Genomic DNA, 71896 nt, shown 5'->3' with positions numbered 1-71896 from the left:
GCCTTGCCTCCACAGGCCACCACTGTCTACCTCTGTAACAGTGCCTGTCACGGCCATAATAAGTGCTCACTAAATACTTGCTAAAGCTGAAGTCAGCCTACCAGAAGAAGCAATTTATGTAGAGGCACGGGCAAAAACCTCACAGGCGTTACAATGGAATTTGTGAGGCATTTTTTTTTTTTACCACAAGGTTTCACAAGCAGGCAGATAAGGGAAAGGGGAGACTTCAGAAGTCTCCTTAAGAGGAGTCTCCATTTTTCATACACCCTACTGGTCTGAGCCCCCCGAGACAATGGCGTTTATTGCCAGCGGCCACGCTCAGTAATAGAAAACCAGTCCATGGTCATGGGCTGAGTGTCGTTAGCCAACAGGCCGCAGCTGCCACACCCATGGGGCCCGCTGCCTCAATCACACTCTGGGATGACTGGGCACGGCGGGGGTTACTAGAGCTGGGCCGTTTCAGCCGTTGGCCATTTCTTCCCGGCACATTTTATTCCAGTGCCGCCCATCTGCTGGGACTTCGTCAGAGCTTCCCTGCACTCTACGGCTTCCTTCTGCTCAGTCTTCCTTCTTTCCCTCTTTCCCTCCATTGGCATAAAAACATCCATCTTGGCATCACACTCCTCCTCTAGAGAGTCGAAACTCTCCACTCACTTTCGTGGTTCTGGGTCAAAGTACCGATATCAACATCCTTGAAAATCGTGGGTCCTGGAATCCATGTTTTCCCCCTTTTTAAAAAAATACTTCTTGATGTTTTTTTTAATTTTTGAGAGAGAGACAGAGAGCCCAAGCGGGGAAGGGACAGAGAGAGAGAGAGAGAGAGAGAGAGAGAAGGAGACAGAGAATCCAAAGCAGGCTCCAGGCTCTGAGCCGTCAGCACGGAGCCCGACGCGGGGCTCGAACCCACACACCGTGAGATCATGACCTGAGCCGGAGTCGGAGGCTCAACCGACTGGGCCACCCAGGCGCCCTGACTCCTTTTTAAGAAAAGTGTATTTATGTATTTATTTTGAGAGACAGGGGGAGAGAGAGAGCAAAAGTGTGCACGTGGGCAGAGGCAGAGAGAGAGAATACCAAGCAGGCTTTGCACCGTCAGCACAGAGCCCGATGCAAGGGGTCCGTCTCACAAACCCTGAGATCATGACCTGAGCCAAAAATCAAGAGTTGTATGCTTAACCGATGGAGCTAGCCAGGCACCCCTCCATTTTTTCTCCTAACTGGGATCCCAATACAGCAGAATTGCTCTAAATTAATTCAGTGGGGCTTGATAGTTGTTTGTTTCATAGAGAAAGTTGGTTCAGTCTGGGAATCATAGACTCGATTTACACAGGAATTAAAATTTTTAAAAAGAATTTAAAAAGATGAGCACTGACTCCTGCATAGAAGTGTTGAATCACTATACTGTACACCTGAAGCTACTATAACACTGTATGTTAACTGTGCTGGAATTAAAATTTTTAAAATGATTGACACATTTCTTAACCTTTTCCTTTTCACTCCAAACCTGCAAACTTGCATGAATCCCCCAATCCTTTGATGAAGGACCAAAGCTTCTATAATCTCTAGTTGTTTCTTTAAAGTGAAGCAGATATTTGGGGCGCCTGGGTGGCTCCGTCGGTTAGACGTCCAACTTCGGCTCAGGTCACGATCTCACGGTTTGTGGGTCAGGTTCTGTGCTGACGGCTCGGAGCCTGGAGCCTGCTTCAGATTCTGTGTCTCCCTCTCTCTCTCTGTCCCCTCCCCACCCCCACCCCTCCACTCGCACTCTGTCTCTGCCAAGAATCAAAAAATGGGAGGGAGAGGTGGGCTCAAGGCTGGAGGCCGTCAACGAGTTGACGGATGCAACAGAAAGCATTGGTTACTGGGGAGTCTGTTGAGGAGTGGCTGCTCAAGAGGGCTTTTACTAGATGATGCCTGACGTGCAATGCTTCAAATTATTAATGCTATTGCATCTGCAGTTCCTTTGGCTCTCTGAGATGCCTTTGTCAGACGACGGCCATCACTGATGCTGACTCTCTGGCAACGGAACATTCTTTCACACTGGTTAGTTTTATCATCTGGGGGCCCATGGTTTCTGTCGACAATCTGATGAGCTATGGAACTTCTTATCAGAAAGATGTGCGCGCACACACACACACACGCAAACTTGCAGGTGGGGTTTTTAATCCCTGCACCTAATTTGACGATTCCTTGTTCATAACCCCCATATGCTATCGATTGAATGTTTGTGTCCCCCCCCCCCCCCCCCCCCGCCAGATTTGCATCCTGAAGCCTAATCCCCACAGCGATAGTAATTTCAGGTGAGGCCTCGGGGGAAGTGATTAGGTTACGAGGGTGGAGCCCTCATGAATGGGATTAGTGCCCTCATAAAAGAGATCCCAGAGAGCTCTGTCACCCCTTTTCCCGTGTGACGGCACAGTCAGAAGGCCCGGTCTATGCCATGATCTTGGACAACCACGTCCAGAACTGTGAGAAATAAACGTTTGCTGTTCATAAACCCCCCAGCTCATGGTGTCTTGTTACGGCCCAGCCAGGCTAAGGTAGCATGTTACATTATGAAAACATTCAGAATGGGATGCCTGGGTGGCTCAGTCGGTAAAGCGCCCAGCTCTGGATTTTGGCTCAGGTCACGGTCTCCTAATTCATCGGACTGAGCCCCGCGTTGGGCTCTGTGCTGAGAGTGTGGAGCCTGCTTGGGATTCTCTCTCTCCCTCTCTCTCTGCCCCTCTCCCACCCATGCTTTCTCTCTCTCTCTCTCTCTCTCTTTCTCAGAATAAATAAATCAACATTTTTTAAAAACATACAGCATAAAATGTAAATAGTACACTGGCTTGTCGTCTGTAACCAAGAAAAGGAAATAAAGCATGGACCCGATTTGCCGGATAAGACTGATTCATCTGGAAATGCCACTGTCTCGTTCTTAGGAAAAGACACACCCACATGCACACTCACATTTGCTTAGTTCCCTCAGAGAGTGGCAAGAGTCATGCCAGTCTGATTCATCTTTCAGGAAGACAGAGGGAAGTGCAGCGTAAAGCCACAACCCAGGCCACAGAGAGGCCTTGGTCCCGTAGCACGGCAGAGGTTGGGGCCATGCGAGGGCAGGGCAGTTGCCGTCAATTGAGTAAGACTGTGTCCCCAAGACCGGCACGGCCTAACGGGGCCTTGGAGCTCATCCAGACCAACTCATTTATTACTCAGTCCCACTAGACGCAAACTATTACAGAGTTACAAGCAAGAGACCATTCTCTCAAATCTACTTCAACTCCAGGAGCAAGAAGGATTGTTTTCCTGGCCTCGACTGGCATGGGGGTATTGAACACCAAGCACTTTCCTCCTTGTCCTGAAGATGACGAAACGTGAAGGCGTCATGGTTAGTGCCTACAAGTTCGTAACGAAAGCGTAGGTGGGCATCCAGCCTTTCTATTCCTCTTCGGGCGCTCTGGCTCCCAAACCCCTCTGCCCCAGACCTTGAGGGTGTTCTTGCAGTTCAGCTAATTCTAAGAAAACGATTGGAATCTCAAAACCTTTCGAGGACATTCTCATTCGGTCCCCACTCTCCTCGCTTGTTCTTCTGTTCAGGAACAACTTTGAGGCCTCAGGCATAACTTCCAAAATCGCAAGTGACATTAAGGTTTCTATTTAAAGGGCTTGTCAAATCCATCCGCGTGAGGTTGACTTCCATTTCTTAAGGGCTGCTACTAACTTTGTACTGAGTGCCAACAACCCAAAGTCAAGTGGTTAAAACTTGCAATCAAGTGCAAGGCAGCTTAAAAGTGTGGGTTAGGATGGCCTTTTCGCTTTGCTAACTTTTTTTCAAGAGCGGTGAAGAGTGATGCCACTTAAAATGCGCAAAGCAATTACGTATAAGGTAAGGTGACAATTGGTTGAAAGCTGGTTTCTCAAGTGCCAGTTCTTGAGCTGAATAAAGACCTTAGGAGTGGGGTGGAGAAAAGCCCAGGGGAAGACAGAAAAGAGACTTAATTGTGCTTTTGGCCTCAGTGGAAGGGGAATACCTACAGGGGTTGTGGCAAACAGAATAATGCCCCTCCCAACAATGTCCTTGTCCTGATTTCTAGAACCTGTGAATATGTTAGGTTACACGGCAAAGGGGAATTACGGTAGCTAATCAGCTGATCTTGAAATAGGGAGACTATCCTGGATTATCTGGTGGGCCCAATGGAAAAACAAGGGTCCTTAAAAGTGGAAGACGGAAGCAGATGGGGACAGTCAGGGGCTGATGTGACCATGGAAGAGGTCAGAGTGATGTGATGTGAATAGGGCTTAGCCTGCAGTTGCTGGCTTTGAAGATGCATGAAAGGGCTATAAACCAATGAATGTGGACAGCTTCTAGGAGCTGGAAAAGGCAAGGAATATATTCTCTTCCCAGCCTCAGAAGGAGCCTGGGACAGGGAGCACAGCATGGAGACTCAAGGACCTGAATCAGGAGTGAACCTCAGATAACCAGAAGACAGCTAAATAGACATGGAAACCAGCAGATATAATGATTCATATGTGCTACTGATTGACTGCTTTGGCTAAGAATCAACACGTAAGGGGCGCCTGGGTGGCTCAGTCGGTTAAGCATCTGACTCTTGGTTTTGGTTCAGATCATGACCTCAGGGTCACGGGATCGAGCCCCGCATCAGGCTCTGCCCTGAGAGTATGGAGCCTGCTTGAGATTCTCTCTCTCCCTCTCTGTCCCTCCCCTACTCACATGCATGTTCTCTCTCTCTCAAACTCAATAAATAAGCATTAAAAAAAAAAAAAAGAATCTGCACACAAAATGGAAATAGCCCTGAGCTTAATACTCTCTTTCTCAAGAATTACACAAGACAAGAAACAATTACTTTCACAAGCATAAAAAACACGCAACATAACTGAGGAGCACCAGTTACCCATATGGTAAAGGTGGCTAGTTGTCTTCTGTTTTTGTTTTCCTCTTGCTCGGTCCTAGTAGAACATTTAAGATGGCACAAGGCCACCCAGCTTCACTTGTACAGAGGTATAGCCATGTGGCTAAGTTTTACCCATTGGCATGTGAATTGGAGTGACATGTGGGCACTTCAAAAGAGAGGAGTTCTACCTGTCACTCTTCCTCCTGTCCACTGGCTGAAACAAGGATGTGGTGGCAAGCCATCTTGGACCCCACAATGAGGGCAATACCCTGGAAATGGGAGGCAAGGAGATAGAAGGAGCCTGGGCCCTTGCTGCCTTCTGAGACACAGCACCCTCTGTACTTAGGTCTTACAGAAATAAAATTGTCTCTTGTTGGACCCACTATCATCGAGGGTCTCAGTTTCCATGCCCGAAACAATACTGAATGTTTCCCCAGGTAAGTTGGGTTGAGGCTCTTTCAAGTCACAATAATTGGGATCCTTTCTGCTTTGCCCAGAGGTGACTTAGGCTTTTATAAGCTCCGACCTGACAAAGGAGTTTCAGTCACTGTTCGTTTTCTATGGCCATCGTAACACATGACCATAAACTTAGTGACATATAACAACATACTTTTATTACCTCACTGTTATGTGGGTTAGAAGTCCAACATGGGTCTCACTGGGATAAAACCAAGATGTTGCCCTCTCCGGAGGCTCTAGAGGAGAATCAGTTTCCTTGCCTTTCCAGTATCTAGATGTCACCTGCTTTCTTTGGTTCGTGGGACCCCTTCCTCCATCTTCGAACATCTTCGAATGTTAGTTAATTCTTCTCATGCTAGCCACCTGTCTTCTGCCTCTGTCTTCTGCTTTTAAGGATCCTTGTGATTACACTGGACCCACCTGGATCATCCAGGATCATCTCCCCATCTTAAGGCTGGCCAATTAGCAAACTTAATTCCTCTTGTAACTTTAATTCTCCTTTGCCATGTGACCCAAGATATTTATAATTTCTGGGCAATCTGACTTGGACCACTATGGTGCCTACCTCAGTTTCTTTCTTTTTCTTCCTCTTCTGTGCACTGCCCACTCTCCAAAAATTCTGTTTTCTGTACATATATGGATGTTTCTTTGTTATATGCCTCCATCTATTTGCTACCTCTGTCCAATGGGTTGGCCTAGAAGCAATCCTAGAGACACCGTAGGAGCGATCGAGCATGCCTTGCACCTAGATTTGGTTTCTATCTCCAAAAAACAAATCTAGACTTCTTGGAGAAATAGATGATTCCACGGTGGGGGCAGAGAAAGTACAAGATGAGTCTGGAACATCTTATTATGCCATCCAGTAAGGAAGGGCTCAAGGAGTTACAGAGACATGACAAAAGGACACAAGAGCGGCCTTGAAAGGGCTACCATTGGGTAATTGGAGACCATTTGAGATTAAAATAAACAATGATAATAAAGGGTTATAACCCACCAAACAAAATAAGAATCCATGTGTCCATGTGCCTAGGAAAAACTCTGTTTTCCTTTATTCTCACATTGAATATTTCTGACACTAGATTTGGGGGGGACTTTTCCTACACTGACCAATTCTCTGACACCAGCTGGGTGCCCTAAAATTCAATTCAATTCTGACCATCCCCAGGGTTCTCATAAACCCCACAGATTAAGGGCTCAATTCCATAAGACTGCCCCCCACTTCAGATGCCAATCACAAGTAGCAAGTCTCAGGTTACCCACAACTCTTGTACAGCTTAGCTGCCGATTGGAAAGTCCCATGACCCCCTCCTGGAGTTGGCTAATTTTCCATAGTGGCTCACGCAACTTAGGAAAACTGTTTACTTACTAGTGCTGATTTATTACAAAGAATGTTTTAAAGGATACAAAGAACAGCCAGATGGAGAGATACATAGAGTGAGGTCTGGAAGGGTCCTGAGTTCAGGAGCTTGTGTCCCAGTGGAGTTGAGGTGTGCTCCTCTCCCCTTCCCAAATAATGGCAGGTGAGTCTAAAAGTTCCAAGCTTCTAATCATGGCTTGGTCTTTCTGGTGACCCGTCTCCATCCTGAAACCATCCAGGAGCCATGAAGAACCACCTTACCAGAACAAAAGACGCTCTCTGTCACCCAGGAAATTACAATGGATTTAGGAGCTCTGTGTCAGGAACCAGGGTCAAAACCCAAATAGTAGAACAAAAGACACTCCTGGTGTTCTTATCACTTAGGAAGCTACAAGGGTTTCGGGAGCCCCGTGTCAAGGATGGGTCAAAGGCCAAATGTTAGAACAAGAGATGCTTCTAGTGCTCTTATCACTTGGGAAATTACAAGGATTTTAGGAGCCTTGTGTCAGGAACCAGGGGCAGAGACCAATGCATACGTTTTCTATTATTTCACACCATGGTAATATAAATGTGTCCATAAATAAATACAGGAGAAGATAATACTCTTTCTTACAATAGAAAGGTCCCAAATAGAATTAGAAGGAATGTCAGAAATGGAAAAATCACCATCTAGCATCATTCTAATGATCACTGGGTTAGGCAAGAATCATCAATGGATGACTAGAACCAGTCAGACACGTCCCATCCAGGCTGACCACAGTGGGACATCTGATCTTGCTCTACACATAAACAAAGTAACACAAGTGACCCACTATTATTCTTTAAAAGCAGCATCCGGGACCAACTGTTGTTTCTGGCTTTGAGTAGATGCCTGTGAGGGTGTAGTTGACCTCCTCTGTGGCTTCTAAAGAACTTTTCTTATTCAGGCTCTCAGTGGCTGGTCAAGAGCTTCGCATCCAGGATCTGGGACCCAGGAGGCGCTCAGGGAACCTGTGTCATGGCCACAAGTTGATCATGTCCCAAGACGTCCATCGTCATTTGTATCTCAAAGAGGCCATCATTTCTTGAGCTAGCAGATATTTTGCACGATTCACCATGCTCTCTCTTTTGTAACTTTGGACATTTGAGGAGGATGCACGAGGCTTCCTGGGAGGAACAGTCGAACCTGTTGCAATGGTGGCCCTGTGTAAGCCATGCCTCCCTGTACTCTTGTTCCGTGTACTCCCTTTCCACGCTGACCCTGGGCTGGCGCATTGAAGCTTTTCTGCTTGGAAAGCTCACTCTAAGAGCCAACCGACCCCCGTGTAAGAAGCCTGCGGATTCTGAGCTCACTATGCTGTCAGGAAGTTGACGCTAGCCACGTGGAACAGCCAAGGTACTCAGGCTGTGTTACACAAAAGAATGGCTCCCCAAAGATCGCCATGTCCTAAACTTTGGAACCTGGAAATATGTCATATTACATGCAGTGTTACACGCTGGATGCTATGCAGCGTTTCCGGTGTTCTGGTAAGAACAAAAGACATATACATGTAACAAGCTGTAAAATATGAATTGAGTAACATTGGTGATTTGGCACGTGAGTTGAGTACTCTTATATACGCCTTCAAAACTGGCATTGAACACTAATAAAGATAAATGGTGACACTTGAACTCATAATTTATAATTTTAATTTTTAATGACAGATCTTTTGATTGCAAGTAACAGAAAAGTACGTGAGCTATCTTAGGTTAAAAACAAAAATGGCGGGGGGTGGGGGTGGGGGGGACATGGGTGGCTCAGCCAGTTAAGCATCCAACTGTTGATTTTGGCTCAGGTCATGATCTCACGGCCTCTGGGATTGAGCCCCGCGTCGGGCTCTGTGAGGACAGAGCAGAGCCCGCTTGGGATTCTCTCTCTCCCTCTCTCTCTGCCCCTCCCTTGCTCGTGCATGTGCATGCACCCCCCCCAAATAAATAATTAAAAAACCCAAAAATGTATGAGGAAGATTTATTATAACAATACAGAGGTATGTCACAAACCAGAAAATGAGGGAAGAACACAGGAGGGCCTTGAACCAGGACCTGATAAACCATCAGAAGCACAGCAGGGCTCTCTCTGCCTCTTTAGAAATTCATGGTCAAACAGGGTATTCCCAAGCCCAACCTTTCTTTAGCTTGCAGTCCAAGCTCCCAGTACCCCCGATCAGTACCTGTGATCCTCGACTGTAAATTCCTTGGAGAAAGTAAGTGGTCCAGGTGGGTCATTTATGCATCCATGGCCCAATCGGCAGTGGCCGGGAGGACGGGGTCAGCGGATGCAGGGCCTGTGTGCATGCATGCGCGTGTACATATGGATGTGTGCGTCCACACGAGCGTGACGGCATTTTGAAGCAGGCAGGCACACTAGACATGTCCTTATAACCCAGCATGTCGAGGCGGTAGTCATCTTTTGAGGCCTGGCTCTAGGACTTTGAGGAAAGTCAGAAGCGTAGGTAGGACAGGGGATCCCAGAGGCCAAAGCCAGGAATCCTGGGACTACGGAGCCAGATGCCCTTCTCGGGAAGGCCTGAGTCAGACGCCGCTTCCTGGAACTCGCACCCCACCCGCTCACCCTCAGATGGGAGAAGTCTGGACCTATGGGACTTTCGGGGCATGGGCGTTCGGGAAGCTACCGTGTGGCGTGGGCGGTGAAGAAATAGCCTGTCTGTGCCGAATCTGCCTCTAGACAACGTGCTCCTTTATGTTTCGCTACCCTTCCTAACACACGTCTCCCTTTGAGGAACTGAAACTGCCACACCCTCGTAAGTGTGGTTGCGTCTTCCAGGTGAATTAGTTATCGTGACTCACATCCAGTCTGTAGTTGTAACAATGACAATTCATTTTGAAATAAGCATCCATCCCCCACCCCCACCCCCCCCCCACCCAGGAGATTCTGATGCATCGTCTCTGGGGGAAGGGCACTCCACTGCCCCACACCAAAATGGAATCCCACCCCGGGTTGAGATTAACTGACTTCAAGCATAAAACAGACTCTTCCTTTCCACAGATATTCTTATCGGTGGTAATTATTATCAAATCAACACTTTGGGAATCTAAGAAATGGCTTTCGAGCGAAGATTCATGAGGATGCATTTCCTTGCAACGAAGCAGTCGCCTTGAGCCACTTCATTTTATTAAATTGCCTTTGTATTGGACATTTTTATATCTGCTATTAAAACGTCAGCTCTTTTAGATGTGCCCTCATATTGTGTTATACTTTCTGAAGTATATATAAAATGCCATTTGTGCAAATGAATAAAATCGCAAACTCGACGGCTGGCTGATCTCTGCATGGCCGGGATAATAAGTTTTCCCAGCGTGGCCCTCCTACCTACAAGCCAAGTGGTAGTTAAGAACCGTATTATGTCTTTGTTACTCTCACATCCCATCATTCACTGAGAATTGGGTTTATTAAGGCCACCTCTTGTGGTCTTTGAACATTAGCAAAAGACCTCATGCTATTTCTGCTTGAAAGATAAGTTGTTTTCAGCAAATATCGAGAAAGGCTGACGTCTAAAAACCTTCTCCCTAGAACAGTTAGAACGAGAACAGGTTGAGCCTTTCTTGTCTTGGAAAGATCTAGCAGAGTATTTCCCCAACTGTGTTCTGTGTGATGTTATCAGATAGGATGCAGAGAGCTGGGGGATGAGAGTCCTCGTGTAAACAAACATCAAGAGCTTTACTGCAGGACCACTCAGCATCCGTAACACACTAATGCAGGGTGGATATATCCAGGAAGACGACACGGGTCCACTGCTTCAAAGCAAATTGGACCACGGAAGTCCTTTTTGGAGAACCATGTTGGGAGATTATAACTCCATGCAATGTGTTTTTGGAAAAGCCCATCTATCGTATGGTGGCTTTTTAAGAAACTGAGGTGAAATTCACATAACAGAAACTAAATCATTTTCCGTGGCAGTTAGTGCATCCGGGTTGTTGTGCAAACACCACTTCTATCTAGTTCAAAACATGTTCATCATCCCAAGAGGAAACTCCCTGCTCATTAAGCAACCATTCCCTGTTCCTGCCTCCCCTAAGCCTCTGGCAACCCGTGATCTTCTGTCTTTAAGGAATTAGTATGGTGGGTTAAAAAAAAAAAAACAAAAAAAAACCTTCATTTTTTAGAGCAGTTTTACGTTAACAGCAAAATTGAGCAGAAGTTACAGAGAGTTCCCATTACCCCCCTGCCCCTACACATGCACAGCCTCCCCCACCATCAACCCAACACCAGAGAGGTACATTTGTTACAATTTTATGTTGGCTTTTTAATTGGACACTTGTAATGGTTCTTTATTATTTTTTTAATGTTTATTTATTTTTGAGAGAAAGAGAGAGAGAGAGACAGAGCATGAGCAGGGGAGAGACAGAGTCAGAGGGAGACACAGAATCTGAAGCAGGCTCCAGGCTCTCCGCTGACAGCACAGAGCCCGAGGCGGGGCTTGAACCCACGAGCTGTGAGGTCAGGACCTGAGCTGAAGTCGGACGCCTAACCGACTGAGCCACCCAGGCGCCCCTGTAATGGTTCTTTAAAGCCTTGTTTCCCTAGCTCAGATATTTTATATGAAAAGCTATACATGGCATATTTCTACCGAATTGTTCTATAGTTCCGCGTTTAACTCTGTTGTCCTCTTTCCCCCAAATGGTGTCTACACGAGCGTTTTCCCCTACTCATCTGCATCATAACATCTTGCTTCATGACTATGATGCTGAAGTGCAAAGGTATTTTCCGATGACCCTTTGGAGTTTGGTCGTGTCACCTCTCCAAGACTGGCATTGTGGCTTCCACAGAAGACATTACTAAACATACCTTACACCTCACCTCCCTGGAGCAAGAAGTCTATTTCCTGAGCAGAGTAATGGATGCGTTGTAGAAAGATGAGGAAGCATCCGGTTTTTAAATGTAGTCCTCTCAATCTTCGGGTGAAATGTAAAACTTTAGGCCATTGTTGTTTCCATCTTAAGATAGCCACTAATTTAGAATTTGAAATCAGTTCATCGATCATTCAGTCATTTGATGACCATTTTTCAGGCACCCTCACGTCTTCTGGTTGCTTTGGAGGAAAACCAAAAAATGTAAAAAGGAAACAACAAAAAAACCCCAAAAACTAGATACCTGTGTTTAGTTGGGGAGATAATGAATAGTTGTGGGTAAAGTTCCTTAGGCTTGAGCCCAGGCACTCAAAACACGCAACTTGTATTGATTTTCTTTTTTAAAAAAGTTTTTATGTACATTCTAGTTAGTTAACATGTAGTGTAATATTGGTCTCAGGGGTAGAATTTAGTGATTCATCGCTTACATACAGCACCCAGCGGTCAGCCCAATAAGTGCCCTCCTTAACGCCCATGACCCATTTAGTCCATCCCCCCACCCACGTCCCTCCAGCAACTCTGATTTTCTACTATAGTTCTCGAAAACTCCTCTGTATGACTGGTTATCTGTAGCTCCCATCATGCTTGGTAAAAAGAAACTTCACTATAGTTTTTTTCCCACATACATTTCATCCATCCGGGGTTTTCTTGGTCATTTCAAAGCTTCCCCTTTCTGCCTTGTCTCTGGGGTGGTAGCCAACTTCTCAGAGGCTCAGTATCAGGCAAGGATTGGGGTTTTTAGCTTCAGCAGAGGAGCCAGAATGGGTCTGCTCCCCCGGTCCCTGCACGTCATTGGCATTCATGCTTGCTCGCACCCACCCAGACATTTCCACCTGGTCTCTGGTCGGTGGAGCTCTGCCAGTTACCTGTGTCCTCCTTGCCCAAACTCAGGATGCTCTAGTTCCATTGTTGTCCTCTCGGTTACACCTATGCTTGGGAAAACCCGGGACTGCTCCTTGGACCATACTGGAGTGCATGGGGGCTCCCCAAGGGTCCCTTACGTCCTTCTGCCCGGCAGAAGCATGGGAAGCTTGTTCAGAATAGTTCACTCCAACTGGAAAGGGACCACAGGTTTCTATCTCCATCTCCTACTTCCTGCAAAAGCCCCTCCCCCCGCTCGGACTCTCTTTGCCTTTGCCCAGCTCAGGTCATTGTTATCTCTTCTCCATGCCTTTTGATCGGCAGTCTATGGCTCCTGAGTGTCCTTGACTTTTAAAACTGGAAACGACTCTCCTCTTGGAATGCAATCCTTTGCTTTCAAACTACTGGCTCTTCCACAAATTTCAAAAGCCTTTTTTTTTTTTTCTTTCGGTAAAACAGTATAGAGATTCCTCAAAAAAAATTAAAGATAGGACTACTCTATGACCCAGCAGCTACACTACTAGGTATTTATCCAAAGGATACAAAAATGCTGATTCCAAGGGGCACATGCACCCCAATGTTTCTAGCAGCGTTATCAACAGTAGCCAAATTATGGAAAGAGCCCAAATGTCCATCATCCATCGACTGATGAATGGATAAAGATGTGAGATAGATATCTATATCTATATCTATATAGAGAGAGATATAGATACAGATAGATATAGATATCAGAATACTGTTCGGAGATTAAAAAGAGTAGTATTTATAACATGTGGATGGGACTGGAGGGTATTATGCTAAGTGAAATAAGTCAGTCAGAGAAAGGCATATATCATATAATTTCACTCACATGTGGAATTTGAGAAACAAAACAGATGAACATAAGAACACAGGGGAAGGGAAGGAAAAATAAGATACAAACAGAGAGGGAGGCAAACCATAAGAGACTCTTAAACACAGAGAACAAACTGAGGGCTGCTGGGGGGAAGGTGGATGGGGGAATGGGCTAGAGGCATGATAGGCAAGGAGGGCTCTTGTAGGGGTGAGCACTGGGTGTTCTACGTAAGTGATGAATCACTGGGTTCTACTCCCGAAACCAATACTAACTGTTAGCTAACTTGAATTTAAATACATTTTTAAAAAATTTAAAGCTTATCTTTATATTCAAAACCCCCAAAAAACTGGGCACACTTTTTCCCGTTTACTCCGCGCTAATAATTCTTTCTTCCCTAAGTTGATGCCTGTGCCTAGAAGCGGGGAGGACCGTCAGGTCACATCTCAAATTGCTAACCTCCCCCTCTCTGTCTCTGTCTCAAAGAAGAAGAAGAAGAGTGTAAGAATTCACTAAAATATAAGGCTACATTACAAGAGGTGTCACAAAGCTGCGTTTGGTTATTGACCAAACACATAAATAGTATGCAGTCAGTGGCAGGTCAGATCAATATGGGATGGTCTCGGGAGTTTTCGAAGAGGAGAGGGGCATTGATTTGTTCGTAATACGTAAATCAGTGGAAAGAAACACCTAGTGGGTTCCACGCTCAACCACTGAGATGGGAATGCACAAGGCATGGCCATGGAGGGCACATGGGGACGACTTCAAGGAGGAAAGGGCCAAGTGTATGACAAGCTATAAGGAAGTAAAAGCAAAGACCTATTGAGAAAAGGCTATTGTGTTGGCTGGAAAGTTCCCATGTGTTGCTGTTGGGAAAGCACCCAGCAACATTCCCTGATGTTTCAAAAGTATTGACTTCTCAATGGAGCGAAACAATGGAGACTGTAGGAGTGGACAAAGACAGGTAGGACATGTTGGGCTCGTGGTGGAAAATATTCACTGACCCGGAAAACTGCCAGAGAACAGTTCCACCTCCCGTGGATACAGGTCCCTGGGGCTCTGTACCCATAACAGACATACTGGGGGTGGGGGCTACTTGGCTATCCGCAAGTATGCAAATGACAAGAAAAGAGGAATAATATTAGCATTCTATTACAAACTGGCAAGGGAGTATGTTCAAAATCAGCCTTCCTTTATTTATTTTTTTTTCAGCTTATTTATTTTTAGAAAGAGACAGAAGGAGAGGGAGAATCCCCAGCAGGCTCCATGCCACCAGCACAGAGCCTGACAAGGGCGTGGGGGGGGGGGCGGGGTTCAACTTACGAACTACAAGATCATGACCTGAGCAGAAATCAGGAGTCACTCAACTGACTGAGCCACTCAGGTGCCCTCAAATCGGCCTTACTTTAATCTGTGCATATAGTGGGGCATTCTCTCAGCTGTGCTCAGCCGTTATTTATTTATTAGTATTCTAGATGGGCTCTCAATGCCGTATGTCTACATTAGAAATGCACAAACAAAAAGTTAGTGGAGAATCAGCCTGCAGTATTAAATTTTATATTGCATAGCATGTTCATAATATTCTTGGGTCTTTTTTTTTTTTCATTTTAAAGAATTCCTTTCTGTTCCACTGATTTGAGGGGGAGAATAGATGACTTTCATTAGATTGTAAAAAAAAAAAAAAATGGCTTTGGCTTACCTGGAATCAGTGTCTTGAAGCCATTTTAGTCTTGTCTTTGTGCTGTGTATAAAATGAATACAGAAATCTGCTCAGAACGATGAGTCCAAAAAGGGCCCAATCTATTTTTTTTTCATGTTTATTTATCGTTGAGAGAGAGAGACAGAATGCGAGCACAGAATCCTAAGCAGGCTCCAGGCTCTAAGCTATCAGCACAGACCCCAGTGCGGGGCTTGAACTCACAAACTGCGAGATCATGACCTGAGCTGAAGTCGGACACTGAACTGACTGAGCCACCCCCCCGCCCCTGATCTATTTTAGTGCAGTTACTAAAGGATCAGTTTGATGTGTGACAGAGCCTTCAATAGCATCAATTTTGAAGTAACTGCATGGTGAGCATTTGCTGTTAGCCAAATAAGCATTTGGGGAACTTGGTGATAAGAATAAAATCTTGATCCAAGTGAGAGGACACTATCAGAGCCCAGTTAAAGGGTCTGTCTGCTGAAGAGCCAGATAATGGTTCCACTGGGCAACTGGGAATTAGACCTCAGAGCAAAATGAGGGGGTGAAAGACACCCTCTGTCTCAGTGACAGCGAGAGGCGGAGGGTGCAACTGAATGAGTGGCCGCAGGTGGTTGATGAATGACCGCGAGGGCGTGAAGAGAACGAAATTGATTTCGAGACACTCCCAGGTGTAGACCTCCATCCACACGTGACCGTGGGGTCACAGTCTTTCTGCTTACTGAAGTCCTCACTTGGTGGCCACCACTCTTTCACGCATTTCACCAGGATCAGGCAGTGACCTAGAAATGCTAGAGGCACCCGGAAGTTTTTAGGACAGGGAAAAGAGTTTCACAAGTACAGAGAGTCAGTATCACGAAGCGATCTTTACCAAAATTAAGAGTGCCCTTGTGGTGATGAGCCCCGAGTGACGTATAGAACTGGTGAGTTGCTATATTGGTGCTATACCCGAAACTGATAGAACACATGGACGTGGACGTTGATTTTCCTGGAATGTTTTCAATAAATAAATAAATAAATAAAAAGACCAAAAAAAAAAAAAAAAAAAAAGAACTAAACCAAAATAGAAAAAAGATGAATCCTGGAAGAAGGTCTTTCTACTCCACCAGACTTTCTGGATTCACTCGTCTGTGACGGAAGATACTTCTTACAATGAAGGACTCGACCGAAAAAGCAAGTGAGCAATGAATGATGGGGCCCACGTTGGGTGCTGAGGACTCCTAGTGGGTCTGGATGTCTGTCACCGGTGCCTCCTCGTAGGACCTGTTCGGCCTAGCTTGACTCTTACATTCTGGAACCCGCTCACTTCTTCTCTGCCCTGGACTCGCATGCTTGCTCCCCCTCTACTTGGGATGATTTCCCCCAAGTCATGGGCCTCTTCCTTCTCATCCCTCAGGTCACGGCAGCAAGCTGTCCTGAGTACTCAACCCGGGCAGGTCACCATTCTTAATGATATACTTGTTTGTTTACTTATTGGTTCCTTTTCCCCCTCAATGGTGACTGGCTTCATTTGCTGGGGCTGCCATAACCAAGTACCACAGGCTGGATGACATAAGCAAAGAAAGTTCATTGTCTCATGCTTCTGGAGGCCAGAAGTCTAAACTCAAGGTGTTGTTGGTGTTGGTGCCTTCTGGGGGCCGTGAGGGAGAATGTGTTCCAGGCCTGTCTCCTTGCCCTTGTAAGACGACCTTCTTCTCCATGTGTCTTCACGTTGTCTTCCCTCTATGGGTGTCTGTGTCCAAAGTTCCCGTTTTCATGTGGACACCAGTCCTACTGGGTCAGGGCCGACACCAATGACTCCGTTTTTGTTTTTTTAATGTTTATTTTTGAGAAAGAGAGAGAGAGAGAGAATGAGCGGGGAAGGGGCAGAGAAAGAGGGAGACACAGAATCCGAAGCAGACTCCGGGCTCCGAGCTGTCAGCACAGAGCCCGATGCAGGGCTCGAACCCATGAACTGTGAGATCATGACCTGAGCCAAAGTCAGATGCTCAACCAACAGAGCCACCCAGGCGCCCCACTAGTGACTCCATTTTAACTTGATGATCTCTGTGAAGACCCTATCTCCAAATGTAGTCACATTCTGAGGAGCTGGGGGTTTGGACTCCAACACGTGAACGGGGAAGGGGCACAATTCAGCCCAGAACAACAGGAATTATGCAGTTTTCTCTTTATTCGCTGTACGGCTGCTCAGCACCTAGAAGAGGGTCTGGCACATTATAGCCCCTCAACTAATGTTAGTTGAGTGAACGAATGACCTATTCTCAGCTGTTTAAGAAATGAGTTCTTTTGTGGGGCTGGTACCGACTCCCCTCTGCTGTGCTTTATGATTCTTGCATGCTGGGAAATTCTTGTATTACCTCACAGCCCTTAGCGGGTGTACTTACAACCTTATACCAATTCTGTGTCTTCCCTGGAAAGACTTAAGCTAACTTATTGGAATACACAAAATACAAGATGACAAGGTTCTTACGCGGAACAATTACATGTCACATAGATTCATACCCTTGTTTACAGAGGTGAACATAGGTTGTCTCCAAGCTTTCTGGTTTACATGGTTCATAGGGTCCATCAGATAAAAACAGGTCAACTGCTCGGGACAAGAGCAACTGTCATTGGTTGTTCTTGTCAAGAATGGATAAGAATCTCTCCAGGGTGTTCCCCTGAAGGAGGCACTGCCTGTCATGACAAACGCATACTGACAACAGATTTTTCCATCAGACACACCAAGAGGTCCACGAGACTGCTTGTTTCTCTTTTTTGACTTCTTAAAAGTATTTTTGACTTAATTTTAATGTATTGACAATTTCTGATTATAGAAGAGTGCGTGCTCGCTGAAGAAAATGTGAAACCGACAGGTAAGCCAAAAAAAAAAGATGTTATAAATCATCTGAAATCCCAGCATCTAGGAAAAAAGCATTGTTAACATTCCGGTATGTGCTTTTCCTGTCTTATATTATGCATGAATGTAATTTTCAACAAAAAGTTCAAACTGCATGTTATTTCTCAATCTGTTTTTAATTAAACTATATATCATGCACATTTTCCCATGTCATTAAATATTCTTTAAAAAATAAATTTAATGGCTTCTAGGTATTTCATTAGATAAAGGCATTTATTTATTGAGCCAATCCTTTATTAGAGAATAGTGAGTTGGTTTCCAAGATTGGCCATTATAAGAAATGAGGCTGTGGATGTACTTACAGATAAATCATTGGAGAAATGTATAATTATTTCCTTAAGGACAAATTCCCAGAAGCCCAATGGTCCATATATATACACATATATATATATATGTGTGTGTATATATACGTGTATATATATACGTATATATACACGTATATACATACACGTGTATATACACACGTATATATATATATATACGTGTGTATATATACATATATATGTGTATATATACACGTGTATATATACACATATATATGTATATGTACATCTGACCACTTTTCTACACAGAATGTTATAAAATTTACACTCTTGCCAGCTGTATTTGGGAGTACCAGGGGTGGCACACTTCACCAAATTTAGTGTGTCGTAATTTTATTTCAGCCTTGTCAGTTGACTACACAAAAGGTGATGTATACCTTGTGGTTATTTTGATTTGCACTCTGTTGTTAAAGAAGCTACACTTTTGCTAAAAATAAAGCGACTGGCTCTGCGATTCGGTGAATTACATTTTCCTGGCCTTTGCCAATTCCAACATTACTTTTTTCTCTGACTTGTGAAAGCTCTTTATGGTGTATCTTTTTATTTTTCTGCTTCATATGTAGTCACGATGTTTTCCCAATTTTGTTTGTGCTCTTCCACCAGAGGAGCACACTAGGCTTGAGTTTATAATATGTATTGTTGTTGCTTTTATGTGTTAATATTTTTATAGAGTGAAAGATACCAGTGTTTTCTTCTTGCGATGTTGCTTTCAGTGTTATGATTTGAAAAGCCTACTGCACTCCAGAATGACATAAATGTGTATCTATATTCTCTTCTGGAACAGTTCGTGCTTTTTTTTCCCCCTAAAAATTTACATTTTTTTTTAGCCCAGCTGAAATCTATTCTGGAATGTAATGAAGTTAAATGAATTTTTCCACAAATATTTAGTCAAGTTCTATAAAAATATGGTTTTTAAATGAGACAGCTATCATATGCTAAATTCTTAAACATTCCCGTGTCTGTTCTGGACTTTCTATTTGTGTTACCTTGAATTGTTTGGCTAGTCCTGCATCCACACCACATTGTTCAAATTATTGCGGCTTTATAATATATTTCAACATTTGGCTTCAAGTCCCTTCTCATTTTTCTTTAAAAAATTTTCTTGGTTATTCTTGCCTGTTTATCCTTCTGGATAAACTTGAAAAGCCTTTGGTCAAGTTGCAAGAATGTGAAGTTGGTGTTGGATTAGATTAGAAATGTATCACATTTGTAAAGCAAACTGGGAAGAATTAACACTTTAGTAATAATGGGTTTTCCTATCCAGAAATACAGGGTGCTTCTGCATTGTATTCTGAACTCTTCTTTTAAGTCCATTTTTGTTTTGTTTTCTTTTTTATTTTACAAAAGTTTATTTTATTTATTTTTGAGAGAGGGAGAGCATGAGCAGGGGAGGGACAGAGAGAGAGGGAGAGAGAGAATCCCAAGCAGGCTCCAAGCTCTGAGCTGTCCGCACAGAGCCTGACGCGGGGCTCAAACTCACAGACTGAGATCATGACCTGAGCCGAAGTTGGACGCCCAACCGACTGAGCCACCCAGGCACCCCTGTTTTCTTTACACAGTGTTGCACATTTCTTGTTAAGATCATTTGTAAATAGGTTATATTTTTTGTTCATTTTGTGAATGAAATAATGTATATTTTTTAATATGTGAAAGTTATCGATACTTGTAAATTTGTGTTGGTGCCCATCACTTCCTAGTAGTGACAACCTTTTCGTGGATGATTTTCTTGAAGTTTCAAGAAAAAAATTCAAAATGGCATTACTTCTATTCTCTCTCCAGTGTTTATGCTTCCTATTTCTTTTCTTGTTTCCTTATGTGGTTTGGAACTTACAACAAATGAAAAAGAATAGTGATGATGTGAAGCATCCTTATATTATTCCTCTCTTCAATTGAAAGGCCTGTCAGAATGACGTAAATCGTTGGTTTGCAAAATATGCTATTTATCATGTTGGCAAAATTTTCTTCTAGTCCCAGTTTACTACACATATTTGTAATGCATGGTATTTAATTTTATCACTGATTAATTAATTTGGGATGTCTGTTGAATTTTTTTCTCTTCTCCCTTGATGTGATAAATTATGTGAATCGATTTTTGAATATTAAATAAGCCTTGCATTCCTAGTATAAATTTGTTTCTATTGTGGTGTACTATTCTTTTCTTTTCACGCTGGATTCGGTTAATGAATGCAATGTTTAGGATTTTTGTTTCTACATATTTGCTGGACTATTTAATAAGCTTTGTCTCTGAGTGTTTAATCTTTATCAGGTTTTAACATCGTGGTTTTGCTAGCTTCGTAAAATGAGTTGGAAACTTTCCATTGCTTTCTCTACTTTGGAATTATTTAAATAGCATTGGAATATTATAAAAATGAAAATAACTCAATAATTCATTTTTGACAAGGTTTGTGATTTCTTCCACGGTCTATTTCTGGTCTACTCCAGTCTATTTCATTTCTATTTCTGGTCTATTCCAGTGTCTTACTTCTTCTTGAACCAGTTCATAAAGCACTTTCTCAGGAAAGTGTTTCTGGAACATTAATGTACACACAGATCTCCTAGGGATCTCCTTGGTGTCTAGATTCTGATCCGTTAGAACTAAACCATAAGAGACTCTTAAATACGGAGAACAAACTGAGAGTTGCTGGAGAGGTGCTGGGTGAGGGGATGAGCTAAATGTGTGATGGGCATTAAGGAGGGCACTTGCTGGGATGAGCAGTGGGTGTTATATGTGATGAACCACTAAATTCTACTCCTAAAACCAATACCACACTACATGTTAACTAACTTGAATTTAAATTAAAGAAAAAACCAAAAAGAGCTACACCATGTATCCTACTCTCTAGTGAGTCATCCTAATTCACAGAAAGCTAGTAGAATGTCGTAGACTCTGGGTCTGGAGTTCTCTCTTGTCCAGCAAGAGAGCGGACGCGGGATTAAAATGCAAGAGAGGCTGACATCCAGGAGGAGACAAGAGCCCCAGGTAAGGGTCCTTGCTCCGTTTTTATTAGGATCAGAGGGCCGGCAAGCATGATGGACGTGCACAAGGAGACAATGAAATCGTGATCATTAACTCACGGGTGTGGGGGAAAGGGGGTTTTGAAGATACGCGGTGTCAGGGGTTTGGGTCGATACAAAACAAAATCCTGGCACCGGGAGGATGGCTGTTTACAGCAGACAAGAGACACCACCTCGGTTTACCTAAACTTGCCTAGGGGACAAGTAAGGCAGAGCATGCTACCTCAGGGTCAACAAGGCAGCTTTCTTTTGCTAATTAGCTCTGCTCTGGGCAACTTTGCCCTGCCATGGACTGTAGCCCTCTGTGTTCCTGTTTTTGTCCTTCCTTCCTGTGAAAGCGGCTTTCTGCTATTGTACTAAGTTGGGAGATGCTTCCGCCCTGAATGCCTAATCTTGTTTACCTCATCTTGGATGCTTTCATCCTGAGATTTCCAATTCCTATGCCTTGGCCCTGTTTACCTAATCTTGTTTACCTAATCTTGGATGCGTTCATCCTGGGACTTCTATGTCTTTATGTCTTGTTAACCCATCGGTGCAAACTCAGGGAATTCCTAAGCTTATTCCCCACAGTTGCCCCTTTTTGTTTTTCTCGGTTCTTCCAGTCTTGTGTTTGAGGACCGTCATGACCAGCTCCTGGTCCTTCTTTTGCTTTTGGATGGTTTGGAGGCTGATGGTCTGTGGAGTGGTTTCAGGACGAAGAGTCCATGAAGAGGCATCCTCCATCTTGAAAAAGGGGGTGGGGGTGGGGGCTACTCATTCAGAGTCATTCTCTGGATGTCCTGGTTCATTGGAAGATATCCTGGGGGTCTCCACCATGCCCTGGTACGGCTTCCCCAACTGAGAGGGAATCCACAGAGGTCTGGAATCTGAAAGAACACAAGCATATTCTCGACCCCGGGTGTGATGTTTAGTGGGCCCAGTCTGTGTGGACCCCCATTCAGGGATTTTGTATAGCGTCCTAGCTTGAGAGGGTTTATCTGATTTTGAAGAATGTCACTCAGCGGCAGGTAGTCCCTGAGGATTAAGATTTAAAAACTTAAGAGTAATCATAGCACAATTCGGAAGGAGCTGAGGTCGCCATGCAGACAGTCAGGGGTATCTCCCCCTTTTTGTTTTTTTTAAACATGTTTTGGAGCGTATTATGTGCTCACTTTACAATTGCTTGGCCTTGTGGATTATAAGGAATGGGCAATTCCAACCGAGGCTTAAGTAAAACAACTTAAAAAGGGCATTGTGTTTTACCCTTTTGGTGAAATTATATTTATTTATAATTAATAAATATATGTATACGTTCATACATAGATATATGTGTATATTTATTTTCAATATATGTATGTGTTTATTTATAAATATATGTGTGTGTTTATTTACTTATTTATTTATTACCTGTGACAAAAATGTATTTTCATTTTTTGCATCTTTCTTACGTATCTCTTACTTTCTTATAGACGAAGTTACTTATTTCCACTAGCCTTAATTACATTTAGCAGAATGTTAACTTTTAGAAGCCTTAGTCTCCCTTGAAAACTAAGTAGCAAGCAATTGTGAACTGTTTGTTACATCAGAAATTTTTTAGGTGGCAGACTTATGAATCCATTAAGCATAGAGCGTGTTTTTTTTTTTTAATGGGTTTAAATATTCTTAGTTTTTGTGGGTTTTTTGCCATAAGAAGTCAGAAGCATAAACCTATGTTTAGCAAGCAAAGCTGCAGCATCCCGTTGGATTTGGAAGAGGCCTAAATGTCCCACGAACTTAATTCAATGTGTCATTTAAGCAAAACGTTCAAGTTTTAGGTTACCAAAGACCCTGAAAGCTATTTTAACAATTACGCCTGAAAACTATGAGACGGACAAAGTTCACCATTCCTTTAAGTCGTCCTCTTGCTGACAAATTGGAACAGAGATAACATGAGTTTATCGGACCTTTAGTAAACCTTAGTAGAATGAAGTTTTATTATTTAATTTTAATAATTCAAAAGACATGTCTATCTTAATTAGATTTCAGCTGTGTCCCCTTAAAAGTTTACCACTGTTGGGGCACCTGGGTGGCTCAGTCGGTTGAGCGTCCGACCTCGGCCCGGGTCAGGATCTCACTCACGGTCCATGAGTTCGAGCCCCGCGTCGGGCTCTGTGCTGACAGCTCGGAGCCTGGAGCCTGCTTCGGATTCTGTGTCTCCCTCTCTCTTTCTTTTTTTCAGGCCCTCCCAGCGCATGCTCACACTCTGTCTCTGTCAATAATAAAGAAACTTAAAAAAATTTTTTGGGGGAAAAAAAAAAAAGTTTACCACTGTCAATTTTTTTCTGGTGGAAAAAGCGAGGAAATCTGAAGCGTAAGTCTAAGGGGGTGTTTTTTGCTTTCTGACAGGTGGGGAGGAAGGAAAGGCAGAAAAGGTGAGGTGCCGCCACCAAGAGGCCTGAAGGCAGATAAAGGCGCAGAGGGCAGAGAAAGAGTTCACGTGGTCCTAAAGCCTGTCGGCTCAGAGAGATGAGCAAGATAGCGCTTTTGGTTGTGTTTTGTATTATTTGGTTTCCCACTAGTGGGATCTGGGCAGTCCGTATCGGGCCAGAGAAGACAGGGAAGTTCCCCGAGACAAAAGGAGTTTCGGCAGCTGCTTGAGAATATTCCTTAAAATCTCCATCCCGAGGTAGACCCTTAGCCAGAGACAGTTGGCGCTAATCATCATCGTTCTTAAGCCGGGAAATGAATGAGGGAGAAGCCCCCGCGTACGGTTAGTGCATTGTTTTATTGTCAATGATTGGAAGCTGGGCTCGCTGGCTTGGTTGGGAATATTGCCCTGTGCTGGACAGTCGTTCCAAAGACGCGGGAACAGCAGCGTCAAAGGGTTGCTTAGCACAAGCCACGCAAGCAGCTCGAAACTCTTGGGCATAGATAGCGTATTGGGCCGGGGTCAAAACGATGTTCGTAAGGGAGCCCCAGTCCCAGGCCCACATGGAATAAGTGCCACAAATATTTTCTAAAATGCCGATTGCACAAGGGCTGTGCTGGCCGTACAGCTGAACTGATTCTTGCCATTCCTTTACTATTGGAAAGAGCAGGCCTTCATGGACATATTGCCTACTTTGCCTGACAACGGGAAACCGCTGGAATTTACCGGCCTTATGAGCTTCCTTCACGTACTTTTGCATTGGGGTAAGGACCTTATCGGAACCGGTCAGTGAGGTTTTTAGAGGCTCAATATCGTCCCATCTTTTTGAGGGAGGGGGAGGTGCGGGCTGTAAAGGCACCGAAGGCACAGGCGGACTAAAAAAAGCTCAGGGTTTTCCTCTTCTTTGGGGTAATTTTACATCTTTATATACATCCTCTGAACTCAAGGGGAGAGGGGCAGTGTGGACAAGGGAGCAAGTGAGGACGACCTCAGGGGCGACATTAGCCCCCTCAGAATGCCCAGCTTTAGATGTTTTCCCTACTTGTTCCCAAACGTCAAGATCACAAGTTCCCTGTTTGGGGAACCAAGGGCAGTGTTGCTGGGTACTCATTAATAATGTAAGGAGTGCTTTCTGATTGAGGATAATGTTGGCCACCTTTTCCGATGACTGTAAAATACGAATGTGTCGTTCCTGTTTGGGGGATAGGGAGTCTCCCATGATAAATCTCTCCAAAGTTCCTCGGCAGCGAATCCTAATACAGTTTCGCTTATCTCTTACCTCGTCAGGAAGAGATTGTAATCTGGTGCCTCTTTCTTGGAGCTCTTTAGTCGGCCTGTAGTGCTCTGGGTTCCAATCCCGCCGGCGTCACCGTCTGTCGTAGACTCTGGGTCTGGAGTTCTCTCTTGTCCAGCAAGAGAGCGGACGCGGGATTAAAATACAAGAGAGGCTGACATCCAGGAGGAGACAAGAGCCCCAGGTAAGGGTCCTTGCTCCGTTTTTATTAGGATCAGAGGGCCGGCAAGCATGATGGACGTGCACAAGGAGACAATGAAATCGTGATCATTAACTCACGGGTGTGGGGGAAAGGGGGTTTTGAAGATACGCTGTGTCAGGGGTTTGGGTCGATACAAAACAAAATCCTGGCACCGGGAGGATGGCTGTTTACAGCAGACATGAGACACCACATCTGTTTGTCTAAACTTGCCTAGGGGACAAGAAAGGCAGAGCATGCTACCTCAGGGTCAACAAGGCAGCTTTCTTTTGCTAATTAGCTCTGCTCTGGGCAACTTTGCCCTGCCATGGACTGTAGCCCTCTGTGTTCCTGTTTTTGTCCTTCCTTCCTGTGAAAGCGGCTTTCTGCTATTGTACTAAGTTGGGAGATGCTTCCGCCCTGAATGCCTAATCTTGTTTACCTCATCTTGGATGCTTTCATCCTGAGATTTCCAATTCCTATGCCTTGGCCCTGTTTACCTAATCTTGTTTACCTAATCTTGGATGCGTTCATCCTGGGACGTTCTATGTCTTTATGCCTTGTTAACCCATCGGCGCAAGCTCAGGGAATTCCTAAACGTATTCCCCACAGTAGAATATCTAAGGAAATGGAGAGCACTTATGTCTTGTTCTCCAGAAGCAGACCCTCCCTAATGTGAGGGCTCAAATTTGTGCCCTCAAAATTTGATTTCTTTAAAACGTGTTCCCAGGAGAAACTGGCTGGCAAGGGCGTCGTAGGGGCAGACAAGAGGGAAGAAGGGGAAGAAGCTGAGGAAGGGTGTGAGGTCGAGTGACGTCCCAACCTGAACCTGATCCTACGGGGGGGGGGGGGGGGGGCTCTGGAGGAGAAAGTGCAACTCAGAGTCTGTCCTGACCCGGGGCAAAGGAAGTTGGGGGAGGGGGGACACACTGTTATAAGGGATCCCAGGGATATGAGCAGAGTAATGAACGGGGGGATTCTGTATGATTCTATATGAACAGGGGGCATTCTCTATCCTTTAAGTAATCTTCCCCAGACATTTTCTTTTTATTTCAGACAAACATTCAATGAAAAATAGAGCAACAGAGGGTTTGAGATTGCGCTCTGATAAGTTCTGACAGTCAGCCTTTGTATGTTGGAATACTTTGGCAGACGGTCGATCACCCGGGAGTAGGGTTGACATCCATTTGCAAAAAGCTGGGAATCACTTAATAAGGGTATATGACTGAATAGGGAGCCATATTACCTCTGCTTTAAGGTGAGACAGGGGCACACCATGGGCCAGGCCAAGATCCTCCTAGAAAATTGTTTTTCATTTACTACAGTACATAGACACATAGGAAATAGAAGCCCAAACTCTATTTCATATGCAGCAGCAAAACTATCTTTGGTCTGGAATTTTTCAAGGCTCTGAACATTAAAGATATCTCCGTAAATGACCCCAATTATTTCCAAACGTACAAGATAACTACCTAAAATAACGCATACGGACATTTAACCTATATACTAGTCTGTGATTCGAGGAAGGTCTGCCAAAACATCTTTAATTTTAGAAAAGCTTATCGGCTGCCTCTCTTCCTTCATGTAATTATTAGCTAGAGTTTCAGTAATCTGTCCAAACCATATCTGTGTGTAAGCAAATGTCTGTTATTCTCACCTCCATAGTAGGAGGGCAAAACTCAGCTTGTCCCAAAGTAGTATGTGTTCCTTAACAAACACATTACTCATTTTCACTGTGACCGATTGTATTTTTCAGAGATGGTAAGTCCATGTATATATATTTTTTTCCCATCCTTCATGCCCTTCTTATAATACGACATGGACACTTCTCCACTGAAAGGCGGTGTCTGTATTCTCTCCCTTAAACCTGGGTGAACCATTGTAACTGCCTCAATCAGTAGGATGTGGCAAAAGTGATGCTGTGTGACTGCGAAGGCTCAGGTCGCCATAGGGAGCACGGCCCTTTTTTTTTTTTTTTTTTTTTTTTTTTTGCTTACATTCACCCTTAAAACCCGGCCACCATGTTGTGAGGCTGTCCAGGCCATGCAGAGAGGCCACGCGTGGGTGTTCCAGCTGCCGGTCCCAACTAAGCCTCAAGCCAACAGCCAGCATCAGCCTCAGACACGTGAGTGAATGAACCCTCAGAAAAATCTGGCCCTCAGCCTTCGAGCTGCCTCAGCTGAGGCTCTAAACACTGTGCAGGGTGTGGAGACGAGCTATCGCCATGCCATTCTGTCAGAATTCCTGACCCACTGAATCTGTGGGAGACAATAAATGATTACTGCTGTTTTGGAACACTAGGTTTGGGGTTCATTTGTTAACTTAGACGTGTACCAATAAGCCGTATTTCCTCACTGATGTAAGACCTCATTGTCATATACTAAACTTGTAAGTAGACACGGGTCTATTTATGAACCCTTTGATATTTCATTGATCCGTTTGGGAGTGTCTCTTGAGGAAAGTTTCCTTTTGTATCACTATATACATATACGCTATGGGAAAACCCAAACCCCCAAATCTCTGTAGCTGAATACAACAAAGACTTACTTCACATTTACCTGAATGCCACCTTGGGTTGGGCAACGCTCCAGACCAGTTGTCTTTCAGGGAGAGATTCCGTGACACAAGCCGCTTCCATGGGCAATGTTGCAATCTTAGCACATGGCCTTCGGGTCACCAAAGTATGGGAAGAAAGAAGTGAAGAGTTGGTGCCCGAGGTCGTAAATGGCGTGACCCAGGGGGGACACCTTTTCTGCCTGTTGGCCAGAACCAGTCACATCATCCCCTCAGCAACGAGGAGGCTGACAAATGTGAGAGTACGTGAATATTGGGTGAGCAGTAGGTGTTCTGGCCACACCCTTCGTTAGTTATTGTTTATTTTCCCAGAAATGTCTCGGCAATGCTCACACGTATATTGTACCTGACACATTTTAGAATCCGATCCATTACATTTTCGTGATCTTTTCGTTTTAGAGGGGAAGAAATAAACTAACACAAAGAGGGACCAGACTAGTTCCCTAATTTTTACTTGTTGCTTCACTCCTACCAACCAAGACTCTTTCGGTTCCTGATTAAATATTACTAATCATGATTTAATGTCTACTTCGTTTAGCTTAGGCCACAACCAATTCCTGGCTGTAAATTCGAAAGTGGAGGGAAGGCCGATGGCATTTTCAAATTTCCTTGATGACTTCTCCCTAGAGTATTAGAGAATCTAAGCCTGATCTGCGGTAGACTAACCATATCGGAAACATCGTTGCTCTGTAACTCAGGCCAAAGAACATTGGCCTGAAAGGCCTCCTCTTGAAGCAGAAAGTCGACATATCCCACGAAGGGAACGTCTACTAATTTAATAGTTCTGTAGTTTTATGGGAGGACAGAGTAAAATATAGCCCAATTAAAAATAGGATAAGATGTTGCATTCGAAAGAAAAACAAATCTTCTCCAAAAAAACTTTGAGATAATTATATCATTTTAATTGAAATCTCTGCAAGAGACGACTTTTGCCAATTTTCTGTTCCGCTGATAGGTAATTCTCCTTGGAGGAGTGAAGAGAAAGCTGTGGTTTAATATGTGTATGTTCGTCATGTTTTGTATCTGCGTTTGCAAAAATACTCCCCCATGGCCTTGGAACGGGACGCTTCCGGTCTGCCTCAGGCCTGCCTTATGCGGTAAATCACAGGCATTATTTTGAGATTGTATTGTGCTTGAATCTTCCTTCTTTTCTTGGTGTAGGCAACCGAGAGTCTAGTGGGCATTAGGAGAAGTAGGTATGAGGCCTTCTCCAGATTTCTAAATATTGAGTATAACCCAGGCTGAGTTCAATTTGTGGCCCTTTTCTCTTTTATATTTGCTCCTGAGAGGATCCAGTCCCCTGGCTCTATTGTTTTTTTAATTAAAAAAAATTGTTTATTTATTAATTTTTGAGAGAGAGAGAGCAGGGGAGGGGCAGAGAATCCCAAGCAGGTTTCACACTGTCAGCGCAGAGCTCGATGTGGGGCTCAAGCTCACGAACTGCGAGATCGCCACCTGAGCTGAAATCAAGAGTCGGATGCTGAACCGACTGAGCCAGCCAGGCGCCCCTAGTCCCGTGGTTTTAAAAGGCACCTACGTGCCGATGACCCCGAAACTTGTATCAGCTACACAGATCTCTCCCCTAAACTCCAGGTGTTGGCCGCCTCTCTACTTGGGTGTCTATCAACCATTTCCAGATCAGAACCTCCTTGATCTCACCTCCGCCCTCACGACGCACTTCTTTAACCTTCCTTATTTCAGTGAGTGACAACAAGATGAAATCAGCTGTTCGGGACAAAAAAACTCTACGTGCTTCTTGAGACCTCTTTTCCCCCCTCAACTCACGAGATCAATCCATTAGCAAGAGGTTTTTTCGTTTGGTTGGTTGGTTGGTTGGTTGTTGTGTTTTTGTTTTAGAAAATCTGCATTCAGACTGTTTGCAGAATCCAAGCACATTTCACCCCTCTACCAACTTAGTCCAAGTTTTTTTTTTTACTACGAGGTAAGTATTAATTTGTCTGTGATTTATCCCCTGTAGAGAGGAAGTCGGCCTCTTGCAAATCTCCGTAGAAGCTGGCCAAGGCTTTGTACTTAAGGACATCAATCCTGGTCGACCATGAGACTTGGACCTCAGCCCTCCAAACATGCCCAAATTGAAGCTGGTGCTCCTTTAATCGTGAGCACTAGTGTGACAAATCCTGCTGCTAGTCTCTCTTTGTCCCCACGGCTGCGGCACAAGGTCTGGGCCCTTCACTCACTCCCCTCACACGGGAAGAGGAGCTGGCAGGATAGGAATGGGGCACAGCTCGACTTTTTCATACTGCTTTTACGTCCTGGCCCCTCATCATGTCAGAGAAGAACTTGGCTCAAGGTACCCCAGAGTGGGAGGGGCCGTGTGGAACTCACGCATCTGCCCCAGTCCTGTTCCCCATGAGTTTTCTTCCAATGAGTGATGTTCTTACAGGTCTGGTCTGTGTGGTAGCCATTTTTCCTTGTTGCACAATAGGTGTTCTATTACGCCCAAATCCCAATTCTTGGTTCCGCCTCCCTCATCCGCTGTTTCAGTGAAATGAGAACGCCAACCGATCACCCATTGTGTTCCTACCAAAAACCTAAGTGTGTCATTGCCTATTCCTCTTCTTCACCTAAACCATGCATTCGGTCCTTCAGCCCGTTCTGCAAGAGCTCTACTTTCAAAATACAGTCAGAATTTAACCATGTTTCATTGCATTCGCCTCCTAACCAGACTATTTCCGCAAAAGACCCCGAGGTCATCCTTTTAATTTTTTTTAAGGTTTATTCATTATTGAGAGACAGAGAAACGGAACATGAGCATGAGAGGGGCAGAGAGAGGGAGAGACACAGAATCCGAAGCAGGCTCCAGGCTCTGAGCTGTCAGCACAGAGCCTGACGCGGGGCTCGAACTCACAAACTGAGAGATCGTGACCTGAACTGAAGTCGGACACTTAACCGACTGAGCCACCCAGGCGCCCCCCAGGGTCATCCTTTATAAACCTGAATCAGGTCATGTCACCTTCTGGTTTGAAACTCCCAGATGACTTCTCATCACATTTAGAATACCCTCAAAAGCCTCATCATGGCTACAAGGCTCTACGTGATTTGGCCCTTGCCTCATTTTCTTCTACTCTTGCTCTGTTTCCTCTGCCTGGAATGATCCTCTCCCAACATGACTCTCTCTTACCTTCACCCACATCTCTGTTCAAATATCACTTCCTCCTGAGTGCATTTCCTGGTTGCCCACTCCAAAATAATAGTCCCCTTCACTCTGGATCTCCTTATTATTACTATTTTTTTTAATGTTTATTTATTTTTGAGAGAGAGACAGACACAGAGACAGAGCACCAACAGGGGAGGGGTAGAGAGAGAGGGAGACACAGAATCCGAAGCAGGCTCCAGGCTCTGAGCTGTCAGCACAGAGCCCGACGCGGGGCTCGAACCCACAAACCGTGAGATCATGACCTGAGCCGAAGTCAGACGCCTAACGGACTGAGCCACCCAGGCGCCCCTATTACTATTTTTTAAGAGAGCATGTGCGTGTGCACACCAGAGGAGGAACAGAAGGGGGGGGGGCGGAGAGAGACTCTCAAGCAGGCCCCATGCCCAGCACAGAGCCCAATGCAGGGCTTGATCCCACAACCCTGAATTATGACCTGAACCAAAATCAAGAGTCTGACACTCAACCGACAGAGCCACCCAGGAGCCCCATCTTTACTATTGTTTTTTGTTTGATTGTCACCATGGCGCTTACCAATTCCTGAAAGTATATTGTCTGTTTGTTTATGAGCCTGTTGTCAGCCTCCCTAATGGAATTTCTGCTTCACGAGAGCTTGGACCTTGTTCGTGTCCTTTGCTGTTCTGTCTCCAAGGCCTAACACAGGGCGTGGCTCTGCTCAAAAATTATCTGTTGAATAAATGAATGAGTGGGACTGAAAAAAGAGGTCTGAAAATAATTCCTCAGAGATCTGGGAAAATCTGAAGACATTTCTAAAAGCATAATTATCCATCAGCCCCGTTAGGAAAGACGGAGCCTTCTGCACTTAATAGGTGTTTGATAAATACAGATCGAATAAGTAAATGGATAAAATCAAGCTGCCTTTATTCGTCACACAAAACAGCTATAGCATGACTCTATGCCTGTTATTTTTTTCTTGACTCAAACCACCACATGTGATTTTTAAAATGAAAGTTTTGATTGAAAAAGTCACAAATTTGCGGAAATGGTTCAATATGTGAAAAAAATTCTTTGGGGAAAAATAAAGAAGTGGGAAGTATGATGAGTGGTATCTTTTTGTGTGGCGGGGGGGGGGGGAAGATCAAGAACTATAATCTTTCTCTGAACATCAAGTGCATGATTATTCATCCTTTGAAAAGTATACGTGAATTAGAAGCTGTCAGTACAAACTCTTAGAGTAATTCTTTCTGCGTGAAACTGACCTTAAGTAAGATGAAAACTGGCCTAACATGAATTTGTTGAGCTACTAGTGAACGTAGTTTGTCCTTGATCACGGAGACATGCAAAGTTAATTAAGAATGTTATTTCCAAACGAATGTCGCCTTTGGTACTAAAGGAAGTGAATATTTCTTAATACTGTGAAATTGAAGAATCTCTTTGATTCTTAAAGAAGAATCAAGAGTTGACAGCAGAGTCTATTATCTTACAGGAAGAACCAAAGAAGTTGAAGTTCAAATATGACTGAAGCAGTTCGGTTTCATTCTGTAGAGAAAGTCATTACTTCCCAGCCTCCCGGTAGTTTTATAGGCATCTTAACATGGGAGTCGAAGACCTTGGGCCTGTTTGTAGCTGGGGCTGAGTTCACCATTTCCGTTGGCGTTCTCCAGCAGGGTAACAACACACAGCGATAATCTTTGAAATCGTGTCAGCTCAATGCCTCAAATAACCTTCACGCCGAGCCTCTTAAATTGGTTTTCTTTACCCATAAAACAGATGAAGTAACTGAGGTTGTAAGGAGTTTAACGACTCTGCCCAAATTGCTGAGCTAATGAGATTTGCCAGGCTGGGGCATCCGTGGTGCAATTGAGTTAAAGGTGCAGATAATGTTGGAGACGTAGAGGATAATCAGTTGCGCTTATGTATCCCGGTGAGAGGTGCCCATGGGAGATCTAAATGGTGCTTTCTCAGGAATAAGTGGCAATTCCTGTTTTGAAGTTCAGAAACTAGGCTGAGAACAGAGATCGACGTGGAGGTGACGTAGGAACCAGGAACTAGATAAATCATTCAGGTGGGTGTTAGTGAAGAGCATTGAGGCCATGAAAGAAAAGGATGCCAGGGAAGAAAAATTTGGAGGAAGAGTGGCTCGTTTGTGTCCGATATTATTGAGGGCTCCTGTGGAGTGGGGACTAAGACCTTTGAAATAAAATGGATATCGGGGTCCTTACCGCTAGTATGAAGCACCCCATGCCCAGTAGTGTGGCATAGTACTAACTGATGATTTTAGTTCTATTTCTCCCCTAAATAAGGAAGAGCTTATTAGCAAGCTTGACACATTTTGTTAGAGGATTTGTTTCCCCACCAAATATGTCCTTTTTTTTTTTTTTTTTTTCTTTCTCAAATGTTCTTCGGACTGCTTTGAATCTTCGCATTTCTAATTGTGTGTATAAAATGATTGTTCACTATCTTTCTGGAGTAACTCGCGGATAGAAGAATGTATTTAAAAAGAAAAGGGCTAGATAAAAATCTTAGTTTTCTTATTGCAGTAACAATGTGGCTCTTAAATCACTTTTTATAAAGTTCAAAAGGTGCTTGAATTTAGGGCTGAGGGTCTTTTTTCTTTCGTCATCTTTTTATAAACTGAAGATTGTCCTGATTTATGCTTTGATGAGATGTACAGTATGCTGTATGAAAAAGATATCCTCTCAGTGCTTTGAAGATTCTCATAAAATGGTGAAAACCGTGCCAAAAGAGATTATTCACTAAAATTAGTACATATGCAGTGGTTCATTAGCTTGAATTTACATTGTGAAATTGCTCATTGAATTGACTGGGTATTTTTATAATGGTTAAAGACTGGTTCTTAATTCGGATTGTGCTTTAGAATTGCCTGGGGAGTTTCCCCCTGCCCCTCGAGGCTGTCTGCTTAATTGGGTAACATTTCATGCGGTGGGTGGGGGAAGAAAGAGGGTGTGCTATGTTGTTGGGTTTTTTTACATAGACTTTATTTTTCAGAGTAGACTTAAGTCCACAAAAAAAAAAAAAAATTGAGCGGAAAGTACAGAGAGTTCCCGTGTTTCCCCTGTCTCCCCTCCCCATGCACACACACCCTCTCCCGATATCAACATTTCACACCAGACTGGTACATTTGTCACAACTGATGAACCTACATTGACATCATTATCACCCAAAGTCCATACAGTTTACATTAAGGCTCACTCTTGGTGCTGGACATTCTATGGGTTTGGACAAACGTATAATGACATCTATCCATCATTACGGTATCTTGCCGACTATTTTCACCGTACTAAAAATTCTCCATGTTTGGCCTATTCATTCCTTACCCACACCAACCCCTGGCCAAACACTGATCACTTTACCGTCTCCATAGTTTTGCGTTTTCAAGAATGCCGTATCGTTGGAATCATACGGTAGGTAGCCTTTCGGATTGGCTTCTTTCACGTAGGAATGTGCATTTTCCACGAATGTAAGCTTTACTGAGGTATTATTGACATATGCAATTGGAAAGTAATATGCATTCAGGATTCTTTTCTGTCTTGTCATGGCTGGATAGCTTACTCCCTTTTAGCACGGAATAGTATTCCACTGTCTGGATGTACAGGCGTTTATTGATCTGTTCACCTACCGAAAACAGCTTGGTTGTTTCCAAGTTGGGGCACTTACGAATAAAGCTGCTATGGATATCCACGTGCAGGTTTTTGTATGGTATAGTTTTCAACCCTTTTGGGCAAATACTAAGGAGCACACCTGCTGGATCATATGGTTAGAGTATGTTTACTTTTGCAAGAAACTGCCAAATTGTCTTCCAAAGTGGTTGTACTGTTTTGCATTTCCCCCCACAATGAATGAGAGTTCCTGGTGCTCCACATCCTCGCCTGTGTTTGGTGCCATCGTTGTTCTGGATTTTGGCCAATCTAATAGGCATGTGGTTAGTAGCTCACTGTCGTTTTTGTTTTTGTTTTTGAATGTTTGTTCATTTTTGAGACAGAGACCGAGCATGAGCAGGGGAGGGGCAGAGAGAGAGGGAGACACAGAATCCGAAACCGGCTCCAGGCTCCGAGCCGTCAGCGCAGGGCCCGACGTGGGGCTCGAACTCACGGACCGCGAGATCAGGACCTGAGCCGAAGTCGGCCGCTCAACCGACTGAGCCCCCCAGGCGCCCCTCGCTGTCGTTTTAATTTGCATTTCCCTAATGACATATGATGTGAAGCATCTTTTCATTTGCTTTTCTGCCTTCTTCTATGGTGAAGTGTCTGTTCAGGTATTTTGCCCATTTTTTCATCAGGTTGTTCATTTTCTTCTTTTGAGTTTCAGCATTCTTCACAGATCTGATGTCTTTCGCAAATGTTTTCTCCAAGTCTGTGGCTTTTCTCTTCATTCTCTTAACATGGTCTTTCACAGAGCAGTCTTTGTTTTAATGAAGTCCAGCTTATCAGTTGATTATTTGATGGACTGTGCTTTTGATGCTCTAAGGGAAACTTTATTTTAATTAATGTATTTTTATTCCTTGTCTTCTTATTCTTTTTTTTCACACCTCCAGTTTTGGTAACCACCTCCACTTTCTGTTTCTAAGGGTCCTTCTTTTTTAGATTCTACATGTAAGGGAGATCATACGGTATTTGTCTTTCTCTGTGTGATTTATTTCACTTAGCATAATACCCTCATGGTCCATCCAAGTTGTTGCAAATGGTAGGATTTCCTTATTTTTCGTGGCCAAATAATATTCCTCTGTGTGTGTGTGCATGTGTGTGTGTGTGTGTGTGTGTGTGTGTGTCTCACATCTTCTTTATCCATTCATCTGTTGATGGACACAGGTTGTTTCCATATCTTGGCTATTGTGAATAATGCTACGTTGAACACAGGGGTACATCTATCTCTTCAATATCCCGCATTTTCATTTCCTGTGGATATATACCCGGGAGCGGATCATATGGTAGTTCTATTTGTAATTTCTTGAGAAACCAAAGAGAGCTTTTTAAAATACCAGATGCCCTGTCTCCACCTTTAAAAACCCTGTGTTTTTTTAATGTTTATTTATTGGGGAGCCTGGGTGGTTCAGTGGGTTGAGTGTTCGACTCTTGATTTCAGCTCAGGTCATGATGCCAGGGTCGTGGGATCAAGCCCTGCATTGGGCTCCTCACTGAGCATGGAGCCTGTTTAAGATTCTCTCTCTCTCTCTCTCTCTCTCTCTCTCTCCCTCTGCCCCTATTCTCTGCTCATGTGCACACATGCTCTTGCTCTCTCGCTCTCTCTCTAAAATAAAAAGAAAATGTTTATTTATATATTTTGAGAGAGAGAGAGAGAGAGAGCAGGGGAAAGACAGAGAGAGAGGGAGAAAGAATCCCAAGCAGGCTCTGTGCCATCAGCGCAGAACCCAATGCACGGCTCAAATTCATGAACCGTGAGATCGTGACCTGAGCTGAAATCATGAGTCGGGCACTCAACCCACTGAGCCACCCGGGCGCCCCAAGAGCCTGTTGTAATTAGCCTGAGTGAGGCCCGGGCATTAGCATTTTTAAAGCTCTTGTCTATTCTCCAGTCTTAGGCAACAGCTTTCAGTGTTAACGTTTTAGTTTTAACGTTTATTTATTTTTGAGGCAGAGAGAGACAGAGCATGAACGGGGAAGGAGCAGAGAGAGAGAGAGACACAGAATCCGAAGCAGGCTCCAGGCTCTGAGCTGTCAGCACAGTGCCCGACGCGGGGCTCGAACCCACAGACTGTGAGATCATGACCCGAGCCGAAGTCGGATGCTTAACAGACTGAGCGAACCAGGCGTCCCGTATCATTTGTTTTCTGATGACAACCCACTCTCCTGGTTTTCCTCCTACATCTCTGGCTCTTCTTTTCGATCTCTGTCACTGGAGGGGAGCTCAGGACTCCATCCTAGTACCTAGCCTTTAGCTGGATTCTCTCCCCCGGTGATCTCAATCAGCCATATAGCTTTAAATACCTTGCATAGGTCGATATCCTTGAAATATACATAGTGCTAGCTCTGAAATTGTCCCTGAAATTCAGGCTTGTGTATCGCACCATCTTCTCTACCTTTCCAACGTGGACATCTTCCAAGAATGTCCAACTGAACCTGTTCCAGACTGAATGTAATGATTCCAAACCCTGCCCCTCACCAAACCTGTGCTTCCCTCCGTCCGCCCTGGGACAGGAATGGCTCTGGGTTCTTCTCTTTTTGGCACCTTCCACATTTCATTCAGAGGCAAGTCTTGTATCATTCACCCCCCAAAATACCTCCCAAATCCGTCTGCTTCACTTCACCTGCTCTGCTTCGACCTTAGTACCAGCAACCGCCTTCTCTTGCCTGGGAGACTTCACTGATCTTTTTTTTTAACGTTTATTTATTTTTGAGACAGAGAGAGACAAAGCATGAACGGGGGAGGGTCAGAGAGAGGGAGACACAGAATCTGAAACAGGCTCCAGGCTCCCAGCTGTCAGCACAGAGCCTGACGCGGGGCTCGAACTCACGGACCGCGAGATCATGACCTGAGCCGAAGTCGGACGCTCAACCGACTGAGCCACCCAGGCGCCCCTTCAGTGACCTCTCTTGTTGCCCTCTGCCCTTCCCCCCTCATCTGCCCATGACCCACCTACATATGAGGCAGAGTGAGCTTCCAAAAACGTGAATGATTGCTTTACACTCATCAGTGCGTTCCTATCCGATGGCAAACAAAATTGTGTTAATTTCCTCTATCAGTGTATCAAAAACTGTACGGTGTTAGACAACAGAACGGTATCGCATCGCAGCTCTTGAGGCCAGAAACCAAGACGGCAACAGGGCTGTGTTTTCTCTGATGGCCTTAGGGAAGAAGCGTTCCTTGCGTCTTCTCTCTCCTATTGTTCATCATCAACCTTCGGCCTTCCTTGGCTCGTGAATCCATCACTCCAGTCACACGACCATCTTCTCCCTGTGTGTCTTCACCTCATCTTCCCTCTGTCCGTGTCTGTCTCTGTGTCTAAGATTCCCCTTCTCATAAGGACATCAGCCATATCAGGTTAGGGCCCACCCTCGGGACCTCATGGTAATTTGGTCATCCCTGTAAAGATCCTATTTCTTTTTTTCAAGCCTATTTATTTGTTTTGAGAGAGACAGAGAGAGTGAGCAGGGGAGGGGCAGAGAGAGTGGGGACAGAGGATCTGAAGAAGGCTCTGTCTGCACTGACAGCAGAGACACCGATGTGGGGCTCGAACTCACAAACTGTGAGATTATGACCCGAGCCGAGGTCAGACACTCAACCGACTGAGCCACCCCCATGCCCCTAAAGACCCCATTTCTAAATAAGGTCACGTCCCGAGGTACTGGAGGTTAGGCCTGCAACGGATGGTTTTCCGAGGGGACACAATTCGACCGATAGGAAGACCCAAACTCTCTCCACTGGCCAATAAAATTTTATTTTATTTTATTTTATTTTATTTTATTTTATTTTATTTTATTTTTTTAACGTTTATTCATTTTTGAGACAGAGAGAGACAGAGCATGAACAGGGGAGGGGCAGAGAGAGAGGGAGACACAGAATCGGAAGCAGGCTCCAGGCTCTGAGCTGTCAGCACAGAGCCCGATGTGGGGCTCGGACTCACGGACCGTGGGATCATGACCTGAGCCGAAGTTGGACACTTAACGGACCGAGCCACCCAGGCGCCCCTAAAACTGCTGCTTTTATGTCTGGCCCAGCTCCTATCACTTGTCCCTCTCCCTCTTTGCAGCCACTTTGGCATTTCTGCTTCCCAAGTTTGCTCTTAGCATTTACATTCAAATGCCACCTCCATGGGGTGCCCAACTCGGCTCACCCCATTAATTCAGCCCTCTTCCTGGGCTACTTCACTTACTCTTTATCTCATTACTGTTTTGTTTGCCTCATAGCACACGTCACACTCCGAGGTATATGGGTGGCTCTTCCTGTGGCAGAGGCTACTGGCGATCTACCCACCTACTGGTCAACCTTTTTGATCACTAAGAAGCAGGCATAGAGCAAGCTCTTTCCTCCTTCCCTCTTGATCCCTGAATCGAGAGGCGATTTGTAGAGTCCCCACCGGTTATCTTGGGTTCACGAATTAACCTCCCAGGGAACAGAAGCCAAGAACGGTGAGCACGACAGAAGTGGAAAGAGTTTGAGGTTTTTGATGACACCAGGTCCTGGTCTCACGGTTCGTGGGTGTGAGCCCCACCAGTCAGGCTCCGTCCCTGCTGGCACCGTGTGAGCCTGCTTGGGACTCTCTCCCTCCCTCTTTCTCTGCCCCTCCCCCGCTCATGGGCACTCTCTTTCTCACTCTCTCAAAAATAAATAAATAAGCTTGAGAAAAAGCCTTAGTATAAAAGAGAATAATAGTATTCACCTTACAGGACTGTTGTGTATCTCTCTGAAAGAGAGCATACGTATAGAATATTTCGCTCAGAGCCCAGCAGACAGTAAAAAAGCATTCAATAGTTGTTGTCGTTATTATGGATAGGTATTTTTGAATGAATACTATCCTATTCATGAGGATGGTAAAGATTAGTATTCTCACAGAGAATTAAAAACTGTGACTAGCAGATTATGCCAGTATGTCTGGATTTTACACACACACACACACACACACACACACACTCGCACACTCCTATCTTTATCCATGTAGATATGATATGAAATGTTATTGGCTCTCAGTGGGTACCTCGATAAGTATTGACATATAAGAACTATGGGTCTTGCTGGGAATTTTCTACATTTGAAATTTTATAACAGAGACTATAGTAGGCGGTCAGTGAATCGGAAACCATTTTTTTATTTGGGGAAGTGGCTAAGAAGAAGTAAAGGCTGCATTTCCATCTGTATGCTAATGGTGTTGGTTTGCCTAAATTTGGAAAATCGAATGCTCAGGTCAGGACACCAGGTCGCCCATCTCAAAAACTGTTTCTTGCTAATTAAAGCAGAAAGGAATTTATTGGCAGGATCTTGGTGGGTATGGTGATGGGGGGTACCGTTCACGGAATCACGTGGAAAGCTGGAGATCCAGGCTCATAAAATGGTGAATACGGATGTAGCCAAAAAGAGCAAATTGCTAAGGATGCCTTCTTGGACCCTGTGTCCCCAGGAGAGCCACCTCACGTGGCTGGGCTCGGTTGCCCCCGACATTGGCTGTTGTATCCTCCGGGCTCTCCATTCCAGAACAACCATGGAGAATAACCTTTGAATGTCTGCATGTGTTGGCCACTCCTCCTGGATGGCACATCCACCTGGCTCTCCAGCTGCCCAAAGAGGGGAGAGGAAATACCTCCTCCCTTCAGATTCCGCAGGGAGGAGGCAGGACCTGTCTTGGGATTACCCATCCCTTCCCAGGTGTTTGGATGCTCGGCGGCTCTAGTAAATATCCACGAGAGCTCCCAAGAAAGAGAGAGAGAGAGAACCGGAAAGCAGCACCAGAAAACAAAGGCTCATAAGCGAGCCCTTAAAAGATTTCCCATCCAGCTGATAGACACCTCCTTCTCAGAACCCCGAGTGCATGTGAAATTGCAGCAGGAGTATTTTCATCCCTTTTGGCATGGGTGGAAATTTAAAGGGAACCCTTCTTCCTCAGCAATGTTTACAACAAGCCAGTAAAGTAACCATACGTGGCACAGCGACCTTTCTGAAAAGCACGATGTGAGAGAAAAAAAGAGTTCCTGTCGCCAGATGCCTATCGATAGGCTCGGAAACGGGTCTTCTGGAGCCCAATGGGCGGAGGCGAAGCCTTTCTCTTGAGAAGGGAGCAGATGGTATTCTTCGCCACCCCTGACAGAATAAACGGCTGGAGGAAGCAGTGGGGCTCCATCTGGGAGAGAGCCGGTCTTCTGTGGCCAAGCAGTCAATGTGTTTGCGATCTTTACACTTCTCTGTGGTGCTCTTGCAGAAGGGCAGGTTGTACAAGGCTGGAAAATTCCAACCGGGAAGGACCATACACCTCTTGACGTCCCTTCAGAGCAGATAAACTCTGAGAAACCCAGAGGAATCAGAGAGTGGGGCGGAGTGGTGACCACGCGTTGGGAAAGCCACAAGGTATTTATTTGAGAGAAATGAACAAAGGTGGATGGGCGGCAAGCTGTGATATTTGAACGTGTTGGTGGCCAAAGAGTCCATCCTCCCTCCCGATCTGACCCAGAGAACTGAGCCAGAAAATGTGTTCATGACTATTTCCATGGCTCTTACTCAGCTACAAGTCATTTTCCCTTTCAGATTGTTTCCATTTTTAAGGCCCAATTTCCATTTGCTTTTTTGATCTTCTGCTTTTAAGACATTTGGCCAGTATCATCATCGGCCCTAGTGCCCGGTTTTCTCGCAAGGCTTTGAACTTGTCATTTCTCCTTCGGCCTTGTAGGTGGATTCTCTTTGTAACTGGCTGGTCCCAGGTAGACAGAGTTTTGCTGACGGGGCAAAAGGAAAGGCTTCTTCTGAAAAAGGTAGAGGTATAACTGAACATTTGAAGACACCTCTTGTAAACATCAATGACTGTTTAGAGTAAAAGTTCTGTGGAAAAGTAATGATGTGATCATCAATTTATTTTAATGAACAAATGAACATGACAGTTTCGGCATCAACAACCCTATGGACCTCCCAAGAGAAATTTCTTCTTCAGTTTTATGATACATTTACTCTTCCGTGAAACGCCATTTTTTAAATATTCTCAGTTTAATTCTTCATCAGGGTTAATTAAAAAAAAATCATTCTGGGGCTGTGTCTGTGTGACATAAAATAATGCATAAATGGTTCAATGGTTCTTCGTGTTCTCCACAAAAATTGCTTGATGGTTTTCTGTCTTAATTTTGAGCTTTTGAAGGAAATACTCCCCTTTGTCTTTTCACAGCTCCTAAACAGCGTTGTCCAGCTAGCAAGCACTTAGCGCCCACACATAGTGACCTTTGCCACTTTTGTCCAAAACTAGCTGTTTCGCTGGGGAGTCGGCCTTACCTATTAGTTTCACACTCCTCTATTCCAAGGAGCCACGGACTGCACTTCCTCATGGTTTCAAAATCGTATGGAGAGTTACCTGTTAGTTTCACACTCCTATATTCCCAGGAGCCAAGGGCTGCACTTTCTCATTGTTTCAAAACCATATGGAGAGTTTTATTCTAAATGATGCAGATGAAGGCACTTATTAACGTGCCCTTGTGGATTTCATCGTGTACACGCTGCTAGAAATCATGTAATGGATGAACAACTCAGAAAAGAGCTCTCGCCACCCACACACATCGTGATGAAACGGGGCAGCGTTTTGCACTTGCTTCTACAGCATCGCCTGAGAAGTCGTTCTGATTCCCGTCCTCCTCCTCCCTTATACTTAGAATCTCAACTTCATCTCGGGCAGCTGCTGAATCGTTAAACAGAATGCCACCGTCCGTGTATTTCCAAAACTACGACTCTTCCCTGCGGACTGCCCATCTCCAGGGCATGCTTGCCAAAGAATTAAACCCAGAATATTCATTCAGCCTCTTGTTATTCCAAAAGGGGGATGGGGGTGGGGGGAGGAAACTTCCTCGCCCTTGCCCTTGTTCTTCTGTGTCGTTCCCATCCCATCGTAAGATGCTCCGTGGAAGGGAGCCGAGCGGTGGGCAGTGGCCGAGTCCCCGATAAGGAGCGCCTCACATTTCCGTGGCATTCTCATTTGCTAGTGCGCTGCTGCGGCCGCACGCCTGATTGATATATGACTGCAATGGCACTTTTCCATTTGACATTCTCTCTCTCTCTCTCCCTCTCCCTCTCCCTCTCTCTCTCCCTGTGTCGCTTAAACAACAGTCCTAACTTTTGTGTGTTGCAAATATAAAAGGCAAGCCATGTGACAGAGGGACAGAAGAACAAAAGCATTTGGAAGTAACAGGACCTCTTTCTAGCTCTCAGAAAAGTCTGAGAAGAAAGGAGCCCTACGTTTCCCCCAAGGTAAGCAGGAAAAACAAACGCTGACGGCTTGCCTAGGAAATTGCTTCTTTCCAAACCGACCATTTCATCCTCCTCTCAGACAAAGAGACAACCTTTAAATACCACTTAAATTTGCATTACTTGAATTTGCATTAATCGGTAGCATGCTAGCATTGTGGGTTTTTTTTTTTTTTTTTTTTTTTAAATGAACGGGTCTTTGAAGTCTGTGACAGAGCCGGGGAGCCTCTCGGAGAGGCTGCTGGAAAATCCCTTTGGGTTTGACCGAAAGAGATTTTATTTTCGAACTCTCTGCGTAGTTCGATGGAACTTTGTAATGGTTCTTATATGTGACCCGGTGAAAGGAGGCTGGGAAGGAGCATTGGGCGACATGGATTCCTGGAGCCCCAGTATCTTCCCCACCGCCCTCATCCCTGTTACAATGGGGGCACTATGAAGGCGGGCAACCCTCCGAGTTTAAAAGCGCACTGTTTACTTTTATTACTACTTCTGTATGCTGCTGATCTCCTGCCAGGGCTCCGCCGGAGTGCTTAGAATGACTTCAAACAATAGGCAACATTTATTTCTAGCTTTCTCTGTCACGCTTTGCAGGAATCCTGTTCCTTTGCACTCTCCTCCCAATGTGCAAGGACTTCGCTTTCCGTAGACGCAGTCTGGAGCGCCGGGGAGAGAGAAGGACGGGTTTACTATAGGATTTTGATTGGGCAAAAAGTCCAAGGAAATGCATGCTGTTTGCCTTGGCCTTATCGCAAAGGGTTATTTTTAGTAGTCAGCTTGTCCCTGCGGCTCGACCGATGCTACACTGTCCGAGCGGTGACCGAGGAAGGATGCTCCCACCAGCGCAGGGACCGGGACCTGTAGGAATGACTCCTACAGACACCTGAGGAATATTCGGAGGGTTCTTTCGAGCTCCTGAATACAAGTTCTCTCTTTAAATGAACAATTGGGCTGTAGGAGGCCTGGGCATAACTCTTTCTTGAGGGACGGGAAGTTTGTGTACAGAATGTTAATGACTCAGAACGCGTTGTAACTGAGGCTCATTGTAATTCACGAGCCCAGATAAACCTGCGTGAAGAGTAGACTCCCTTCTCCAGGGAGATTCAGGTGCAGCAAAGGAAGCTCTCTGGCGAGACGGGAGTCCCACTCCCTTGCCCTTTGTAACTGTCAGTAATAACAGATATGGATGCCGTGAAACCGTCTCTTCGTTTCTAATATTCGTGTATTTTAATTTGCAAGGAGCTGGCTACGGCAAACTGCTCCAACATGTAACGTTAAGTACCTGGTATATTTGAAAATGTGGAGACGCCTGCAATACAGTGTCGGCTGTGGGTGTCAGCCACATACAGCGGGGACTGCAGAATGCTTCTCGAGTGTGTCCTTAGACCAAATGCAAATATCTGCCCATTTCCTTCTCGCCAGTCTGGCTTCTGAAAGTGAACTTTAGGGTCCTATTCAGTTTATGGGGAACTTGCCTGATCTTCTCTAATAACTAGCCTCCCGGGCATTGCTGAGTGGAAATGCAGCTTCTGAATGAGTTCATTTACAACTTTGGGCTATTCGCCGTTTGAGAAAGCCTGAAACGCTACTACGGGTTCTATTGCTATGCAATTTTATGGTGATTTTTTTTAACTACTGCGGTTAACAGAGCCATCAGCTGAGTCGAAACAATAGTCTTCTACTGTTATTCAGGCCGTTGTATGAGAATGTATGAACACAAAATGCAAAGTTTTGCATCATTTACTTTAAAGTACGTTTGGTTCAGGTAAAGGGACAACTGACCGAGGCCTTCTTGAGCGGCTCTGTAACCAAGCAGCTGACACCCACAGATGGAAACATGCCTGTGGAGTTTTCAATCTTAATCCGGGTTCCAGTGACACTGTCAAGGGGAAAATAAATCATTTTTCAATACATTTAACAATTTCCAACTCATTTGTTTTTCCTGGGCCCTTGAAAAATGTGAGTTTCTCGGAATCATAGCCACCAATGGTGGCTGGCAATTTCTACCAGACCTTAAGGACTCAGGATTCAAGTGCTATTATTCTTACTGGTGAATTATTCATTCCATCATTCCTTTAAGAAATTCCGCTAGTCCTGATGGATGCAAAGGTGAATGAGGCATTGTCCCCTGCCTTCATTCTCAGCCTGTATGCCCTCTGCAGTTAGATTTGGGGACTGCGATGGACTTTGCCGACGGGGAAACGGGTCAATGAGTTTCTTGTAACAAAGAGCTATTTCAAATATCTGCTGATACCCAGGCTTACGTGAAATGATTGTCGCTTATCAATGGGTTTTCTTTCCATTTGTGACGAAGGGGTTCCCCTGAGGCCTCTATCACCGGATCTCGGGTACACATCACTCAAAGCTGACAAGGCCCGGACCTTTCCCGCCTGGGTAGAGGAAGCCCGGAAAAAGGGCAGTTAATCCTTTCTCTGCTCCCTTGAGCACACTTTGGAGAGGATCACGTGTTGTCTCTATCATGGATGGCTGTGAGTCACCTACTCAGCGGCTGACATCAGGGCCGCTGGATGAATCACTGAATTAAAAACATGCCCGGAGGAAGATGCTATCACTGTCTCCCACCGCTCACTAGTCCCGCCCCCAGGATCCGAACCAGTGACCTCTGGGGTCTGGCCTAAATTCAAGGGGGCCCCTGGGAAGAAGTTGCCGGAAGTCATTCCCCAAGCCTAGGTCCCAGGCAGAGCCACACGCAGTGTTCCTTTGAAATAAGGCAGTCTTGTGTTTTCTGGCTTTGGTAGGTTACTCGGGGGAGGAAAAAAAAAAAAAACAAAAACACCCTGAAGACAGCATCACCAGAGTCCTTGATTTCGGTCCTTATCAGCAGATAAGCCCCCCGTGGTTGGATTAAAATGCCTCTGACTCCCTGGGGTGCCTGACTCACCCTAGCCAGCCTCAGCTTCTTGGCCAGCGGCCTCTAAGGCCAGGCTCACCTCTTCCCATGACACTCCGCTCCTGCTACTTTGTCCAGGCCACCTCTCCCCCTCCCCCCAACACCCCCCCCCTCCACCCCCAGGCTGGGCCAAGCAGGGGCAGAAGGGATGGGGAGGCAGGTGGAATGACCGAAGTGCTAAAGCAATGGAAGAGAGCTGGGCCATGTGAGGGTGGGTAAGCTCCAGGGCCCAGATCGCTGTGGCCTGCCCTGGGCTGTGATCAGCTGTCATTTCCTCTTTGTGTATGACACTGTGGAACATATTAAAATTTCTCGGGGCTGGTATGTGTGGAATTCCTCTGATGCCCCACCTCACCAACTTACCCGGACAATAAAAGCAAGGTTGTAAGCCTTTGAACAGCTGGCGGGCTATATATTTCCCCGCTTTCTTTCGCATAATCTAATTCAGAAAAGAATCCAGCTAGACTGGCAGTGCCACGTCTGGGCACTTGTTGCCTGCAAGTCCTTCCTCCGCCACCTCCTTCCCGCCCGCCCTGGAATCTTCCTGGGTGGCATGTGGCTTTTATTTTCTTTTGCTCTCCACCACTCACCCCGCCCCCTTTTCCCTGCGCCGGAGCTTCTGCCATTGTGAGCTTGCTCTTCTGCCCTGCCTGAGTTTCCAGACAGCCTGGGTCCGGCTCCATCGGGGGTGGGTGGGGGGGGGGGGGGATGGGGGGGAGAGCAGCCCCGTGAGGTCTGCTAGGATCGGGGGGCTTCTGGAGCCCTTGAGCCGGAACCCACTCGCAGAGAAGAGCAGGGCTCGGCCTGCCCCTCAGGCGGTTGAGAGCGGGGCTGGAGTGACCCCGGGCTGGCGGGGACAGGCATACCATCACAGTGACCCGGCACATCTCCTCCGGCGCAGGGCTGGGGGGTGGACAGCTATGGGAACGCCTGGATGCACTTCGGCCTACATTAAGAGAAATGTGATTATTGTCTGTTCCGGGGACAAGTGGCTTAAAACAAAGCTCCCTGGATCCTCAGGCCCCACTCCGCCCCCTTTCTCCGTCCTTCCCACAGCCGTCCCTTCCCAAGGAAAAAGAAGGACAGACAGGGTTTTTCATTTGGCTAGCACGAGCTTGACTGTCTTTTGGAAACCCAATTGGGCGAAAGGGAGAGGGGAAAAATGGATCCTAGCCGGAGCTGAACTAAAAATGCATGGGGCCGGGGAGATGGGGAGGACTTTTTCTCCCTCCCTCCCTTCCTCCCTTCCTTCCTTCCTTCCTTCCTTCCTTCCTTTTTTTTTCTCTCTCTCTCTCTCCTAACAGCAGAACAACCGTTCGGTTTATGAGTTGCCAATGGAAGGCACTGGACTTCTCAATTAGGCATCCCCATTTAAGAGCCTCATGCAAACCCTTCAAAGATGGGTTTAAAAGCATCCTTGAAAGATGCTGCTAATGTCTTTGGGACCAAAAGGTATCCAAGAGCAATCGACGATGCAGCTTCCTATTCCTTTTCTTTTCCTGGGGGTTTTCGTAGTCTTTTCTGAATTAGCTCAAGTTCATTAAAAGACCCAAAAGGAGAAATTTAACACAGCTGAATGAAAATGAGTCTTTTCCTGTTCGCTTGACAAGGGGTGGGGGGTGGGGGGGGGAGGAAAGAAAGAGAAGAAAGAACCCTCCTCTGCCACTTCTTGGGTTTTAATATGAATTATTCCATACAAGTCCCTAGGCTAGAGGATCTATTTAAAGACGCCTGGCAGCATGAAGGGAGAGGGTAAAAATACAACCGCTCTTTTGTCCATCAAAGGTTTTCTTTGGGAGGACATTAAGAGCATTTCTATTTTCCTGTCTGCCCCTGCCAGTGGCAACGTTCCAGCTGGTAGTACCCACTCCTCACCAGTCAGATCGGCAACCATGAACTTCTGTGTTTGATTCGGGCAGAAGACAAAGGGTGGGGAATCCTTCCGAAACCCCCCAGCGTGTGCAGCGCGGCGGGAGAGGCTGGTATCGAAATGAATGCTGGCTCGCCTGTTCAGGTTGCATGCTGCAAATCCACACACACACACACACACACACACAAACACCCCACGTTTGAGTTTCTGAGGACGATTGTGCCGATGGCTGAGAGTTACACCCCCTAGACCCATTTTCAATCGTCGGACTGTAACACCCTGGATGGGGTTCACAGTCTGGAACAACCGCTTTCTTGTTAGAAAGAGTGCTGACTCAGAAAATTCAAAGAATGGGTAACTTCAGTCGACAATACATCCCCAGTGCTGAGAATCAGGAATTCATCCAATTGGGGTCCGTTTCGCCCTCATGTCAAAATCTGCACAGGAACGCTGACTGGTGGCTTTAAACTGGTTTCTAGAAGGTTTGCAGTGGATGTGTTTCTCTTTTTGTTTTTCTGCAAAAGCTAAGAATTTTTCAGACAATTTTCTCTCTTCCAAGGCCTGGCTCAAGCCCAGCTTTTCCTTTCAAACTGTGATCCAACCAATTGCAGTATCCTTTAAAAATGAAAGGGCAACAGGTTAATACATTCACAAAAGTTGATGAACTGTCAGAATGTCACAATAGCCCTAAACAGGGCGTCCCCTTCAGTCCTGCCATCAATGGGGAATAAAAGCGGGGAGGGAGCCGGGCACGGGAGAAGCAACAAAAGAGAAGGAGGAAGGATTATTTTTGATGTTCAAAATCTGCCACCCCACATTTTCAAATGGCACCATTTCAGAAAAAGAAGCTTCCTTCAGTTTCACCTACTCTCCCCACCACCCCCCCCCCGGAAGAGGGGTTTGAACTCTGAGGTTGCCTTCTTTACTTGGCGTTAGAAAAAGAGGTCAACTCTTCAAGTGAAAAAATATCCCCATCCTCAGCTCTCAGTGAAATGTAGGCACATACGTGCCTAAAATGGACGTGAAAAATCAAAGTCCGATTTTTTTTTTTTTAAAGCACAAGGCGATATTTTAGGACTTGATACATGTCTGTGATTTTTTTTTTCTTTCCTTCAAACTATGGGAAATTACTCCTTTTCGGAATTTAGATTTTTCTTTAGAGGTTGGAAATCCAAAGGCAGCAGAACGGAATTGTTCAAGGCGGACTGACAATCAAATGCCATGGCTAGCCGTAAGCGTGCGGAGTTTACGCAAAGCCAAAATACAAAGGGAAAACCCACAGCCCAAGGAGTTCAGAATTCTTAGCAATATGGGAGGAAAATGTACCCCGGCGTGTTTTTATTTTCACCTTGCCCCTTTGACGGAAGTCTGCATGGATTACAAGAGGATTGAATTCGGTATTCAAATCCCACCGTTGGGCAGAAAAGGCCATTTGAATGGAGACTGGGAAGAGCGAGTTTGTCCCATTGTTTATGCCCCATTTCTAACTAAGGGCTCTACAGCTGTTAGGTGAGATCAACTACCCACCATTCCAAATCGTTGTTGCGGGTGAGGAGATTCAAACGCAGCTTTGGAAACACTTTGCTGGATACTTTGAAGAAAAGCCAACATACTCATTTGGCTCCAGGGCCAAAGGAGGCCTGTACCCTGAGCTAACATTGGTCACCTCTCTTCTCCTAAGGCCACACCAAAGCCAGCAGTCCAGCGGCAGAGCAAGTATCGAATTGCACCGGCACTAGGGTCCCCAGAACACCTGGTCACCTTTTCTTTCCCGTAGGGAGAGCAGACCTTCATGCTCTGGCAGGACTGAGTCCCCTGGCTTGGGTATCTCAAAACTCTCACCCCTCATGGGAAACCCCCTTCAGGGGAAAGAGTGGGTAACATGTAGGGAATCTTCCCTCTCTGAAATTGAGCTATTTGCAATCGTTGAAAGAGCAGCGGCAGATTTTGAACATAATGGTCGATATAACTAACCGACTTTTAGAGTACACACGGGTAATCAGACTTCATCACTTCCAACCTTCTAGAAACCAGTTTAAAGCCACCAGTCAGCGTTCCTGTGCAGATTTTGACATGAGGGCGAAACGGACCCCAATTGGATGAATTCCTGATTCTCAGCACTGGGGATATATTGTCGACTGAAGTTAAGAGAAGCAACAGAAGAGAGTAGAAACTATAGAAACCCACAGAAGCCCAGCACTGGATCCAAGAGCCATCACCAACAGGCAACTCTTTTAGACCCGAGTCCCCACCCGGGCCTTCAGGAATGTACCTCCCCTAGCATAAAGGTTCTATGGATGCTTTACCAAGCAGAGTGCCTGGCTCTTGACCGCTAGGACCTTATTCATTTTGCATCCGCCAAGAAGACGACCCTTCTAACTAATCTTCCTCTTCTATCCCGAACCAGAGTATCACAGATGGCCCCACCAGGGGATGCCGATCTGGGGCTCAACCTCGGTTTAGGAATAAGGTCATTCGTAGCAAATTCCTATGGCTTCGGTTTGGCTTCAGGCCCCACGTTACGACTTGTTTGGACTTTTCTGCAATCATTAACTTCTGGAGTAAGAAAGGAACCCTTTCTTACTGTAGTACTGCTTCGGGGAAAATGAAGCCCCAAAGCACTTGCTGTACTCTGAGAAGGTAGGATAGAGTTGGAGGATGTTGGAAATGGATAAAACCCCACCAGCATCTAGAGCAGTCCGTTCATTTTGTAGATGAGAAAACTGTGTCCCGGAGAAGGCGAGGGACTTGCTCGGCATCACACAGCCAGTGAGGGGAAGGGTTTCTGGTTTCAGGGGCGCCTGGGTGGCCCGGTCAGTTGAGCGTCTGACTTTGGCTCAGGTCATGATCTTGCAGTTCGTGAGTTCGAGCCCCATGTCGGGCACGCTTCTGTCAGCACAGAGCCTGCTTGGGATCCTCTGTCCCCTTCTCTCTCTGCCCCTTCCCCACTCATGCTGTTTCTTTCTCTCTTTCTCTTTCACACACAAAAAGGATCTTTTAAAAAAAATTCTAAAAATGCTCTTCTGGCTTCAGAATGCAGTGGAATAATTATCTAATATTTCTAACAAATGAGTGCAGAGCACTGGGGCATGGGACACGGAACCCAGGCTGGCAGTGGGTTTGGGGAAGAAGAATTGAAAGCTGTAGGTAAGCGGGAGGTTGACTAACGAGAGGCTCTTCTGGAGGTCCCGAAAATCAGGATTTTTAAGTTTCAGTCAAGTCTCAAGGTCAAGTCCTCCCACACCAGTCCCTCCCCAGACAGTAAAACTATTTAATCCAAGGACACACACACATAGGAGGGGCCACTTGACACTTGACTCATCCTCAGAAATCACTTCTATTCCCAGTCCTTCTTTCTTGCACCCTTCGTTCCTCCGGGATCGTGATTTACTGCCTTTTTCCCACGCTGTGGTCCTCCCCCCGCGCCTTGCTTGTCCCACCACTCCTCTCTCCATCACTGCCACTGCTGCCTTTGGCCATGCGTGGCTAGGAATGCAGGTTGTGAGAACACAGAGTCCCATCCCAGACCGGAAGACTCAGGTCGACTTGCAAAGAAGTTGCCGCCTCTCTCCCAAGGTGCATCGTGGAGGCAGGCGTGGCCTCACACCCCACGCGCCCCGCCCCCCCCCATCGGAGAATAGACATGGGGAGATGACAAGGGCGCGAGCCACACCCTCCCCAGTGACCTTGTGGTTGCCCAGCCTCAGTACCGCTGCCCCCGGGTCAGCCCGGGCTTGACTGCTTGGCTGCTTACTGATGTGCCGCCAGATGGGAATAATATCAAAAACCATTCGTTGAGCGCATGGCATGCTTTATAAAATCCAACATGCTGTTTACAGTTTATAAATTAAGTGCCTTGGGAAGAGGCATCTGACTTATTCTCCAAGGCATCTAGTTGACTAGATCCAATTGGAATTCTTGGAGTTCCTGAAAAGGAGTTACTTAGCATTCACACTCTCTGATTAGACCTAGAATTCTTTCTTTTTCGAAAAGCCTAGGTGTGATGCGTCCTCTCAAGGCAAGCTTTCTTCCACACTTCAGTCTTCTCTTTTTCTTTCTGGCCGTTCCTTTGAGAGAGGCTGTGTGTTCTGCCATGTTTACCCTTACTCGTGCCTGAGAGGCTTGTTTAAAATTTTTTTAAATGTTTTCATTTAGTTTTGAGAGACAGGGAGAGAACATGAGTGGGGGGTGGGCAGAGAGAAAGGGAGACACAGAACCCGAAACAGGTTCCGGGCTCCGAGCGGTCAGCACAGAGCCCTAAATGGGGCTCGAACTCACGAACCGCGAGATCGTGACCGGAGCCAAAGTCGGATGCTCCACCGACTGAGCCACCCTGGCGCCAGGGTTGTTTTAAATGATAGGAAATATCAAATCATTCTGTCTGTTACACTGACGCCATTCCGAAGTCATGATGTTCTATCTGTTTAACTTAATCTTCTTAGAAATGATGCAATGCGTGTTAGATATGAATTAGATGTTAAGAGAGTTGATCCTGGTGTCCAAAAAATTACCCAGGAAACAACAGGCCAAGCCTCTTTGCTCGTAGATGCAGTGAGCTGGAAGAAGGCACCAGAATAGGCCCTATTCCTACCCCCCCCCCCCACCCCGACCCTTAACTGTTATCTGCTAGAGCAAAAGGAGACACATCGTAGGTGCTTAACGAATGTGTGTTAAACACATATTTGTACAAAGAAGCCACAGGAGGGGCGCCTGGATGGCTCAGCCGGTTAAGCGTCCGACTTTGGCTCAGGTCACGGTCTCACGGTTCATGGGTTTGAGCCCTGCGTGGGGCTCTGTGCTGACAGCTCAGAGCCTGGAGCCTGCTTCGGATTCTGGGTCTCCCTCTCCGCCTGCCCCTCTCCCACTCGTGCTCTGTCTCTTTCTCTCTCTCAAAAATAAGTAAAAGGTATTTTAAAAAATTAAAAAAAGAAACGAAAAGAAAGGAGCCACAGGAGGCATTACTTGCATCTATCAATACTGAAAACAGCCTCCGGGTGGGAATATGGATACCCAAGCACTGCCCTCTCTCGCCTGGCAAGCAGGGCAAGAATAAGGCCATTCTTGGCACAGGCCGCTTGTCTTAGCCTGTTGCCGGAATAACTTGCGTGAAACCAGCAGTCCGGCCTCTGCCAGGCAGAAGGTCAGCCCAAGAGTGAGCTGATCTGTGGACACAACACCATCTCTCACCCAGGAGGCTGGGCCCGCTGTAAGCTCTGCTATATTATTTCCCCGAGGATGACAGGTGGGGAAATCTGGGCACCAGTTGTTCTTTTCCACTGGTATCGTTTGGAGGGTAGCTCCAAAGTCGGGCACGCGGGCCTACGTGCCTCTCCTGCCGGCAGAGGCTCTACATCGGAGGGATGAGAATGTGGGCTCTGTACGTCGGCCAAGTCCGTGTCTCAGAGACCGTACCCAGCGCACGGGGCGGCCCTGGAGCTCCTGAGTTCAGCAAGAGAGTCGCTTTCTCATTCAATCCATCGCTGGCCAGGCCGAGGTCCTCAGTCTTGATGGGCAGCATTTGATTTTTGATGCTATGTGGCTTAAAAAAAGAAAGAAAGAAAGAAAGAAAGGAAGAAAGAAAGCAAATTGGAATTAATTTAACTTTGGGAAAAGTGACAGGAGCGCCCTCAAGACAGACATCAATTGCCGCTAAGCCGCGGTAAATCAGGGCTCTCGGGTGATGTCAATTTCCCTCGTTTCCGTGTTCCTCTTCGTGAATGCTTCCCCTGGCCCTGTGCGCTTCTCCCCTATGCACCCGCCACCAACACGGCGTTAGGACAACTTGATTTAACATCGCTCTTTGTTTCAGCATGAGGTTTACTTCTTCCACACGACGGTGGCGGTTCATTCGATTCGAGCACTTCAGGCAAAAATCCCAATGTTAAGTTGCAAGAATCTGACCTTTATGTTTTGAGAGCTCTGTGAGTTCTGTGGCATATGTACATTGCTGCCTGGATTCTTGTTTCGGAGTTTAACATGAAAACTGAACAAAAAGTACCATGCTTTGTGAGTGTGTGGAAATGAAAAATGTATTTCTTATCAGCAGTAAAGCAACATTTTCCCTGTCATGCTTTTATACTTTATTACCACTTCTGGGTTCAGCTTATCTTCAACGAGAAAATCAGATAATAAAGTTACATTTTGTGTGACATTAACTATCTCTTTGCTGTTCTACACTTCCCAGCATTCGTTGGCAAAATACTTTTGCAAAAAGTATCTTTACCTTTTAGGAAAAAAAAAAAAAAAATTCAACTGTGCTTGCAATTCAGGATGTTGCTACTAGGTGGCAGTAGTGCTTAAGAACCAAATGATCCACCAGGAACAATGTTTGACTAAGAAATGAGACTAGCCCGTACGCGGCTCAGTCGGTTGAGCAGCTGAGCGTCCCACTCTTGATTTCGGCTCAGGTCGTGATCCCGGGGTCCTGGGATGGAGCCCTGTATCAGGTTCCATGCTGAGCCTGCTTGAGATTCTCTCTCTCTCTCTCTCTCTCTCTCTCTCCTTCTGCCCCCTCCCCCACTGGTGGTCTCTCTCTCTCTCTCTCTCTCTCTCTCTAAAATTAAAAAAAAAAATTAAAAAAGAGACTAACAGGTCTTCCAATATTTATAAAAGATAAAAATATAATACTACGAAAATACTCAAACTGGCACAAATCATAAGCATCCATTAACTTAATTGCTATTTTTAAGCCAAGTTTTGAAAAGATAAAGTGTAATTTTTTTGAATGAAATTTTGGATGGGCAATACATTTACAAGTTCGGAAATGCACAAAGAAAATAGATGTCTGTATACAGTGAAAAGTCTTCCTCCCATGCCTATCCTCCTGCTGTTGCAAATAGCTCATCGTAGAGCTTCTTGACTACCCTGCCAGAGCGACTCTGTGCCAATATAAATGAACACAAATATATGTTCTTATCACACACAAATTAGTAGAGTCACTGCATCCTTCTTTATACAGTTGCATAGTATTCCATTGTGTGAATGCTGTATAATATATTTAGCCAGTCCCTTGGTGGTGGGTATTTTGTGCAGTGTCCAACTTTATGCCATGACAACCAATGTTGGAGTGAATAGCCATATGCTTGTGTGATCTCACACGGAGGGTAATTCTCAGAAATGGACTAGCTGGGTCTCGACATTCACATCTATAGGGTCTTGTCATTGGATGTTGTTTGCTTGTTTTTTTGTTTGTTTGTTTCTTTGTTTTGTTTGCCATCAAGCTATGGGTTTTTCTTTCATTTTGCTTTGTTCATTTAACCATCGCTGCCGGCCATCGGCTCTGAAGAGAAGTGGCTGGAAGTGGGGAGGGAGGGCCAGGACCAGAATGTCTGCCTTTCCCTTCACCCCTTCACCGCCGATTCCTGGGGGGAAATACCTGTAGGGCTGGAGTGGTAAAAGGAGAAATCTATAAATTCCTTTTCTGAGACTAATTAAGGCTTCAAAGAGACAGCTAACCACTAGGGATAATATAGTCATATTGAAACTCAGGAAATGGTCAGTAATGCTGCAGCTTCTGAACGTTGAACCCTAGAAAGTTCTGGCTCTTTGAGGTGAAATCTTGGTGAGTTTCAGTGTGATGTGCAGCCGAAAAGAAAACAAAAAAAAAATGCTCTTTGTCATTCTTTGCCAGTTTGGAGCTTTAGGCTCAGGTTTGACCAATTTTTTAAAAATAAAAAAATTGGGGGGGGGGGCGCCTGGCTGGCTCAGTTGGTTGAGTGACCGACTTTAGCTCAGGTCATGATCTCACGGTTCATGAGTTCGAGCCCCGCGTCGGGCTCTGTGCGGACGGCTCGGAGCCTGGAGCCTGCTTCGGATTCTGTGCCTCCCTCTTTCTCTGCCCCTCCCTCACTTGCACTCTGTCTCTCTCTGTCTCTCAAAAATAAATAAACATTAAAAAAATTTTTTTAAATAAAAAAATAAATAAAAATTTTAAACTTTATTTATTTATTTTGAGAGAGGCAGAGACAGCGCTAGTGGGGAGGAGCAGAGAGAGAGGGAGACAGAGAATCCCAAGGAAGCTCTGTGCTGCCAGCGCAGGGCTTGAACTCACGAAACCGCCAGATCATGACCTGAGCCAAAACCAAGAGTGGGACGCTTAACCGACTGAGCCACCCAGGCGCCCCAGGTTGATTAGTTTTCATGAGATGTTGCCATTAGCAAGCTCATAAAAGAAAGTGGTGCAAAGTCGTGTGAAGATATGGTCTTACCTTTAGGACTGCCTTCTACATTTGGAGAGGGTGGTGACTGAATCTGTGCATATCAGGCGGGGCCATTTTAGAACAAGAGGGGACTGTAGGCGCCATCTTTTCCAACTCTCTTACTCTACAGATGGGGAAACTGAGGCCAGACCAGTTGAAATGCCCTGTGCAAGGTCTCCCAGCTAATCGATGGCAGTGCTCCAGCCCAGGTGCGTCTCCTCATTACTGGTCCCTGCCCGTCCTGCCATTTATAGGATTTCCCAGAAACACTCGCGATGAGATTATGCCATCACCAGGGATGCCGTTCTCTGAAACGGCCCTTTGTCACATACACTTTTCAGCCTGGGATCCCCCACCCCCCCACTCACAAGAGAGCTAACTGAAGCTAAGTGGGTCTGGGGCCATTCTATTGGAGCAAAACGAATTGACTTACGGGGACTTGAACTTCTTATCTGGATCTTACCATTACTTTGCCCTGTTTATTTGGACTGGCCATAAGTAGGAAGTTAAAAAAAATGTACCATGAAGAAAATAATCAAACTCTTATCTGAAATACCTTTTGAAAGTTTGTCTGAAGCAAATTTTGGGGCGCCTGGGTGGCTCAGTCGGTTAAGCCTCCGACTTGGGCTCAGGTCATGATCACGCGGTCTGTGAGCTCGAGCCCCGCGTTGGACTCTGTGCTGACAGCTCGGAGCCTGGAGCCTGCTTCACATTCTGTGTCTCCCTCTCTCTCTGCCCTTCCCCTGCTCGTGCTCTGTCTCTCTCTGTTTCTCAATAATAAATAAACCTTAAAGAAATATATATATTAAAAAAAAAAAAAGCACAAAGCAAATGCCAGGACAACTGGTATACCCTGATCCCATCGTAATGGTAAGCGTTTGCTCTGACGACCGCTTACTTTGTCACATTATACCAGGTGCTCAGGCTACAGAGGCTCTGCGGAAACGTGTGACTCTTTGGCAAATAACGCGGGTGTCGCTTTAACCACACTGGGGGCCGGCGCGCATAATGTGTATTTCAGATGCACTTTGTCATTGATGCTGGGTGGCACGGGGCTTCAAACGAAAACAGGATGGGCCCAGAGCACAGAAGGGGAAAACTAGGTGGGTGGACTAGGAAATGAAAACTGAGCTGCTTTCCCCTGGGACGCGGCCTGTGTTCATTCGGCCTGGCCTGCCTCCTTTCTGGTCCTGTGCGCTTGACGTGGCCACCAGAGCTCACTGAGAAGCTGGATAGACCCTCCCGCCCCCACCAGCCAGGGATGGGGACGGGACCACCCGTATTCAGTTACGCTGGGGCCAGAACCACATGTTTCATCTTGACCGTGAGTTCAAACTATCCTTGCTCCTAGAAACGTGGGGCTCCGGCAACTGAAATCAACATGTGCTTTCCTGAAACCATTGCGTCCACCTCCCAATGGCTTTACATACGTAGCACAAGCTATGGGGCGGGAGCTGGTAGGATGAAGGACAGCCCGTGCTAATGGCACTCTGGAAACCGATACTCTTTCCTCAAAACGACATGGAAAAATTCTACTCAATACCTCCTGGGCTCCATTCGTTTTTCTGGGTAAATGTTTCCGGGGAAAACCATTTCTGTTTTCATTCCAGCTGTGCGGCAGATATCGTGAGGGTGGATTGCAAGTGGAAAGAGTGAGACCCGACTCCGACACACAAAGGACAATGACAACCAGAAAGCTCCGGCCAGATCGTGCCCTTTGCTGGGAAGGAACTGGATCCTAGGGGGAGAAGGCATTGCCAATCTTTAGTCCTCTGCCTCCCTCTGCTGTTCCTTTTGAGAAGTTTTCCTTACGACAATGAGAAATCATGCACTCGCTGCATCTTTTTCTATGCTCTCCCTGCTGGCGCTGATGGGAGATACAGACAGCAAAACGGACAGCTCGTTCATGATCGACTCGGACCCTCTGCGCTGCATGAGGCACCACTATGTTGATTCTATCAGTCACCCGTTGTACAAGTGTAGCTCAAAGGTAAGACGAAGGGCTCGGTGAAGGTGGTGCGACTTCCCAGAGTCGGGAGAGGAGCCGTATTCCTTTGTCAGGGGCTGCAGAACCATGATCGTAGTCCAAACCTGAGCTAGATGGCTGGCCTACGGGGCTTGCGGGAGAATCGTGCTTTTCCTGCTTTTCGGGTTTCCCAGCATGCTTTGGACCTTTGTCAGTAAAGCCGCCTAATTGACCGTGTGCACACCCAGGCAGCTTCTCTCCTTTCAGGCTGCTCAAAGTCCATAGGAAAGGCCGGAAGGTTCTCCCAAGGAAATTGTTGCTAAGCACGGGGGAGAGAGGTGTGTTTCGTCCCTGGCTGTGAAATTCACGAGCAGTAATGTTCTTTATTGACAAAGAAAAGTAGACTAGAGGCGCCTGGGTGGCTCAGTCGGTTAAGCATCTGACTCTTGATCTCGGCTCGGGTCACGTTCTCACGGTTCGTGGGTTCGAGCCCCGCATCGGGCTCTGCGCTGACAGCATGGAGCCTGCTTGGGATGCTCCCTCTCACTCTCTTTCTGCCCCTCCCCTGTTCTCTCTCTCTCTCTCTCTCTCCCTCTCTCTTTCAAAATAAATAAGTTCACTGGCAATAAAGAGGAAACAGAGGCAAGAAATGTGGTTGAGCAGCAAATCGTACTTCTCAGGGGGACTCTTCAAAGCCATGCCTGATGACATAGCTGCTCACCGGCCTCGTGGCCCAAACCTTTCTCCGCCTGCCACGTTTACGTTACGATGATTTCGAAAGATAAGTGGCAGTTTGATCATTTATCATTCTTACGTGGATTATCCAAACCATTCTTGTCTGGAGTAGGTTGTATGCTCATTTGTGGAGGCATCCTGTGCGGGTAATGTCTCAGTGTTGGGACGAGGCGTGAGAAGGGGTACCATGCTTCAAAGGCCACCGACAGTGGCCGGCCACCTGGACCACCCAGAAGGGAGGCACGTAGTAGCGAAGAACAGACTCAGACTGAAAAATGTCACGACCGTCACTGCCCCCAGTCACATGAATGAAATGTGCCCACATTTGGTAAATAGGAATCCTTTTAGCCCAACCTCAGAGATTTTCACTGCAGTCCTGAGACCAAAACCGCTTAAGCATTCTCATATGGCAAGTATTTTTTAAATTACCAGTATAATTAAGAAGTTTGGGTAATATCAACCACGAGAATTAAGACCATATAAGTTAATGTCCCTACCCTCCATTTAAGAACATTATGACTTCTGTCTGCCTTTAAAATTTCCATCACTTCTCTGATTACACCTCGATGATAATGGCTTGTTTTAGTTTGGGGGAATCAGAATTTGAGTTAAATCATTTTACCCATTATATTAATAAGATCTAGGACTGTGGGAAAAATAGAGAGCCTTTCCACTTAAAAACTTTCTGGCTCTCATTTGTAGTTATAGAACTAAAAAAAAAAAGGAGTAAACAGATAAACTTACATTTTTGCAAGATTGCAATCCCTTCTTAGGGGGGAAAAAAAACTAAAGCAAATTGAGGGAAAAAAGTCGGGACCTGTTTTTACAACTGTGATTGCTCAAAGACTGTGGGCCTCAGCAATTATTAGCTTCTCCTCCACTAGTATTTGAAAGAAGAGATGCCATGAACTTGAGCCCCACACACTCACGGTGCTGCAGCACGATTCCCAGACACAAACTTTGGCCCACCTTTGTTCACGTCTGTTTCTTCCAGAATGCCACGATAAATAGCACAAACTTGTGATAGTAGCAGAAATGTTTGTAGTTCTGTGGGAACAATCTGTTTCCAAACATCCCAAACTATGTCAGATATAGCAATATTATTATGTAAATGGTGCACGTAATTATAAACCTTTTTTTCTCGGCCTTAAAATATGCCTGGCAGAATCTGAACCACCCAGACCTTTTCTGGATTAGATTTGCTCTATGTGTCCAGGAACAAAAACTGGTTTTCATTTTTATTTTATTTTATTTTATTTTATTTTATTTTATTTTATTTTTTTGGTTTTCATTTTTAAATATTCTATAATTCTTGACTCTCACAGACTCAGGCTGGTCTTCTTTCTAATGGGTCTCGTTAACGAAACTGTTCGTCGTGACAGACTCGGGATAAAACCTTTAGCCTGTGTCTAGAAAACAGGCACCAAGGGTTTTTACAGTGGAGGAGACCAGGCTAGATCTTTCCTCTCTGTGAAAAGCATCCGTCCACATGCTGTTCAAAGACTGTTATTTACTAGACACATGTCTACCGTTGGCCTGTTGCTTGTTAATACTTCCTGACTTACATTTATCCCACTGTCTGGCCTTGGGAAGACAGGTGAACGGGAAAGTGCGAGCCAGGCTTAGGGGAGGGAGAGCATCTCATAATATATGATCTCATCATTGCCAGAAAACCCATGTTCGAAGGCATTACCGATCCCATTTTAACGGTAGGGAAAACTGAAACCCTAAAAAAGTACTCAGGGGCGCCTGGGTGGCTCAGTCGGTTACACGTCCGACTTCGACTCAGGTCACGATCTCATGGTTTGCGGGTTCGAGCCCCGCGTGGGGCTCTGTGCTGATGGCTCGCAGCCTGGAGCCTGCTTCGGATTCTGTGTTTCCCTCCCTCTCTGCCCCTCCCCTGCTCTCTCTCCTTCTCTCAAAAATCAAATTTAAAAAAAAAACTAAAAAGTGTAAAAACGTATTCAGCATAGATTCCTTGTTTAGTCCAAGAGTGAAAGTGCCTGTTTCAGATCATTTCTTTCGACCGCTGGGATCTTCATGTTGGAAAATTGCAAGTAGAATGGAGAAGGCACTTTTTAAAAAAAATTTTTTTAACGTTTATTTATTTTTGGGACAGAGAGAGACAGAGCATGAACGGGGGAGGGGCAGAGAGAGAGGGAGACACAGAATCGGAAGCAGGCTCCAGGCTCTGAGCCATCAGCCCAGAGCCCGACGCGGGGCTCGAACTCACGGACCGCGAGATCATGACCTGAGCTGAAGTCGGATGCTTAATCGACTGAGCCACCCAGGCGCCCCTGGAGAAGCCACTATTTCGAAGTCCAGGCTCAGCTTCGGATCCACGGGAGATAGTGATTTCTACTCTGCAATGTTTCTAGAAAATAGGAAGAATAGTGGGAGTCTTCCATGAGCCTATCTGATCCCCATTGCCCTGAGTTCCAGAGGCCTGGCGCCCATCGCCTAGCAGTTCAGGAAAGGGCCGTGATGGAGTCCGGCAGAGAAGACTGGCCACCGTGGTCCACCAGGGAGGTCAATGTGGCCACAGATTAAGATGTGCCTGCTAGCTTTCGGGGGTGACACTTCCTAGGACTGGGTACAAAGGATCCTGGGAGTGGCAGGTTCACTGACAGTCTTCCCTGACATTCTGGGTGCGTAAAGGCTCTAGAGCGAACAGGCAGAAGGTCAGTGGTTAGTGGAATCTTGAAGGGAGCTGAGGCATCTCAGACTTTGAAGTGAGAGGGAGCCGGTTTCCTATTCCAGCTCCACAGTGCGCCCAATGGGTGACTTTGGGAGAAGTGAAGTAGTTCTTGGGTGCCTCGACTTGTTCCCACGTAAACTGGAGCCAGTGCCGCCTATCTGAAGGTGGGGTGTGGATGGGCATGGGTGATGATGTTTGCCAAGCACGCGGCACGGTGTCGGGCATATCATAGACGTTAAGAAACGATGTTATGATCTCGATGATGAAGTTATGCACCGGACAGGTGTTCAGACTCACTTTTCTATTTCAGTCACTACTAAGACCTCAATAACGGTTGGGATCTCGGATAGCCTTAAAGGATTAGGAAAACGAACCTCATTGGGGTTCTGGTTTAGCACGGAAACCTGGCGGGGGTGGGGAGAGCGTGCCGAAAAGCAACGTAAGCGTAAGCCATCACGCTGGCTGCTAAGAGTGGGGATAAGAGCAGAAGAGAGGCAGATCCCGCCGTCTGACCTCCCTTCCCAGGTGAGTGGAGGAGGGCGGGGCCGGTTCTGGATTCGAGCCAGGGAGGGGTTTTCAGGAACCGAGGCTGGAAGGCAAGCTGGTAGGGGAGGCCTGTGAAGTCGGAGCTGGGAGATGGTGGCCCCGCAGGGACATGGGACCAGGGCAGACGGCTGTCTGAACTCAAGGGCCACAGGCCCAGCAGCCGAGGAGAAGGACAGTTCAGGGGATAAAGCCTGGGAAAATTCCCAGGGGTAAAGGGGCCTGGCAGGCCAAGGGTTATGCCTTGGGATTCGGAGGGAGCTGTTAGGTTCTCTCTCCCAGTGCCGCCCAGGAAGCTCATACTGTGGTAGAAGACATAGGGAGAGTCCGGAATATTGAACTTATAACACAATCACACAATCAACTCTTGGAGAGATAAGACTTCTTTTTTTTTCTTATTTTGTATTAAAAAAAATTTTTTTTTCAACGTTTATTTATTTGAGAGAGACAGAGCATGAACGGGGGAGGGGCAGAGAGAGAGGGAGACACAGAATCGGAAACAGGCTCCAGGCTCTGAGCCATCAGCCCAGAGCCTGACGCGGGGCTCGAACTCACGGACCGCGAGATCGTGACCTGGCTGAAGTCGGACGCTTAACCGACTGCGCCACCCAGGCGCCCCCTTATTTTGTATTTTTTTTTTTTTTTTTTTAACGTTTATTTATTTTTGGGACAGAGAGAGACAGAGCATGAATGGGGGAGGGGCAGAGAGAGAGGGAGACACAGAATCGGAAACAGGCTCCAGGCTCTGAGCCATCAGCCCAGAGCCCGACACGGGGCTCGAACTCACGGACCGCGAGATCGTGACCTGGCTGAAGTCGGACGCTTAACCGACTGCGCCACCCAGGCGCCCCTTATTTTGTATTTTTAATGTCTGTTATTATTTGTGTGTGTGTGTGTGTGTGTGAGAGAGAGAGAGAGAGAGAGAGAGAGAGAAAGAGAGAGAAAGAGCAGGGGAGGGGCAGAGAGAGAGGGAGACACAGAATCAGAAGCGGGTTCCAGGCTCCGAGCTGTCAGCACAGAGCCCGTCGCAGGGCTCGAACTCACAGACCGTGAGATCATGACCTGAGCCGAAGTCGGACACTTCACCGACTGAGCCACCCAGACGCCCCAGGACTTGTTTTGGGGTTTTTTGTTTTTTTGTTTTTTTGTTTTTTAAGGAATGATTTTATCCTGAATGCCCACTACGTACAGGCACCGTGGCCGGTACTGGAGGCACAAAAATCAGGGGGAAAAGAAGACAGCATTTTTTACCGTCGTAATGCTTTTAAGTAAATGGGGTATAGAGGGAAGGGCAATGCTCTGTGTGCAAAGGTTTCGCAACTGTTTCAGCTGTGACCAGAGTGAAGGGGACCAGATCCCATCATTCCCCATGCTGCTTCATTCCTCTGGTTGCAATTTTGCTGACACCCTCAGCCGGGCACGGACCCTTTGGGGGTTGACCTGGGTGCCTGGAGATGAGCTGAATAGTCATTTATTGAGGGTGCCCGGGAGGGCAGAAATGGGTCTCCAGGAGGTGCCAGGGAATAAGGGGTATGTCGTGTTCACTGCTGAGAAAAAAGGCAAAAAAAGAAAAAGAAAAAAATAGTTTCTCACTTAACTGAGGCAAAATAGCCAAAATCCGGTTTTAGCATAGGATGTTTTGTGTGCAAAGTCTTTTTTTTTTTTTAAGTTTATTTAGTTATTGAGAGAGAGAGAGAGAGAGGGCAGGATAGGGGCAGAGAGAGAGGAGAGAGAGAATCCCAAGCAGGAGCTGCACTGTCGGTACAAAACCCGATGCAGGGCTCGAACTCACGAACTGTGAGACCTGATCAGGACTTGAGCCAGGATCGAGAGTCGGACGCTTAACCGACTGAGCCACCCAGGCGCCCCATCTGTGGGCAAAGTATTTATTCTGTGTCTTTATTCTGAAACCGATGAAGACACCTCGTCAGTCATGGCCTGAGCCAGGAATTCACAGGGGTTCCACATGACAGACGAGGAAAGTGGCTTTGGCAACGGTAAGAATCTTTCAACAAGGAGCGATGAAAACCATCTGTGGTTGGGTTTTCTCTCACTCAGAAGATAGGTGTATACAGCAGGAGAGGACACAACTGCCCAAGACATACGGGCAAGTCTCCGGGTGCAATCCTTGGTCGCGACCCAGGAATCACAGCAGGCTGTAACCCTCACGCTGTAGCCTGAACTTGCCCATGACCACCTGGAGCAACTCGCTGAGGTTGACAGGGGCTTGACAGGCTGACTGTCATGGTTAGGACGGAGGGCTCAGCAATGAAGCTGTCTCTGTTCAGCATTCTGACCCTCCGTTATACAGCTATGTGATTTCAGGCCAGTGACTTATCCTCTGCCTTTTCAGTGCTTCATTTGTAAATTGGGGAAGGCTTAGCTTTTGAGATGGCTGTTAAGAATGAGATTGCACATGACGGGCTTGGCACAGAGCCTGGAGCCTGCTAAATGTTCAATACGTGTTATATATCGTCATCATTACTGTTCTGTTACTATTACCCGAGGGCCTTGCATTCCCCTTAGCCCCAGCCCACGGAAATCAGATGACAACAGGAAGGAGCCCACAGCTCTGTTAGTATTAGAAAGAGCTGGCCACATCCAGCGGGAGCCAAGTGACTCTAAGGTTGGGGGGCTCCCAAGGGACCGCTGGAGAAGTCGCCTAGCTTCCCAGAATCAGGCCACTTGTCTGGGGAACATAAGACAGCAAACATTAAACTGGACCCAAAGCAGATAATGTGTGTCTGTCACCCTCCTGAGCTGTGAGACATCAACAGAAGGTCAACGAGCACCAACCAACTGTTGAAGCTTCTCCTTTAATGGTGGAGCCCCGTGCGGGCTCGCTGGCAAAACGAGGTCGTTTCCTGATTTCGCAAAGGAGTCGTGTGGATGCCCTTTGTTAGGAGCAGTTGAGTGCACAGTGAAGAGTCTTCCCGTGTTAGTAAGACACGGCCAAGTCCCCCAGGCATGAGGGGGGTGCGTCTGACCCGCAAACTGGATTTTGGCGGGTGAACTGATGTTTGAAGGTGGTGAAGGTTTGTTGAACCGAAGGGTGAGTGGGTTAAGGAGTTAGACACTGTGTGGTGTGGTACCATCCAAGGAGTTTCTGGGAGTCCCCAGAAGTCCCCCAATCGCTGGACGATGGAACCGGGGGAGGGTCTCGGTAGCGGAGGGGATATTATTTAGGAGGGCACTTTCACCATTCAGCTCTGCGTAAGCTCGGAGGTGGTGATGCTATCTCCCAAGAAGTTCATAAGAAAAAGGGCAGACTCCTATGCTTTTGATCGGGTTAGGGCTCCCAGAATCAGGTCAAAGTAGATGAGAGAAGGGTGGGAGCTGGCTCATGCTTCAGGGAAACATTTTGCTATGATTTAGACCCCGGGGGGGGTTGGTTTTGGACAGACCCGGGTTTGATTCCAGCTCTGCCTTTCACCAGATATGTGAGTTTGGGCAAGTTACTTAAACTCTCTAAAGCCTCGGTTTCCTCATCGATAATAATACTACAGATAATAATAGTACCCCAGCAGGGGAATGTTACGAGGAGTAAATGAGATTGTAAGTGTTGTAAGCACTCAGTAAATGTTAGCTGCCATTATTATTATTGGCTAAATGACTGCTGTCTAGTGGCCCATCTAGTGTGGAACCTGTCAGACTCTCCCACTTTGCTACTCAAAGCGTGGACGTTCAGCAGTACCGACATCAACCAGAATCCGACGAGAAATGCAGGCTCTCCGGCCTCGGCCGGAACTACTCAGTCACAATCTGCGTTTTAGCAAGATCCCCAGCTGATTGACATGCCCATTATAGTTTGAGAAGCTCTGGCCTGGCAGAGGTGAGAAGATCCTCGTGAAAGCCATAAAACAGGCGAGGCACGGCCGAGAGCGAGCCTGGAAAAGCAGACATTTATCCCTTCCATCCCGTAATGACACTCGTTTCTCGATCTTCCCTTCCAAGCTCCCGGCTGTACCCCTCCAACGCACATTCACAAAACAAAGCTAGACTTTTATAGCATTTCCAGCGTTGTGATGGGATCTATATACTGGAAATCTCCCAGAGGGGAGATTTGCACGTGTGTGTCGAGACCATCAAGGGCCCCGATAATTCTTTCATAGTGTCTTCTTCGAGGAAAGGGCATCTGAACGTGGCAATGGAGGATAGCCGGGATTTCATGAAGCAGAGCTAGGAGGAAAGGGCATTCCTGAGAGACGAAAGACACAAGCGAAGGCAAGAGGCAGGGAAATTCAGGGCGGTTCCCTGAACTCCTAACTGATTAGGCTGGATCAGAACAGGGAGTGGGTGATGACAATGAGACAAGTTTTAAGTAAGACTGGAAAGATGTGACATCCGGGTCACAGAGGATCTTAATACCCTTTCAGGATCTGGGGTTTTATTCTGAAGGCTGGAGGCAGCCACCGAATGCGTTTATGGCACATGTCTGTGCGTTCTCCTTGCGCAAAAATCCAGCTGCGGAGAGAGGGGGATCCATTGGAGGTGGTCTCGGGGTCTTTTCAGCGCTGGAGTTCTTGTCCTTCAGAAAGAGCCGAAGGTGGAGCTTGAGACCCTTGAACACGTTTAGTGAAATCACGGTCAGGTTAGTGCTTCTACCAATGGCCCAACGTTGCTGACTTGGTCGTTTTATGGACAGTGTTAATTGCATGGTCATCCAAGGTCTACATTCAGTTCACCTGCATTTGCATCATTCGGGTATGATGCACCACCATGTCCGTGCCCCTTTGAATTAAATCTGTGGACACGGATTCACTACATTCATCTGGACTGAAATTGGACCTCTGAAGACTTCCGTCTGGGGAGGTGATCTCTGAATATTGCTTAATCTGCCTAGGAGATGACCCGCATTAGAGATGGGCACATTTAGAAGACCTTGGAATCCCTCTCATTAGAGGGATGGGGTGGGCACCAGAGACTGGCCCGTGTGCTGCTGATTTATGGCATAATCTCTCAAAACCTATTTCAGGTCCTGTCTGTTTTGCCTATCAACGGGCAGGCAGGATGGCACCAACGCTTTCATAAAACCGAGACGGTTTATAGCTGCCATTTCCTCTCTGCCCCTGCGATCTTTCAGAGAAAAGAAATCAATAGGTCCTACCCCCCACTTCACCAAGCCCAGCTGGTCGCTTCCTAGCAACTCGTATCCTCTTGCGGGATTCATCCGAGCATCTTCTTCGATAATGGGGCTGATCGTCTATAGTTACCAGAAGTCATCTTGGATTCCTTTGAGAAAGATGAGCAGGCCATGTCTTTCTTTTAATTCTTCTCTCTTTAATGCTTATTTATTTTTGAGAGAGAAAGAGCGAGTGTGCATGAGTGCGGGAGGGGCAGAGAGAGAGGGACAGAGAAAATCCTGAGCAGGCTCCCCACTGTCAGCTCAGAGCCCGATGCGGGGTTCAAACTCACAAACCATGAGCTCGTGACCTGGGCCAAGATCAAGAGTCAGATGCTTAACAGACCGACACCCCCCCAGTGCCCCTTCTTTTTTAATTCTTAGTGAATCAAGCTCCCCACCCTACCCTACCCATGTCTGCCACTGCCAGGATCCCGGGATTTATGTACGGGAGACATAAATGAGCTCACTCCATCCCCGTGAGCTGGATGCTTGTGTCCATCGTTCCGAGCATAACCTTGGTAGTTTGCATCGGACTCTTAAAGGAGACTTTTTACTAAAGCCAGGGAAAGAGCCACTAGAGAGAACACACAGCCTCTGTTACTTCAGCCCAACCTTTATTGTCACCCTAACCTACCTTCGGAAATGGAGATGGTCAGAATGGTAATTTGCCATAAATGACTCTAAGATTGGGTTGTGCAACTCTCAGGGTCCTTCGGTGTATATAAGCCCAGAAGTGTGATTCCAGGGCCCCAAACGTACGCTGTTTCTGTTTCATTCTCTTGTTTCAAAACATATATTTTTTTTAAATGTTTACTTATTTTTGAGAGAGGGAGAGAGAGACAGAGTGCGAGTGGGGGAGGAACAGAGAGAGAGAGGGAGACACAGAATCTGAATCTGAAACAGGCTCCAGGCTCTGAGCTGTCAGCACAGAGCCCGACACGGGGCTCGAACTCACGGACCGTGAGATCATGACCCGAGCCGGAGTCGGACGCTCAGTCGACTGGGTCACCCAGGCGCCCCTTGCCCGGTGATTCTAATGTGCAAGCGGGGCTGGGAGCCGCTGGTGTCATCCAGCGGGAATTGGCCAAGGGTGTTAGGATGCTGCGGGACCCGGCTGAGGTTTTGGCACCCCCCACAGGGTAACCATTTCCCTTCTCTCCCCAGATGGTGCTTCTGGCCAGGTGCGAGGGGCACTGCAGCCAGGCGTCACGCTCGGAGCCCCTGGTGTCCTTCAGCACTGTCCTCAAGCAGCCCTTCCGCTCCTCCTGTCACTGCTGCCGGCCCCAGACCTCCAAGCTAAAAGCACTGCGGCTGCGCTGCTCCGGGGGCATGAGGCTCACAGCCACCTACCGGTACATCCTCTCCTGTCACTGCGAGGAGTGCGGCTCCTGAGACCGGCCGCTCAGCGGCTTCTGGACGAGACATCCTCCTCCCTCGCCGAGGCAGATCATCCAGCCAGGGAGAAGGACTGGCAAGAAAAGAGTTAAGGAGGAAAAAACCCCCAAAAGATGCAGCAATTCCCATGGGATTCTGCATATTCTAGTAATAAAGACTCTCCATGCTTGTTGACAGAGAGACAGAGAGAGAGAGAGAGAGAGAGAGAGAGAGATGCTCTGGGAACTTGGTTTCCATCCCCGTCTCATTTCCGTGGTACAATTTCTTTCGGTTCCTTTTCAGATTCAGGCATCCCCCCACCCCCCCTCCCCCTGCCTTGGCACTGAATGCCGTTTGGGTCTCCAACAATTCAGCGTCAGTCGGGAACAGTGGGCCCCCGTGCAAGCGTGGGTCAGGCCGTCACTTGTTGGGGGCGCGTTGGGGACGCATTCGCCTCGGAAAGCAGGAAAGCGCAACCCTTTCCGCGATCCCGCCTGGCTCTCTTGCGCTCCGGTCTTTATCTTGCCATTTGGTCTCAGGTCGCCACCCCTGCTCAAGGTTACCCATTTCAAATTGCAGGTACCGAGCATGTGGATGTGCGTAGCCAGGCTCACTCGCAGCCGGCTAACCAACATTAAAATAGCTAACAAACGGATGCTGGAACTCCCGAGAGCGGTAATTATCGTTCCGAAATAACTCCTGGGAAGTAAAGGTGGCTTAAGGAATTCGTCACCCGAAGGCTCTTGCAGATAAATTACGGTAGAATTTTGAAAGGGAGCAGACTCTTAAAGACCTGCACAAATACGGATCCTGCACTGACTTGGAAAAAGGCATACACGTACTAGTGGCATGGAGAACATACTATACTCATGCATGCAAATTAGACAACTCAAGTATGAATCTATTTGTGGGTGTGCTATAGTTTTAGCCATGTTCTGGACATCATTCTCAACCATCCACTTGTCCGTGTGAAGCTTGCTGCCCCGAAGGCAGCCTGACTCATCCTCGGAACATTTGGCTCAAATATATTTTGGTCCTTGAGACTCAAAATTTGAGTTATTCCCATGTTGTGAAATAAAAAGACAGTATCTTCAAGATTTTGACCGTGTTCGTGTTTTTTTCCTACTAAATATCCTACTATAATGCATGCCCGACGGTGTGTGTGTGTGTGTGTGTGTGTGGAAGGAGGTCCAGAAAAAGAGAAAGATAGGGTTCTAGAATGCACGGTGAGGACATTTTTTGAAATTTTGTCGTACAAAAGAATTAAATTTAATATGTAAAGTTACAATGGTTATGATCCTTAACTGATTATCCTTAACTATACTCGGGTGATGGAGGCTTAGGGAACTTGGCTTTTAGTTTCAGAAATTAACTTATTGAATCAACATAAAATCTGATGCATTCCGGCTTCTTTGGGCACTATGGAATGAAATAGAGGTCATTTTCTTTAAGTTTATATAGTTATTTTGAGAGAGACAGAGACAGCACCAGCGGAAGAAGGGCAGAGAGAAAGGGAGAGAGAGAGAATCCCAAGCAGGCTCTGCACCATCAGCGTGGAGCCCGACGCAGGACTCGAACTCACCAACTTTGAGATCATGACCTGAGCCAAAATCGAGTCGCTTAACGGACTGAGCCACCCAGGTGCCCTAAAGTCATCTCTTTTTTAATGTCTTCAATTTACTCGGAAAAGGGTAAGTATCCATAAATGAAATCTGAAGAGCCAGGACGACAAATAATTCACCCACCATGGTTTCTGTGCCTTTGACTGTCCGGGGCCCTAGGTCCGATTATACTCCTGAGCATTATGAGAATTATCGAGGCACTTTAGGCGCCACAACACTACCCCAGACTGGCGACTCAGTTTCCAGGGCAACCTTGACACTGAGCTGTCTTGGTTCACCAGGGATAACGGTGCACCCCACTGTTAGTGCAGCCATTTTGTGAATTGCTTTTCCTTTGTACACTCTCTGGGCATAGCTTTCGCACCATTTTCAGAAAGCCAGCAGGGTTGAATTTGTATTTGTGACCTTGGAACAGAATCAAACGAATGCTATTAAACCTTGACCTTGATCTCAACCTTCCTGGTGACAGAGCCAAGCAGTTGACTGATTAGAGGTCTCCTCATTTTGAAGGCAAATGTGAACTGGTAATTTAAACCATTACGTAAAGAGAAATTTTGTCATAAAAAAAGAATTAAATTTGATACCTAAAGTTACATGGCTATAATCCTTAACTGACAATGAAAGTATTAGCTGCAGGTCACATTTATAGCTATATTCTTTCATGTTGCTAATCAAAAAGCGCAAATAATGCATCTAGCCTTAAAAGATCTCTTCCCGGCTTTGAAAATTCAATTTGCTTTGAGCATCATATGCCCCCAACTCCAGTTTTTGTTTCCTTACTACCAATTTGGGACTAGAGGGGGCAGTTATGTGACTCATGTTTTCCAAATTCCCCAGAAGCCATTGAAAATGTTCCCTTCAAATCCCATTACATAGCCTATTGTCAAAGCTTCCCCCATGGAAATGAGCAGACTATGCTCGAAACACCAGAGAAGCAAAGAACAGTGGCATTGAGAGAGCCATGAAAGACCACCCATCCTCTTCTCTCCCTAAACACGAGCAAATGGAGACCCGCAGAAAGCCAGGAACTCACCCAGTTGCCCAAAGAGTAAGAGACACAGAGTGAAGTTTAATGGGGCATATCAAGGCTGAGAAAGAGGAAAAAGAATGATATTTTCCCTAAAGACCTCAAAATAGCCCTGGGAACGGAGAGAAGTTGGACATTATTGGATATTGAGTTACTATGGAATTTGTATTATGTCTTTAAAAAATCAAACATATTTAGCCTTGTTTTAATGTCTACCCCTAAGGATTGAGAGAAAACCAAATGAAAACATTGATCAGTTAAAAACATTACCCCTGGAATGCCTGAGAAATATTCACCCACCTTCCCCATTTGCTATGCATGAATAAAGGGAGATCAAAGTATGTTATGATCTTAGTAGCATACATCTTCAGAATCTGCATGAGAATCCATGACGGTGGAGGGCAAGACTCTGGTAAACCGATTTAACCCTCACCATTTATAAGCATTTATTAATGGTGAGTTAACACCACCCTGGAAGATAGAGGGGATTATGGACCGAATTGATTTTCTTGAGTTTCCCAGACCAATCTCTTGAGCCTTATTCATGTAAGCTTCTGGACTTTCCCCAGAAGCTTAGAATGAAGGACAAATGAGCCCTTCTTGGCCCTAAGGAAATAATGGTTGATTTTTTTTTTTCTAAATTCAAGTGCTTGTTAATCCAGCCAACGCAGTATTTTGTATTAGGCAGGGCGGGCGGCATCCACATTATGACTGGGTAACTGAGTACGTTCATTTCTTGAGTTCATTTCTGAGTACGTTCATTTCTGAGTACGTTGGAGGAATTAAGGTCCAGACATGCTTTAGGCCACTTCTTCAGGCCCTGCTGAAACAGACACGCTTGAGCAAGAGGGCCGACCAATATGGAGCACCAAATGCATGGGGGTCAGGTGGTTGGGAAGGCTTATATCCAAAAGGCAAGCCATATCCTGCTGATGCTGTCCTCTTCAGGGCCCCAGGGCGCAGTCACATCATGGTGGATAGACATGGCCATTCCCTCCAGGAACTGGAACAGTGGAGATGCTCAGATCTGGGAAGAGAGGTCCTGCCCGTAGCTGTATCATTACACGTTGGGAGCAGCGTTTTGCTTAGTAATGCCTGTGTCAATGCACAAACGGGTACCCAGCA

At 46.2% G+C, this 71896-nt stretch overlaps 1 protein-coding gene across 1 annotated transcript; it reads left to right on the top strand.

Annotated features, from left to right (window-relative positions):
- The first annotated feature begins 42435 nt into the window (after positions 1-42435).
- Positions 42436-69196, top strand: NDP (norrin cystine knot growth factor NDP). The gene is made up of 3 exons (XM_047844345.1): positions 42436-42708; positions 57292-57671; positions 67913-69196. The coding sequence occupies exons 2-3, from the start codon at positions 57498-57500 to the stop codon at positions 68138-68140; spliced, it is 402 nt and encodes a 133-aa protein (XP_047700301.1). The 5' UTR covers positions 42436-42708; positions 57292-57497; the 3' UTR covers positions 68141-69196.
- Positions 69197-71896: the final 2700 nt, after the last annotated feature.

This window comes from Prionailurus viverrinus, chromosome X (genome assembly GCF_022837055.1).
Source record: "Prionailurus viverrinus isolate Anna chromosome X, UM_Priviv_1.0, whole genome shotgun sequence".
Taxonomy (NCBI): domain Eukaryota; kingdom Metazoa; phylum Chordata; class Mammalia; order Carnivora; family Felidae; genus Prionailurus; species Prionailurus viverrinus.
This window is presented reverse-complemented; position numbering and strand designations above follow the sequence as displayed.

What these genes read in the sequence shown, in the direction of transcription:
- NDP (XM_047844345.1), top strand. Translation starts at nt 57,498, where the DNA reads ATGAGAAATCATGCACTCGCTGCATCTTTTTCTATGCTCTCCCTGCTG. An exon ending in TGTACAAGTGTAGCTCAAAG is followed by an intron (nt 57,672 to 67,912) that starts GTAAGACGAAGG and finishes TTCTCTCCCCAG; the next exon opens with ATGGTGCTTCTGGCCAGGTG.